Source organism: Camellia sinensis, chromosome 8 (genome assembly GCF_055761805.1).
Source record: "Camellia sinensis isolate YWXY chromosome 8, ASM5576180v1, whole genome shotgun sequence".
In the NCBI taxonomy this organism is placed as follows: Eukaryota; Viridiplantae; Streptophyta; class Magnoliopsida; order Ericales; family Theaceae; genus Camellia; species Camellia sinensis.
Genome location: NC_138968.1, coordinates 84500340 through 84572428, shown reverse-complemented (window position 1 = coordinate 84572428; position 72089 = coordinate 84500340). Strand labels below are relative to the sequence as shown.

Below are 72089 nucleotides of genomic sequence, written 5' to 3'. Positions count from 1 at the left end.
TATAAGTTACTACTTTTGAAATTATATTTTTCTATGTTTTTTGCACGAACCTAGAATCTTAGTTACAATGTTATTATGAGTTGTACAAGAAAATTAATTTTCTTATAACTTCCACCACTTTCATGTTAAACAAACTTAGAAAAATTTTATTTTATTTTTTTCCATTTCTTTCACTTTCTACCATTTTCATCATAATCAAACTGAGCCATAAGGAAATGGTGTCCAAGAGAGATTTATATGTATATGGCCAATGCCTATATTAATCGATGTGAGATTATAAAATATTATTAGCTACTTATTTTAACCCGTTTGGGGAGTAGAGTTTTTAGCTAAAAAGTTAAAAAATTACTATAAATTTTTACATCACTTTCTTTATTTTTTTACACATTTTTTTCATAAAAATCAAACGGCCTTACTAACAAATGCTCCTAGGATACGAGAAAAAGACAAAAGATATATAACTCCCGAGATATTTATTATTAAATTCAATATACTTTTTATAAATTTTAAAATACTTTATGATTTTTTTACGCTTTTTCAATACACTTTTACTTAACTTTTCCAATATTAACAAGTGTCATGTTGGCACTTGTTAGCATTTGCCAAAGTAAAAAAATCAACCAAAATAGTCAATTCTCAAACGAGATTACATCATTTAACCTTATTCATATGTAAATTCTGACATTTGTGGGGTTGATTACCACAAATGTCATAATTAAATCTTTTTTAGTCATAACTAAACATCACACAACTTATAGTAAAGACTTTTTGTACCATAACCAAAATCATAGTCACAATAGATCATAATCAATATGAATTATAACTAAGGGTTATTACAATTATCAAAGAATAGAGTCATAACCTTGAAATTGTAGTTGTCTAGGGCTAGGCATCAGAACAATTGGGAACTCAGCTTCAGAAGGCCCTTATTAGCATGGAAGGAAGATGAACTGCAGAAATTAAGGGTTGTTTTAGGTGAGGGCCATGCATTGAGATTGGAATCAAATGATATGTTATGGTGGAAAGCTGATCCTTCAGGTATGTGTAGTGTCAAAAGTATTGTTAAATGGTATGAATCTTCGATTGGACCTACTTTGAAAATTCCTAACTTGCTTTGGCACAATCCCTCTCCTCCTAAAGCCCAATTCTTCTCTTGGTTGGCTTGGAAAGGGAGGATAAAGTCCTCTGACTACTTACATAGAATTGGCATTCTCTGTGAGAAAGTCAATTTTGATTGTGTGTTTTGTCAATCTAAGATTGAATCACTTAATCATGTCTTGTTGCTTTGCCCCTTTGCTCGGAAAGTTTGGTCGACCATAATTAAGTGGTGGGGTTTGCATTGGGTCTCCCCTAGCTTAGTGGTCACGCTAATACATTGGAGGTTGGGTTGAAAATTAAAAAAAAAAAAAAAAAAAAGGAAAAGCAAATTTGGAGATCAATCCTGATTGCTGGTTTATGGTCCCTCTGGAAATGCAGGAATGATTATTTGTTCAATGGGTTGCAACCTACCTATGAAGATCTCTGTGAACTTATTAAAGTTAGAGTGGCCCTTTAGTTGAAAACTCACTCATTTGGGCAAGGGTACACAGTGAATGAGTTTGTGTTTAATATACATCAAGTTAGAAGCAGTATTTAGTGTGCCCGGTAGATTTTTGTACACTAGGTTTTGCACTGTTGTTAGTTTTGCTCTGCTCCTAGCCCTGTTTTTTTTGTAGATTGATGCTTCTTTGATTCAGGTTCTATAAGTCTCAGTTTTTGCTTTGCTACTGGCCCTATTTTTTGTGGGGTTACTGCTACTTTGGTTCAGGTTCTGCATGGGAAGCAACTGGCTGCAAGTCTTGGTTCAAGTTCTATTCTGTTGGATTGCTATGCTCAGTTGTGGACTGTTATGCTGATATGTACCATACTATGCTAATGTTGTAGTGATGGTTCTTCTATTTCTTTGGTTGGTTGCTCACCAACTTTGGAGGTACTAGCAAATGATAGGATGAGATTTTTGGTGCCAACAAAATTGGGATGATTTATCTCATCGTAATGCTTTTGCACTTGCCTCTCTTTATTGATGTATTTTGTTTTGTACCTTGTACTTTGCTCCTTCATTAATAAGTTTCTTTTTTGCCAATAAAAAAAAAAAAAAAAAAACTAATACCAGAATAAATCATAATCAAATTATAACTAATACAGTCATAACTAAAACATACGAAAGATATTTTAAAATGGACTGTGTATTATAAAATTTCAAACTTTTAGATACTTGTTTTGTTGTTTAAAATAACAAAAAATATGAACGTGATTAGTCCAAAAATTAAGACACTATATGCTCTATCGGAACACTAAATAATTTGAGTGTTATTTTCACTTTATACAGGCGACTTGACTGGACCGTTTATTTTGAGTATAGGTTTTATTTTTAGTTTTTTATTCTTTGATTTTATAGTTTTTTATTTTATAGTTGACCTATTAATTATTTATTTTTATTCTCGTCTCTCGCTCTCACTTTCAGAGTGAGAGAAGCATCAGAGTTTCTTCGTCATGTTTTGTTTTCTTCTTTATATTAAACGAAAAATATTCAAATTTCTATGAGACAAATGTCATAAATCTAACATTATTTATTTGTGTTGTCATTCCAAATCAATTACTGTTACTATTTCCTCCAAACTTTAAGGTAGGGTAATGTACTTTATTCTTATTTATTTTCTTTTCATTTTCCAAATCTAACCAAATTCTTTTTCAACCCTAAAATTTAAGGTAGGGTAATGTGCTTTATAAGTTATGAATATTTATAAATTATATAGGCTCTTCTTTTCAAGAATTTTTTTTTTTGTTTTTTTTTTTTGTGAGTAATTTAATACGTGTCTCCCCAGATTTCTTTAACTTAGACTGTATTTTCAAGATTCAATTTTCATTTTTCAACTCAATGTGTATTTCACTCTCTACCACTTGTTTTTTCTTTTTTCTTTTGGTCCCTCTTCTATTCTTCTTCTTCTTCTTATGTCTCGAATTTTTTTTTGTTATTTATTTTTTTTTTGTTGTTTCAATTCTCTTTTCAATTCAATCTCCATTCTCAATTTCTTCTTTCTCTTCTCCATTTTTATTTCAAAACCTTTTTCTACTTCCAATTTTTCCCTTCTTATTTCTCTATTTCAATTTTATTTTTTTTTGTACTTGCAATTAGTAGAAGTCGCACTCGTCATCAAAGAAATCATATTATCATTGAACATCATTTTTATTTTACATGTGATACTTAGTTACAAGAATTAAATAACTGATTTAAGAAGAATTTGATGGAGTTGTATGTTCCTCGTTTTGTTTTAGATTCTATGAATGGGTATATATAAATTGTTCTAGGTCTTTCAAAATTAAAAATATTTGTAACCTTGCAAATTAATTTTATCCAAATGCCTTCATAAAGTAAGAAAATTTACATTTGAAATTTTAGTCACAAAACTATGGGATCGATATCCTTAAACATCTTGAGTTTAAAAATTTGTTAACAGTTTTTTAGTTGTGCTGTGCCAAATGTTTTGTGAAAATATGAAAATCAATAATTTGTCTTCTTATCGATTGATAAATTTGTCTTGTTTTAACTTCACTTATTTCTATGATTACAAGAAAATGGACAGTTTTGAGTGCAAACAGAAAATTTTCTAGTTACATATAGGCTTATCCTCTAAAGTTAAATTTTAGCATCTCTCAACCTACAACATTCCACAAGGAAAGAGAGGCATACAAGCAACTATTAATCACTAGATGTGGAAAAATTCAGGTCAAGAGAGTGCCCAAGAGAGTCAAGCGTGGGGCAGTCCGACAAGGGTGCAGGGTGTAAGAGCGTGGGGCTCAAGAGTGTATCAAGTGTTTGAGTCTGTCGTGGCATGTATTTCTGTGTGTTAGGTGGGGGCTCAAGAGAGTGTGTTGTATTTTATTTTATTTTATTTTTTTGTTTTTTTAATTTTCTAGTTGCTTTTCAAAATTTAAAACTGTGAGGCTAAGAGGTTGGTTGTAAGATCGCGAGTAGCAGTAGTAGGAGAGTGAGTTTTTACTCTTCGAATCTCTCTCGATGCATTTTATCTCCTTGTACCTTTAAATTTCATATTTTTAATGGAATTTTTCTTTGCCGATCAAAAAAAAAAAAAAAAAAAAAACGAGAGTGCTCAACTCATCAAGCAATCAAGTCTTATCAAGTCTTTAATCTAGTGGTTGTGTAGCACTACTTTGTTTTTCTATCAGCAAAGTGAAAATTTCATTAAAATATGAAATTAAAGACACATGAAGATGTAACATGTCAAAAGATATTTGGACAGTACGGAATACTCCTACTATTGCTACTCGCAAACGTACAAAGTGTTTGTGTAGCACTACTTTGTGATGTGAGATTGTACGTCAATTATTAGAGAAATGAGTTTGATAATTATGGTGTTTATTTCTCTTTCATAATACGGGTTATATGTAATAGTTGTTTACTTCATTCTAAGTTTGGGCTTGTGGTGATTATTAGGCTTGGTAATATTGACTTTCTAGTTATTCTAAGGCTAGTAATCAGTTTAATATAATACTTATTATGTTGGTAATTAAACCCAAGTTTATTTTTTAACGAGATGAGAGAATTGTATATCGTATAGTAAAATAAAGTAGATCAATATAATTCCAAAGTTTTCTATATTTACTAAAAATCTCAAAAAAGTTCGTGTAATTAACCATACAATAAAATAGCCTTCCCCTTCTAAAAGTAAGTTTCACAAACCATTTCTATTTGAAATTTTTTAACTTGCCGGCAATTACGTGCAAGTCATATTCAAATTCTCTATGATACCTTCCCAAGTATGAGCTGCAAGAGTTAATAGTATAGGGTCATCTAGAACCCTCCTACACTTTATTTATATTTTTTATTTTTTGGGTAAAAATGAGGGGTTTGTTGATATAATCAAACAAGAACAACCGATGTACAAGATTGATAGCATCGAAAGAAAAGGGTTGAGAAGCAAAGTGTATTATGGTTAGAAAAAATATATCTCAATTTGGTTGGCACGTGTGAACTAGCTAAATATATCTCTAAGCTTTATATTATCGCTATACTGTTGAAAAGTGAGAATTTTGATTGAAAGGAAATTATTAAGATAAATTAAACTTAATATTGTCAATATACTATTAAAAAGTGAGAATTTTGATTGAAAGAAAAATATTAAGATAAATTATTGAGTCGTGTCTATTTGAGACACAAGACTATGTTTAATTTGATTTGGTAAAAAAATTAATTACTAAATTTTAAAAATTCTACAATAAAAACCATCTATCATTTAGATCTATAAAATTCTCTAGTGAGAATTAAAATAAGTAAATAAATAAAATAAAAAGAGCCAATAAAACACAAATAATAAAAGGAAACACTTTGTTAAATTTACTTGTTAAGCAAATATGAAGTCAATTTATGTCCATTGTTTTCTGTTTAACAAATGAAAATAAAAATAATTGAAAACAAAAAACAAAAACACTAGCAAACGAGATCTTAATAATGTGTGTTATTATATGGATTTATATAACCCAATTTATATAAGAATAAGAAAAGTGTGACATCTGTAATTATAAATTAGTGCTTGCTTGCAAATTTGAAATTTGACAGGCAATTTTTACAATAAAATAAAAATCAGTAGAACAAGCCAAATTCATTATTAGAATTTCATAAAACTTGGTGAAACTCTTCATGAAGGTTATTATAAGTATACTTGCTTACCAAAAAGAAAGAAAGGGTAGACTTCAATGAACCCCTAATTTAAAAATTTAGGAAAGAGACTAAGCTAACAAAATAATAATTATAATAATAACAAAATCAAATTATTCATTCCCATCTTGACAATGTCATTATGCCCCCTGGTGTGGAGGGTCAAATTCTCAAGACAATGTAAAAATAAGGTAAAATAATGTAAAATGATGTAGGTAAAATTCTCAAGATAATAGAAAATAAATAAATAAATAAATAAGAAAGATGAATTCAACCTTGACTTTCAATTTGATCATTTCAATGTAAAATAAAAAATGTAAAATCTTAAAACTATTAAAACTTCAGGTTATCTTTCTTGTTCAAGCAAGTTAATATTTTCAAAGAGTTCTCCATTATGTTTTTATTTTGGGTAACTTTTGGATCATGTCTGGTTTTAAATATGTGCCAATATAGTTGGGATTTTGTGAGTTGACCTGCCTTTCAATGCTCAATTTTTTTGAAAATTTTCGAGGCCATGTTTGGTTTCGTTTTCTGAAAATTTTTTATGAATTTTTTTTTAAAAAAATAAAAATTAATTTGACAAAAATAAATATAAAAAATATATTTTTAAAAATTATTTTTTCCCTCCATAAAAATAAAAGTAAATAAAAATGATAAGTGCTTTAGATTTTTTTATTTTTTTTCATGAATCTAATTTTTAGTTTTTTTATTAAAAAGAAATAAAAGTAAAAAATTGAAACAAGTTTATGAAAGTCAAACCAACCATGTCTAAATATTTCTAATATTTAAGTTATTTATTTATCAAGACATAAATTTTACTTTGCCCATAAAAAAAAAAAAAAAAAACACTAATAAGTTATAAGTTTTTAGTTGTGTATGTCACCACCTATTAGCTATAGCCATCTCTTTATTAACAGTGACGGTACTAATACGGTGTCATGCCCCTCATTTTTAAATAAAATGAAATTTAAATTACACTTTTAAGCCTTATTGTTTGACTCAAATTCATTTTAGTCACTATTGTTTAAAATTAAATAATTTCACTTTAATTCTAATTTCAATTTAATCATTTTACTCAAGTTAGAGGTCAAATTTAATGTTTTTGAGATATTTATTAGTCTCTTACCATATACACACATACTAAATTAAAGAAGATTTGAACGAAATGACCCGATAAAAACTGGATTTAAAGTGTATGGACTAACTTGTTCAAATTGTAATCATAAGAGCCGAAGTAAAATTTAAATCAAACTTTAAAGATAAAAATTGTAATTTATTCTAACATCTTTTCATCTTATTTTCATGGACCGATAGTACTATATACGATAATCATGTCATATTATTGCATTTTGTATACCACCTAATATGTCATCATTTTATTGATTTAATGGATACTATCACTCATGTTTGTTATCAATACACATGTACATATGATAGGAAAATGCTATACGTCCCAAATTTTTTACTAAATGAATGATCAAATGTCTCACATAGGGTTGAGGTTCACAAAATTATGGACTCCACACCCATATGAGACATTTGATCACTCATTTGGTAAAAAATTTGATATTCCTAATATTACCTTATATGATAATTGTTTAATACACAGTCATACAAAAGAAACTTACTTGTCATTGAAATTATTTGTCTCAAGCTCCTAATCAATTTTGTATATTGGGAAAAGAAATTGCAATAAAATTTAATTCTAAATCAATTGTAGATATGATTTTTGAAATTTCAAAGAACATCAAGTTCTATTTTAATATATGATGGGGTTAAAAAAATTGATGAAATGACGGAAAGAGGCAAGAAAAATAGACTCGTGTGAAGATTGAAATTAAAATTTCACTTATCTCTAACACTTCTTTTATATATATGGCCCGTCATTTGCAAAAGTGATAGAGAAACGAAAGAGGCAAGAAAAATAGACTTGTGTGAAGATTTGGCTTGAAAAATCACTAAAGACCCAGCTGTGATACCATGTTAGAGTCTTAGATATGTCTAATCTAAAATCAATTGATATTAGGTAGAGAGACTTGTAGATTATATGAGCCAAGCTTGGATGGGTGACTCAGAGAAGTGATTTGAAGAATAGTATGTTTATGTAATAAATAAAAAAATGCTATTTAAAAGTTTGGAAGAAAATTTGGTATATATATTACAACACAATGATATATTATGTAGAAGCTAAAAAAGCTAAAGTTAGGCTTTTTAGTTTGTTTAGGGTAAGGTGATAGCCAAAACACATTGGCTAAATAAGCTTGGCCTTTGAGCCATAGTTAAAGAGGAAAATTACACTTAATTCATAAAGAAACTAGCTTTGTAATTCACAAAACAAAATAAATATTTTTAGATTTTTCTATGGTACAAAAGAGTAATTCGATTCAGAATAAGTAAAATCAGATACAAAAAATTAGGTAATGTAGGAGGAAATATTCGTCACTCTTCGTACTCCTCGTGTTTAAGTTCTGAGTAACGTCGCTCAACCTGAGAACAGAAAGACGATGAGCTATCTGGCGGGTGTGCAGCCGGAAAACCCCTCTAGCGATCAAGTTAGCACACTTAGAGAGAAGAGACAAAGAGGAAGGTAGCTCTAATAAAAAGAATGACAGACCTGTGCATAGAGGCGCTGCATCGTTTATATAGTTTCTGCGTGCACCTCTCTATCTGTCCTTCCCTGAACGCGTGGATATGCTCCCCTCTTGTCTTCTTTCACATGTAAGTATAAATATTGCCAAACACTAAATGGTGAAATTGCCTAACGGTATTGATGCGTACAGATGGTGGAATCTCCTTCCTGCAATCCAATCATGCCACATAGCAATTCCTACCGTACTGTATTTAGCACGGCGCTACAATCTACTCTTAAGACCGTGCTACCTGCCCGGTCTTGACAGAACTCTGAATATCGGCTCGACCGAGCTCACCAATTCACAACAAACTCTGAATATAAGGCCCCTTGGCTTGATGGTTTCAACATGTCATTCTTTAAGAAATGTTGGGAAATTGTGAGAGTTGATGTGTTACAATTTATGAGGGATTTCCATCAGAATGCAAGTCTTGTTGGTGGGATAAATAGTTCTTTTATAACTCTAATTCTAAAAAATTTAAGCCCTTCTTGCTTCAATGAATATAGGCCCATTAGTCTAATTAGCTCCTTATATAAAATTTTAGCTAAGACGCTAGCTAACAGAATGAAAAAGGTGATGCCCAAGATTATTGGTGAGGTTCAGTCAGCTTTTTTGGAGGGAAGAAATATCGTAGATGGCATTCTGATAGCTAATGAAATAGTTGATGGGTGGAAAAGATCTAACATAAAATGCTTGGTGCTTAAATTGGACTTTGAAAAGGCCTATGATTCTATTGATTGGGAGTTTTTAATTTGATATGCTATCGAAGTTGGGTTTTGGGACTAGATGGGTAAGCTGGATGAAAACATGTGTTTCCTCTGCTAAGATCTCTGTTTTGGTGAATGGATCACCAACATCTAAGTTTTGTCCACAAAGAGGCCTTAGACAAGGAGATCCGTTGTCACCATTCTTATTCAACATTGTAGCAGAGGGACTCAAAATTTTGCTGAGCAGAGCTAAGGAGTTGGGCCTAATTAAAGGGGTAGAGGTGGGTTCTAATGGACTAAGAGTCACGCATTTGCAATTCACGAATGACAGGATTTTATTCTGTGATGCGGATAGGATGGAGATGAGTAATATTAAAAGAATTCTTAGATGTTTTGAGTTTTGGTCAGGTTTGAAAATCAATTATCACAAGAGCGTCATCTGTGGCATTGGGGTGGAAGAGGGATTGTTGCAGGAATTTGCTTCTAGTTTAAATTGTCTTCATCAAAAGTTGTCTTTAAAATATTTGAGGCTTCCTTTGGGGGCTAACCCAAGCAGGAGGAGTACTTGGAAACCTGTTCTTGACAAGTTCAAACAGAAATTGTCCACATGGAAGAGAAGGCTTCTCTATTTTGCTGGGCAATTAACTTTAATCAAATCTGTAATGTCCAATCTACCTCTTTATTATCTATCCATGTTCAGAATCCCTGCTGGGGTGGCTAAGGAGATTGAGAGATTGCAATCAATTTTTCTTTGGGGTGGCTCAGATCTTAGAAGAAAAGTACATATGGTCCGGTGGGAGGTGGTTAGGTTTAAGGAGGATTAAAAATTTGAATCAATGTCTCTTGCGGAAATGGTGGTGGAGATTTGGAACTGAGAATCAGTCTCTTTGGAAGGAAGTGATCTGTGCTAAGTATGAGACAACGGATGGAAGATGGATACCAAAATTAATAGCCAGAGGATCAAAGCTCTGGTCTGATATAATTAATGTTGTTTTGTCCAATCCAGAGTTGTATAATTTTTATATCAATAATTCTCAAATTGTTCAGGGGGATGGGAGGAGAGTTCAATTCTGGAGGGACAAGTGGGTGGGTAATGCATGCTTAATGGATGAATTCCCAAGGCTCTTTTCCTTATCTAATGATAAAAATGGTATGGTTAGTGTGTTCTTTGAAAGAAGGGTACATGATGGTGGCTGGAACCTTGGATTTAGAAGATCTTTGCTGGTCTGGGAGAAGGAAGAAGCTTACAGATTATTCAATCTGCTTAGCACTGCACCAACTTTGTATACCATCGGAACTGATGAGCTAAAATGGTGTGCATATCCATCTGAGTTTTTTACTGTTTCATCAGTCTATAATTGGTGTGAATCACTTCTGGGATTCGCCATAACAATGGCTGCCAATTTGGAACAATTTTGCTCCTCCCAAAGTGCAACTCTTTGGGTGGCTGGCTTGGCTTGGTAAGGTTAAAACTTCTAGTTTTCTCCATAGAATTGGAATCTTAGATGGGAGTGATGGTAGAATGAAGAAGCTGGAGAATAAAATCTGGATGGTTCTACCTTTGGCTACTCTTTGGTCTACATGGAAGCATAGAAATGATTATGTTTTTAATGGGTCTCAACCAAATTTGGAAGATCTGTGTGAAATAGTGAAGGTTAGAGTATCTATGTGGGCTAAAGCATCGCCAATTCAGGTGGAGTTTTCTATAAATGACTTGGTATTTAATTTACAACAAGTGAAGCATTGTATCAGAAATGGAGGTTGAATGAAAACGATCAAGTCTGGTGTCCTGCAACAGATGCTCTGTTTAGTTGTTTTGTTTCGCACCCCCAGTTGGCTCTCTGTTTGTTGTTGATTGGAAGTGTTTGTTGGGTGGAGTTCATGGCAGCAAAGTCACTGGTGTGTTTCTTGAAACGCCCCAATTTCTAAGCCCAAATGTTGGTATAACAATCATGGTTCTTTAAAGGAAAACTGAAATAAATTCTCATACTTGCATTACATGACACAAATAGTTCTCATGCGATAATACATTCAATTCAAAACAAAATAAAACAAACAAATAGATACCCTCAAGGGTTTACAAGTTTCCAAGGCTTAAGCCCGATTATACAAAACGGTTATTCAAACCCACACAAATACAGCCCTTGGCTTACAAAACAGAGTCACGCAAAATGAGAGCATTGTACTCCCAACACACACACTTCCACGCCCCTAGTTGGGTGAAATCACTACATCTTTTCCTGCACAAAAATCTCGTAGGGTGAGCATAAAGCCCAATAGGAAATTCTTAACAAAGTATATACATTTTATACAAGCCTCAAGAGATGAAATGCACATGCCATGCTATGCCCTTTTTGAAGATAAATCACATTTTCATCTTTTGAAAACCATCATTCTCAATGATGTCATGCAATTTCAATTGTTCAAAACTTAATAATTTATTTCAAGGGTGGTAATATGACTCTGGTAATCCCTAGGTCGGTGTCTGCAAATAGATTATACTAGTACTACCAATTTGTCATTTTTACAGGTATTAACCGGAAGGCTCAACACCTATCCGCGCGGGTTTTCAGTCTTTCACCCCGGACCCTCAGGCTAACTTATTCAATTTCATCTACACCACCTATCAAGACTTACCAATATATTTACCCCAAAACCATTCTATGAAAACTTGTTTTTTTAACATTCTTTTCTCAATGCAAGTTTTCAAATCGACTTTCAAAGTTTAATGTAATCAAATGAATTGATATGTCAATGCAACAACAATCAATACAATGTAACAGTTCTTCCACATAATACTACCATTGTGATCAAAATTCTCGTTTCTCATTTCAATGTAATTTCACAAGATAAATATAAAAACTTTTATCCCAATTCATCATCCAAGGAATAGTACGATTTCCTCTTCTCAAGTATCCAACATTTTGAACAATAATTTCCAAAATGAATAATAATTCTCATATTCTCTGAAATTCATCATTTATATAAATATAAATAAGAAATTCTGCAAACATCCATTTATTTTGACACACAAAATAATATAACAATATCATTTATGGATTTTCAATCTCTAAAGAAAATTCCCAAATTCTAGGTTTTCTCACCAAAACTATACAAATCAAATCTTTTGAAAGAAAATTTTCCAAAATCATCTTTTCTACAATCAACGAAGATCAAAATCCATAAGATCATTTTAAAAGAACAAGAGATGAACCCATTTTCAAAATCGCTTAACTTCTTGAATCAACAATCAATTTTCAAAAGCTATCAAAGGATGATTTCGAAAATCATCTAGATCTTGCAAATATATATATATATATATATATAACTTAAAGAAAATCCCTACCTCAAGTTTTGAAGAGAATCAGAGATGAAACCCCAAAATTTACAGTGTTGAAACTCGATCTCCACCGCACACAATGAAGCCCTCGAGGTGATAACCAACTTTGGTGAAGAACTTAGGCCTAAATCCCAATGGATTTGGAGAAATCAAAGAGAGAAGATGACGCCTAGAGAGAGAAGCTCTAGATTAGGAAATTTGGAGAGTTTTAGAGAGAGAGAGGGCTACAAAAAAGTGATCTGAAACCCTAATTTACGGACTGATAAACAAAGTCGCTCGAGCGTGAAATACACTTTTCCATAAGCAATTTTCGAATGCATTTTGCATTTTTGCTTTTGGCGAGCTCGACCCCCGAAGTTAACCAAGTCAAAATTGGGATCGCTACATTTTTTGGGTGCTGCTACTGCAAAGGTTTGGTGCTGCTGCAGAGGTTTCTTGGTAGACCACTGGTTTGGTGCTGCTACTGATGTTTCTTAGTAGATCATTGGTTTGCTACTATAGAGGTGCTGCTGCTATTGTTTTGTTGCTCTGTGGTTTTTTTCTTTTTCTTCTTTGGGTGCTTTACTGCTTGTCTAACAAGAAGTACAAGGTGCTTTGTTGTTTTGTTGTTCTATTGCTTCTTTGTTGTTTTGTTTTTCTTTGGGTGGTTTTGATTGGTTTCTTACCAATCTTGGGTCAAATGCTAGCATATGATTGTGCTTCCTTTGCGGTGCCAACTTAGTTGGGATTGTTGAGGTTAGCTATGATGCTCTTTACATTTCCCCGCTTTGTTGATGTAATTTTTGCATGTATAGTGCCTTTTTCATCAATAAAGCTTTTGTTTTTGCTGATCAAAGTAATAATAATAAGTGACAACAGTTGTTTGTTTTATAAAAATAATATGACATTTATTAACATGGAAACATATCTAGGTGTTTAATATAATAATTTGTAAATTTTGAGATACAAAATCACTACTATACATTTGTATAGACACGTCACGTTCACCAACCCAATTTAAGTTTTTGACAATTGGTCATAAAGACTCATAAATATTAAGATAGTGATAGTAATTTTTTTTTTTTTAATGCTTACATTTTTTTCAAGTTGAAATCTAAATTTGACATTTACGTTTGTACTATTTTTATTTTATTGTGTTTCTCTCTAAAAAATAGATGAGCTCTTTTTTAAAATATTATTATCATTTATTTTTTTGGAAACAAACCTAATTAAATAAAAATATTAAGATTATTGAATCAATTTAATTTTTTTTATGAATAATATACAAAGCGAGCCTTACAAAATGAATGGTTCAGATTATCAAAAAGAGCATGTGGTGGGTCCTATGATCCCAAATATAATATTCGAGTTTATATTTAAGCTTGAAAGAAGTCCAACCCATTTAAAAAAATGGTTTTAAATTTACAAAATGGATTTCTATTGTCTAATTAGTATGGAGCTAGTATGTCTCAAACCAAGTTGAGGCAAGGACGGAATAGGCAACCTCAATATGTACGATGTTTTGGATGATGAGATTTAGTCACTTGGCAAAAAATGTGATTTTTTTTTTTTAAATTCAGCTTAGATTAATTCTTTGTTTGTTTTACATTTTTTTATGTTAGTAATGATAATGGAGTGAAGTTTTTTTTTATCAGCAAAAAAAAAAAAAAAAAAAAACTTTGTAGATGACATAACAAATGAAATAACATCAATAAAAAAGGGAGGTGCAAAGCAACACAGTAAAATACCCCAATCTCAACTAGGTTGGCACCAAGGAAAAGCTTGACCATGAGTTGGCACAGCCACTAGGTTGGTGAGGAACCAACACCAAAATAGAAGAAAAGAGGAGCCAACATCAAAATGGAGTGAAGTTAACTATTTCAATCTAAAAATATTTATTAAAATGCCGAGTATAAGTGGTTTCAGACGTTTGCAAAACGTCACATAGATAGGACGACATTTGTTAACACAGTTACGTCCATTTGTCTGATATAATAATTTTTAAAAATATACAAAAACACAACTATATTTTTTTTTTCTTCTTTTGTATATTTTAACTTGTTCATTATTAACCCAGCGCAAATAGAAGTAAAATAGGGGTTACTTTTAAATACACCTCAAATTTCTTTACATTCACCTTCTATAATATACAAGTGTGCTCCTTCATAAGGTTCAAGATCCAATATGTATATAGTTGGTGTAACGGAAAATAATAATTAATGTATTTAAAGGCTTTAGCAACAACGTTTGTGCTTTAATTTAAAATTCTAAGAAATTTAAGGGAAGATGTTATTTGTGAGCTTTGTCTCAAACATACACATTTGGCTTCTTGTGGAAGGTATTGTTGAAACAATACGATAGAGGTGCTTTTTTGAATTATCGCAACAAAAATTTTACAATAAAATTTTCACTTTTAAAAATTTAAAAGAAATTAAATCCTGTAGTATCAGGTGGATCAATGAAGTCCAAATTGAATGGCATAGAAAGTTTATCACATACATGAATAAATACTAGAAAAGTTTTTTACACATAGTCTATGCGTAAAATTCATACAAAATGAAATAATAGGAACATTTTCAAAATTTTGAGTCACAATAATGTATGTTTTTATTCCAAACAAAAAAATTACAAAAGATAACAATTATATTTTGTGAAAATTTTATTTGTTTAGCATTATTCAAAAAAACTAATGGGGGTGGAGGCGAATTGGAACTCCTTTTTCTGGCATTGGCACCATATCACCTAAAACCTTCTCCTTTGGAAAAAGGACCTCCCATTTATACTTCTTCACCACATTGTGGATGAAAGTTAGCACTACTAAACGAGCATACTCTTTTCCAGGACAAAGTCTAGGCCCACCTCCAAACAGCACGTATGTGTATGGAGCCGGTGTTTCTCCGCCTTCGTACCTTGACGGATCAAATTTTTCTGGATCCTGAAAGTACTTAGAGTTTTTGTTTGTTGTGTTAACTGTCCAATATACCTACAAACAACACTCACAAATTAGTTACGATAACTAAAGAAAAATTATTTAGCAATTCAAAATTATATATTATATTTTGTTCTAACCACTTATGATCAATCGACCATGGTAACAAAGTTGTTAGTAGTTTTCTTAAAATGGAAAAAGCAAAAGAAAAGAAAAAAAACAAAGGTGACTACAAAAATAGTTATGCCTCTCTCTCTCTCTCACACACACACACACACACACACACACATGATGAAAGGTAAAGTTAAAATCTAAAATATCTTCCTTGAATTAAAAATAAGAGATTACAAATCATATTTATACATTAGTACAGTGAACAAAAGATTTAACCTAACCACACTTCTAACTAACTACTGTTCCAAACTGTCACAAGCTAACTAATCACAATTCTAACTAATCTACAGTTTAAGCTAACGGAATCTATTACAAGTGATGAAGGAAAATATTGTCTAGAGCTGCAGGACATTACACTTGATGCACCTGAATCTGTTACAACACTTGATGCACCTGAATCTGTTACAAGTTGTGAAGGAAGGAAAATATTGTCTAGAGCTGCAGGACATTACACTTGAGATTGATGCACCTCTTGGACTGCAGGACATTACACTTGAGATTGATGCACCTCTTGGACCTCTGCCTTATCATGCCCCCTCAAGCTGAGAGGGGGAAGACCAACACGAAGCTTGGAAGTGAGAAAAGAAAAACGGGCAGTGGATAGAGACTTGGTGAAGATGTCAGCCAATTGATCCAAAGAATGAACATATTTGAGAAAGAACTGGCGACGAGCAACCTTCTCACGAATGAAATGACAGTCGACTTTAATGTGTTTAGAGCGGCTGTGAAAGACCGGATTAGCAGCCAAGGCTAAGGCAGACATGTTGTCACACCAAAGAACAGGTGGAGATGGTTGAGGAATGTGAAAATCAGCAAGAAGCATTTGTAACCAAGTGAGTTCGGCAGCAGTGTGGGCTAAGGACCGATATTCAGCCTCGGTCGAGGAGCGAGACACAGTGGACTGTTTCTTGGAGGACCACGAAATGAGATTAGAACCCAAGAACACACGGTAACCAGAGGTGGAACGGCGGTCAGTGGCATCCCCAGCCCAATTGGAGTCAGAGTAAGCTGTGAGATGAAAAGAACCAGTAGCAAAGAGAAGACCATGAGAAAGGGAACCTTTAATGTAACGTAAGATACGTTTAACAGCAGAAAAATGAGCCACAGTAGGGGCATGCATATGTTGGCAGGCTTGGTTGACAGCATAGGAGATCTCAGGACGAGTTATAGTAAGATACTGAAGGGCACCCACAAGGCTGCGAAAAAGAAAAGGTTGAGAGAATGGGAGAGAATCAGTAGCAGGAAGAGAAGGTTTTGCTGAGGTAGGTGTAGCACAAGGCTTGCAGGTAGTCATGCCAGCTTTAAGAAGAAGCTCCGAGGCATACTTCTGCTGGGAGAGAAAGAAACCTTGAGCAGTGGACTGAACGGAAATACCTAAGAAACAGGAAATATCCCCTAATTCCTTCATGGAAAAAGCATGGTGCATTTGAGTTAATAAGGATTTAAGAGAGGACTGATCAGACCCAGTAAGAAGTATATCATCGACATATATAAGAAGAAAGGTAATCGAAGAAGAGGTAGAATGAATGAAGAGAGAAGAATCACAACGACTCTGAACAAATCCTTGAGAGAGAAGAAAAGAGGAGAAAGTAGAGTACCAGGCCCGAGGAGCCTGTTTCAAACCATAAAGCGCCTTGTGAAGTTTGCAAACAAGAGTAGGTTGAGAAGGATCCACAAAACCAGGAGGTTGTTCCATGTATACTTCTTCATCCAACGTGCCATGTAAAAAGGCATTAGATATGTCAAGTTGTTTGAGAGGCCAATGATGGTGAAGAGCTAAAGAGATAAAAATGCGAATTGTGGGTTGTTTGGCCACAGGGCTAAAGGTATCATGAAAGTCAATACCATGTTGCTGATGAAAACCCTTAGCCACTAGTCTGGCTTTGTGCCGAGCAACGGAGCCATCAGAATTCTTCTTAACTTTGAAGACCCATTTACACCCGATAGCTTGCTTGGAAGGGGATAGGGAAACAAGAGACCATGTGCCCTGATGTTAAAGAGCGGCATATTCATCTAGCATGGCTTGGAGCCAGACTGGAGAATCAAGAGCAGAGTGATAAGAGATGGGCTCAATATCAGGAGAGAGAGTATCAAGAGCAGAGTGATAAGAGATGGGCTCAATATCAGGAGAAGGAGAGGAGCCAGTAGAAGAAGTACGAGTAGAAGAGAAACAAGTAGAATGAGATTTGGATCGGGTTTGCATATGATGAGAATTGATGGCAACAGGAGGAGGAAGAGGTAAAACAACAGAAATAGAATTAATGGGAATGGATGGATGGGAAGAAGGTGCAGGTGGTGAAGGATCAGAAGGAGACAAGGCAGAGCTTCGCTGTGCAAACTGGACAGGTGGTGCCAGAGTAGAGGACCGAGGCTGTGAAGAGGATTGTGGCTGTACTGAAGGAGATGCAGGCTGTGAAGAGGACTGTGTCGGGGCAGATGTAGACTGTGACTGTGACGAGGATTGTGGTGGTGCAGATAGAGATGGAGAAGAACTATGCTGAGAAGAGGGTGACCAAAAGAAATCCTGTAAAAGAGGAAGAGAAGAAACAGAAGAAACAACAGTAGAAGAGGAAAAAGGAAATTCATGTTCATGAAAAGTAACATGTCTAGATAAATGAATGTGACCTGTCTGAGGGTCTAAACATCTATAGCCCTTAACACTAGGATGATATCCTAGAAAAACACAAGGAGTCGACTTAGGAGCCAACTTATGAGAAGCATAAGGTTTAAGCCAGGGGAAGCAAAGACAACCAAAGACTTTGAGTAAAGAGTAATCAGGAGCAGTATGATATAGCAACTCAAAAGGAGAGCAATTATTAAGAGAAACACTAGGTAAACGATTAATCAAATATGTGGCAGCAGCTATGGCATCAAACCAATAAAGAAGAGGCATAGAGGACTGATGAAGAAGAGAAATAGCAGTTTCAGTAAGATGTAAGTGCTTCCTCTCAGCCACTCCATTTTGAGAGGGAGTATGTGAACAGGAAAACTGATGGTGAATGCCATGAGTGTGAAGATAATGTTGAAGAGGATAATTCTTGTATTCACCACCTCCATCACTACGACGGATTTTGAGAGAAAAACCAAACTGTTTTTCCACAAAAGCTTTGAATTCCATAAATTTGGCACACACTTCACTTTTATAAACAAGAGGATAAAGCCAAGTGAATCTAGTAAAATCATCAATGAACAACACATAGTATTTGTAAGGAGAAGCAGATTTATTAAAGGGACCCCATACATCACTGTGAATCAAAGCTAGTGGATTATTTACAGTGGAATTAGACAGTGTAAAAGGTAGCCGATGACATTTGGCTACAGAGCAATGTACACAAGAAAAAGTACTTTTATTGGAAGCTACAGACAGAGGTAATTTGTGCTTAAGCAAATGAAACTTAAGAGTAGAAGGATGGCCTAATCTCTGATGCCAAATGTCAGTGGAAGCAGCAGATGTAACTGAACTACGGTAGGCATGTGAGGAAGCAGTGGTTGGAGTGTGAAAATGATATAGTCCACTGGCATAAAAACCTTTATGGAGGATGGCCTTGGAAAGCTTGTCCTGAATAGTAAAGGAAGAATGATCAAATGTGATAGAACAGTTATTATCTCTAGCCAAGTGATGCACAGAGACAAGATTAGAGTTAATAGAGGGAACATGCAAAATTTTGTTGAGTTTGAAAGAATGGTGAGGAGTAGGTAGTATACCTTGGCCTATATGAGTAATAGGAAGGGAAGAGCCATTACCAATAGTGACTTGATCACTAGCAGTGTAGGGTTGAATGGAGTTAAGTTGATGAAGATTATTAGTGATATGATCAGAAGCAGCTGAGTCCAAAAACCAGGGAGAACAAGAACCATTGTCCTCAGTTAAAGATGTAACATATGCCTTTGACTACTGAGACTGATACGGCTGAGAATGAGACTGATATGGCTTTGATTGCTGTGATGAAGACACTTGTGAAGATTGAAATTGAGGATCTAGCCGATGCCAACAGTCAAGAGCTGTGTGATTGGCTTTACCACAGATTTGACAAACAATGCCAAATTGTCCTCTTCCTTGAGATCTGCCACGAGAGGATCTTCCTGAATAGAATCGAGTGCCTCTATGTGAACCTCTAGAATCACCACGAGAAGAACCTCTGTTATGATGATAAGGGTTAAATCCTCTAGAAGTATTAGAATCTTTCATAGTTGCATAAGCAACAGTTAGATCAGAATTTTGTTTTAATTTTCCTTCAATGTGAATAGCTTCTGAACAGAGTAGAGCAGAAAGTTCCTCCATAGAAATAGACTCTGCACGAGTTCGAATAGCTATTTTAACTGCATCATATTCAGAAGGCAATCCATTTAATGTAAGAAGAACAATATCCTCATCTTCTACAAATGATGAAGCAATATTCAATTGATCAACAATGCTTTTGATTTTGCTCAAATACACTTCCATTGAGTCGGATTTCTTTGCAATAGAACTTAATTTGTTCTTTAACTGGTGGATATGAGACCTAGAGAGAGAGGTAAAACGTTTATCAAGAAATTGCCAGACCTGAGCACTGGTGTGAAGATGTAACACAGAAGTGAAAATCGCAGGAGAGAGAGTAGCAGTGATGCAGCTGACTAGATGCGCATCAATCATCTTCCATCTAACAGCTTCTGGATTTGGAATCTCAATTCCTGCAGATTGTCGCACTGTGGCAACAGGACACTGCTTTGAGCCATCAACAATGGCAAGTAGATCTGTTGCTCGAAGCAGATTCTGCATTTGATTCTTCCAAATAACAAAATTTGAGCTATCCAACTTCACTGTTACAAGTGAACTGAGATTCGATAGCAGGAGATTGAGGTTTGAAGGAATAGCAGAGGACTCCATAGATGAATCTAGAGAATTACTTGTGAGAGCTTCTTGGTGCTCTGATACCATGATGAAAGGTAAAGTTAAAATCTAAAATATCTTCCTTGAATTAAAAATAAGAGATTACAAATCATATTTATATATTAGTACAGTGAACAAAAGATTTAACCTAACCACACTTCTAACTAACTACTGTTCCAAACTGTCACAAGCTAACTAATCACAATTCTAACTAATCTACAGTTTAAGCTAACGGAATCTGTTACAAGTGGTGAAGGAAAATATTGTCTAGAGCTGCAGGACATTACACTTGATGCACCTGAATCTGTTACAACACTTGATGCACCTGAATCTGTTACAAGTTGTGAAGGAAGGAAAATATTGTCTAGAGCTGCAGGACATTACACTTGAGATTGATGCACCTCTTGGACTACAGGACATTACACTTGAGATTGATGCACCTCTTGGACCTCTGCCTTATCAACACACACACACACACACACACACACACACACACATATATATATATATATATATATATATAATTTTAGAGAAAGAAAATTAAAAACCATAGGCTAAAGAGTAACGGTTGAAAAGTTGGGGACACTTGGCCATCTTAAGCCTATACACCTACCTAACAACCAACAAGAAAAAAACAAGACCCAAGATTCCACTCATTTGAAACCTATCTTCTCAACAAGATTAAAAGATAGGATTTCAAATCTCATTTTATTTTTATAAGTAGTTAGAACTAAAGATGATGTGACAGTTCCAAATCATTGAATAAGGAGCTAGTCTGAAAAAAAAAAAAAAAAAAAAGCTTCATTTCATATATGTTTGCACACCTTCCAACCCTTTGGAATTGTGTAACCAGCATACGTGAAGCCAGTTAAGACTTCTCTGAAGGTTCCTTGTTGAGGTGGGACAACTCTCATCACTTCACACATTACATTCCATGAGTACTTCATTTTCGACATGTCATTCCAGTCTAACAATTTTCCTGTCTTTTTATCTTTTGAGATCTCCAATTGCTCTGCATTTCAAATATGTAAAAACACATAAATTAATTGTAACATGAAACTCGAACAACATGAGTATAGTCCGCAAAATTTTAGGAGATTGAACAATATTATTTTAAATTTGATCAATGTTTGGTTTTAAATTTGTCAACCCAAATTCCATTATATATATAATATAGTTGGTTCACTCTATTCACAAATTTATTATAAAAAAATTAATTTTACATGTATGTATACACATAAATAAGATTATTCTTTCACGATCAACTAAGATTACTCATAATACAATCAACTAAGATTATTCTTTCACGTCACAAAATATATTTTTTGAATAATTTTATATGTATATATACACATAAATAATTTAACTAAAATTTATGATTAGAAAAAAAAAATTCTTTTATCCCGTATATCGTAGATGTCAACTGCTAGGTACCTTCATTACAATCCAAAAGAATTTTGGATTGTACAAACAAAAAAATTTACACACACACACAAAAAAAAAAAAAAAATAATAGTATAGAAAATTATGTAACAAAGTCATTACCTGATAGGACCTTATTGTAGATGTCTGGACTTTCTCCCACAAACTTCATGAAGAAAGAAATGGTGACAGCCACATTGGCATAACCAGCCACCAACAAACCCATTATTTTATCAGCAATCTCAGCCTCACCTATACCCTTCCCAGTTGAATCACTTACAACAATCATATGAGACAGTATATCTTGTTTCATAGCTCCTCCACCGCCTACCATGGCGGCTCTCCTCTCCCTCACCACCGCCATTAGCTCCTTCCGAATAGCATCAGCAGCTTTGTCAGCACGATAAAAGATAGTGCCAGGAAAATTCACCATGATTGAATGCAACCCTAAGGTGACATCATCAAAATAGTAAACCAGCCTCGCGATACGATCTGGATTTTCCATCCCCAGAAAGATCCGGCAAGCGATCGACAAGGTCAGAGTCTTGGCCAGAGGGTAGACCTATTACAAAAATATTATGGAACAATTTAATATTATTCAACAAATTTATTAAGACATATAACATATGAAATAAGAATGCATGTAAAATAACATAGTAAGAAAGTCGTCCGTAAAAACTTCATGTACATGATTTTCTTGTGTGTCTTGTGAGTCTCACACTCTTAGAAAATATTTTCTGCTTGGTTTGATTTTTAAAAAGTTATTTTTTGATCAATTTATGTTTATGTGAATTTTTTTTATTTCATTTTAGTCAACTTTTTTTTATATGCACCTAATCTAGATGTATCTAAAAATAAAATAAAAAAGTTCACTAAAAATAAATGAAAATCCAAACAAAAAAATGTTACATTTTTATTCAGATTTTTATTTGTTTCTAATGAACCTTTTCATATTTTTAGTCTTTTTTTTTTCATTTTTTTAGATGAATCTAATTTTGATGTATCTATATAGAAAAATAAAAATAAAAATAGATGATTAAATTATCAAATAAAAGGAAATATAAAAACACATCTAAAAATAGTTTGTGAAAAATCAAACCAAACTATATAATTGTAATGAATTAAATCTAATAAATATTGTAATATGAATATAATAGTAAATTTAATTTTGTAACTTAAGAAGGTTTTAAAAACTAATAAATTTGAACCATCTAAAAAAAAAACTAATATATTTAGCCCCAATAATGAAATGATTAAATATGGAAATTTTTATTATTTTTATTAAAATCTCTATCAAGACCTTCAATTCATCTTTGCCTTCCCATTGAGTCTTCAAGTGTTGCTGTGAAATTGAGTCAATTATCCCCAAGTAACTCGACAATGCCTCAGGCTTGAAAAACCCAGGTGTCCTTATCACTTCTTTTACATCATCCACCGCCACCGCTGCCACCGCGTGTGGTGGTGGAACTGGTGGAGCCGCTGCTGGTTCAGGTTTTGATGAGAGGAAAAGCTTCTGCTTTGAGTGAGGCAAGAAACCAGTGAAGATTTTTCTCTCATTGGAGAAGAGAAACTTGTTTCCATTTGGGCCACATATGACTGCTGTTTTCTCTCCGAAAATCTTCGTCTTGAAGATCTCTTGAGAGTACTTTTTCATCCTATAGTTCACAAAATTTTCTGGCTTGCCAAACAGGAATTCGATGCTTTCGCCGATAATAGGCCATCCGAAGCTGCCCGGAGGCAGTTTGACACCGTCATTGGAGCGGTGTCGGAGAGAAAAAATGGTGATGAGAATAGAGAGGAAAGCAAGAATGACAGAGAGATATAGGAACTCCATGGACGTAGAGATATGATAGTGTTTTGGTGAAAAAATGAACTAGGAAGTAAAGGTGGTGTGTTTGAGTAGGGCTTGGAATTGTGGTTTATATAGGCATATGGAAAGCCTAGGGCTGTCCAATTCAAACGGTAGATTTGAAATTTTAAAAAAATTAAACTTTTCAACTTTGGTTTTTTTTTTTTAATTAAAATGTTTCATTTTGGGTCTTTGAAAATATTTTGTTTTTCCACCTTGGACCCAAGGGAAAATATTCCATCTTTGTTGAATTTTTTTGACTGAGTAATCCAAACTAGGCAATACCCAATGTTATCTCATTTAATTACAATTTTATTCATGAAAAATGTATGAAATCTATAGAAAAAATATATATATATATATTTTTTTTGATTTACAATTATTGACATGTTAAGTGAAACTTATTTACCAACAAGTGAAAAATATTATAAAAATTAATTATCAATATTATAATTTTTTTTATTAATTTATAATTTTTGTTTCCTGACTTAACTATCGAGTATTGTCCCTTTCTCCATACAACAAATTATATGGGTATGAATAAACATTTATTTTATATTAAAAATAATAAACCCACCATAACAGATAAATTGATGAAAATGTATAATGTGGAGGAAATTTTATCTCTCACACACACATATATAGACTGTTAGAAACAGTAAAAGTGAAGGAATTAATTAATTAATAGACTATAGCTTATATGAATGAGACTGAATTATTAATAACTCATCCATTTTGGAGTTCCTTGACCAAGCGTCCCTACCTAGGGCTTGTTTGGGAAGTTAACAAAATGGCTTAAAAATAAAAATATTATTAAAAAGGTTAACAAGTCAATAAATTATAATTAAAAAAAATATTGAAGATTTTATTTTCTCTCTATTTTTGTACATTTTTTGGTAAAGAAAAATTCTAAACGTATATATAATTCATGTCAAAAAACTTGACAAGAATGATGAATTGTCATTATCTATCTATATCTATATATACTATTATTAAGTGAAAGCCTAAATTGGTTTAATGAAGCATTCTTCTCCTCATGCCACGTGACAACTTTATATATGCTAAAATAAAATATATATATATATATATATATTGATCAGCCAAAGAGAACCTTCATTGATGCAAAAACCGAACAAAAGCAGGGATTACATCAAAAAATGAGGGAAGAGCAGCAAGCTTGCTCCTCCAGGAGTTTGGTGAGGAATCAAACCCAAGAAGAAAAGAAACAAAAGAAGAGAACAACAAAGAAAACCAACCGCCCCAAAACAGACCAACCTCAACTGGCTCAAAATCAGAAACAAACCTGGCTAGTGAGCTTGATCCTAACTGATAAACAAACTAGGCAACTAAAATTTGAACTTAACAACATAACACCTAACATCCCACTGCACCTCTCATAAACAAACCTGCTGGTGCATACCCACTGCGTAAGGCAGTCCAGCAAAATAAGCTTAATATACAGCCTTCCACAGCAGCCACCGAAATCCATTCCTACACCAGAAAATAGCAGCCATCCCCTTGCAGATCCTCTCACAAGTAAAGCAGCATATAACAGAAGGGGCAGAACACAGCAACCATCCATCATATCAGCAGCATAAACCTTAGCCAACAGAACACCACAATTGCAGCCCAGATTCAGCAGTAACTCCCCACAGACACCACAAACACAGCATACATGATCCGCAGATTCTCCACATATCTCAGATGCATAACAGCATCTGACTCAGGTTCTCCACTATGTGATGCACTGAGTAATGGACAGAAGGCAATGAAGCTCGAACCCACAACCCCACCCTCACTTTTACTAACTCACCAAGCTCCAACATATCTGGTAGATGACCCTTGAACACAATCTCATTCCTAAGCCTCCATGTTAACCACAGCATTGCCACTGGGACCATCACCCAGATTTTCTTTACTAGTTTCCTATGCTTAGTTCCTAACCACCAGGAAAGAACTCCATCCACAGTAGCAGGAGAGACCCAGTATAAATTCCACCACTGCAGCAACCTTCCCCAAACCTTCCATATTTCAGGACACTGCACAAACAGATGATCTACTGATTCTTCTGCAGCAAGACAGAAAGGGCAGGTAACATTTGCATTACCCCCTAACACCCCTAGTCTTTGTAGAACAACTGCAGACTTTACCCTTCCTCTCCAAGCCAGCCAACACAAGAATTGGGCTTTAGGTGGTGCCAGATTATTCCATATCATCTTAGGAACCTGTAAGCTAGTTCCGGAATTTTTCTGAAGCCAAGATCTCACAGATGCCACTGTGAACACACCAGACGAGGATGCTATCCACTTTACACCATCACACAGATTGTCATCCAACCTGGGGACATCCTTAGTTAACTCTTGCAGCTTTCCTACCTCCTCTACCTCCCAAGAAAACAGAGGTCTTCTAAACTGTAGACTCCAAGGACCATCACTATCCCTCCTCTGCATAAAGTAACTGAGCTTTTCTTCTTTCTCCATAGAAAGCCTAAATAACCTGGGAAATTCCTCTTTCAACTTCAAATTCATGCACCACCTATCATGCCAAAACAGAATCCTACTCCCATTCCCTACCACAATCTGTAGTTTTGAAACAAAAAATTGGTACAACTCAGGATTTAATGCAGCCACACTCAGGATATCACTCCACACAACAGATTCCTTACCTTCCCCATTCTGTATTGGGAGCCACCTGCCTCCATCAGCCCCGTACTTGCTGACAATAACCCTCTTCCACAGTGACTCATCCTCCACCCCATACCTCCACCACCACTTTAGTAACAAGCAGTCATTTGATTCCTTAGCCTTCCTTATACCCAGCCCTCCCTTATCTTTACTAAGTGTTACATCCTTCCACTTTACCATATGAATCTTCCTCCGTAACTCAGAACTGCCCCATAAAAAAGCAGCCTTCAACTTATCAATTTCCTTTGCTATTCCTTTGGGCAACTTGAAAATGGAGAAATAGTGCCCCGGTAAACTATCCATAACTGATTTGACCAGTGTTAGCCTACCAGCAAAAGACAAGAGCTTCCTTTTCCAAAGAGCTAATCTTGACTTAACCTTATCCACCACATGTTGCCAAGTTTTTGTTCTTCTAGGATTTGCACCAAGAGGTAAACCTAAATACTTGATAGGTAACTTCTGAGTTACACAATGCATAGACGAAGCAAATACCTGAACCTGATCATTACTTATGCCTACACCACACACCACACTTTTATGAAAATTAATTGTCAGCCCTGACATCACCTCAAAGCATCTAAGAATTCTTTTGACATTAACAATCTCCTCCCACTCTGCTGCACAAAATAAGAGAGTATCATCTGCAAACTGGAGGTGAGATAATTTCAACCCTGTAGATCCAACAGTAGCTCCTTTTATTACACCCAAACTCTTAGCCCTTTCCAACAGCAGATTCAACCCTTCTGCTACAACATTGAACAGGAAGGGTGACAGCGGATCACCCTGTCTCAACCCCTTTTGGGGGCAGAATTCATTCGTAGGAGAACCATTAACTAAGACAGAAACTCTAGCTGTGGTAACACAAGTTTTTATCCATCTAATCCACCTTTCTTCGAACCATAAATTTGCCATCATGGAAAGTAGATACTCCCAATTAATTGAATCATAAGCTTTTTCAAAGTCAAGCTTTAAAATGACTCCCTTCCCATTTGACTTCTTCCCCCAATCCACAACCTCATTAGCAATCATGACTCCATCAAAAATGTTTCTTCCACCTAAAAAAGCTGTCTGAACTTCACTGATGACTTTTGGTAACACCTTCTTCAACCTTCGCGAATGCACCTTTGCTAAGATTTTATAGACAACCCCCACCAAACTAATAGGTCGATAATCTGACAAACCTTTGGGACACTCTTTTTTTGGGACAAGTGTGATGAAGGAACTATTTAGTCCTCTAACCAGATTACCATGATGGTAGAATTCCTTCATAAAGTCAAACAAGTCATTCTTCATGAGCTTCCAACATTTCTGAATACATGCCATGTTGAATCCATCCGGCCCTAGTGCTTTATTCCCATCACATTCTTTCACTGCTTCCCAGACTTCTTCCATTGTAAACTCAGGTTCAAGAACCTCCTCCCTATGAGCATTACTAATTGATGCAAAGTTTCCAGACATCTTAGGCCTGGATGGCCACTCTTCAGCAAAAGCCTTTGAGAAATATCTGACCACTTCAAGCCGCACAAGCTCAGGATCTTCAATTCTAACCCCATTAACTACCACTGAGTCCACCATATTTCTTCTTTGCCTCTTACTGGCACAAATGTGAAAATACCTTGTGTTCTTATCCCCAAGTTGAGCCCAATTCAACCTAGACTTTTGGAACCATAGCCAGTCCTTTCTTTTCCTAAGCTTCCAAACCAAATGTTTTGTCTCCTTTCTAGATTCAATCTCAACGGAGGTCAATTCCCTGAACTCTGCTAACAGGTCAAATTCATGCAACTCCTCCTCTGCTTTTTTTAGTTGTTCCTCTACCAGACCAAAAACTTCACTATTCCATTTTTTCAATTCAACTTTCATACCACCTAACTTTCTTTGCAGTCTATAACCAACCCAGCCTTGAACTTGATTCTTCGACCAAGCTTTTTGAGCAACTGAAATGAAATCAGGGTGCAATGTCCAAGCATTAAGGAACCTAAATGGCCTAGGCCCCCAATTCCTCTCATCTTCCATCAACAGAAGTGGGCAGTGATCAGATACCAATCTGGGAAGACCCCACATCTGAAACCTGAACTTTTCCAACCATACTACGTCCAGCAAAAACCTATCAATCTTACTCCACTGCTCTCCCGCCATGGAGTTACACCACGTAAATCTTCTGCCTAACAAAGGAATTTCCACCAACTCCATTTGGTCAATGAAAGTATTAAATTCTACCATTCCTCTGTCTCTCCTTACACAGCCTCTTCTATCCTCTATATTTCTAATAACATTAAAATCCCCTCCCATACACCAGGGCCTTTGGAAACTAGTTCTAATATTACCAAAGGTGTCCCATAACTCTGCTCTTTTGGACACATCATTAGGCCCATACACATTTAAAAAGACACATTCAAAGGAATTAAGAGTTACACCTGATAAGAGCAGGAAATTTCTATGACCGCAACACTCCTGTAGTTGAAACACCTCTGGATTCCATATGCTCAATAGCCCTCCAGCACTACCTTCAGAATCAACCGCCATAAACGCCATTCTCTCCCAAGGCCAAAATGAGCGAACAAACATCTCTTCCATACTACTTTTTTTTATTTCTTGAAGAAGCAGGACATCCACCTTTCTATCCTGAATAACCTGTCTAACTCTCCGCCGTTTATCTGCTCTACCCAACCCTCTGACATTCCAAGACATTATCTTCATTTATAACTATTTAATCCCCCAAAGAAACCCCAAGCTTTTAGTCGATTAAGTTTGACCCAGCACACCCCCTATCTCCTTTACCAATCGTTCTTCATCTTGTTGCTCCATCTGAACTATTCTTTGAATTACTTCAGCCTCTTTGCCTTCACAGTTCATCCCCAATCGTTTACCAAGCTGCAGGATTTCTCTTGCTTCCTCCACTCTCTTCTTCCTCCTCCTACTCTCCTGACTTTCTTTAGACAAGGACTGAGATAAGACCACAGCTGCTGCCCTAAAGACAGCTCCTCTATTAAACCCAGATACGAACGAAGTTTGGGTGCTTTGAGCTCTCCTTTTCCCCCTTCCTCTGGTACCTCCAGCTCCGCCCATCCTCCTTCGAATACCACCAATTCTCACCACCGATTCTGGTTTGTTGACTGTGGGCTGCACATCCTCATTGCTTGGACCGCCTAACACCCTTATTTACCTTTTTATCAAATGAAGTAGGGTGGAGAAATCACTAGATCTAGATGGAAAAGTAGAGATAAGGTAAGTTTAGAGAGAGAGGCTCTTGGTTCTAGGGTTTTGAAGTAAATAGATCTCAAAAAGTGGTGTAAAAAGTCATTTTTGCGATCGGAAAGACGCACAGTCTGCTCAAGCGAAAGATTTGACGCTCAAGCATCAGACACAAAAAGTAGTTCCACTTGAGCGTAAGAAAGGCCGCTTGATCACCAAGACCTTGAGTTTCATTAAAAATATACTTATCACTTAAGCAACATATATATTATATTATACTATTATTACGTGAAGGCTTAAATTGATTTAGTGAAGCATTCTTCTCCTCATGTTACGTGACAACTTTATATTCATTAAAAACATATTTATTACTTAAGTAACATACATATTATATTATATTATATTATATTATATTATACTATTATTAAGTGAAGACCTAAATTGGTTTAGTGAATCATTTTTCTCCTCATGCTACGTAGCAACTTTCTTCTCATGTTACGAGACAACTTTATATTCATTAAAAACATATTTATTACTTAAGTAACATACATATTATATTATATTATATTATATTATATTATATTATACTATTATTAAGTGAAGACCTAAATTGGTTTAGTGAATCATTTTTCTCCTCATGCTACGTAGCAACTTTCTTCTCATGTTACGAGACAACTTTATATTCATTAAAAACATATTTATTACTTAAGTAACATACATATTATATTATATTATATTATATTATACTATTATTAAGTGAAGACCTAAATTGGTTTAGTGAATCATTTTTCTCCTCATGCTACGTAGCAACTTTATATATGCTAAAATAAAATAAAATAAAAAAATTATTATACACAACGTAAACAAATTTTGAACCCAAGACTTTGGGTTTCATTAAGAATATACTTATCACTCAAGTAACATACATATTATGATATTAAATTCTTTATTATTTATTTTTATTATTAGTTATCTCAATTGCACACGCATCACATGTGCCACCCGCTAGCATTACTCATGGCATTTTATTTTATTTTGAAGTGAAATGTTCATAAAGAGCCACATCATTATGTATGAACTTTTTACTTGTATAACATTACTCATACCGAAATAGATTTCCAATTGAGGACTAAAATATGTTTCAAAAGGTTTATTCACCCAAAAAATGTTTCAAAAGGTACAAGTACAATATAAATAACCTCATACTCAAATTTTAATAAGGGTATATGTCTCAATGCTGTTTTTCAACTTGTTAAGATATCTGAACCAATTAGTCATTTTAGCAACTCAATTCTTCACCATAATTTCCTTCTAATAATTGAACACAAGGGAAAATCATGTCCTTCTACCTTTTCACTATTGTGTGCCAGAGTAATTGTTGTTGTAAACTAAGCTTATGTTTGTGTGCCAGAGTAACTGTTGGTGTTTTTGGTGCTGATTTGGGTGCTGATTTGGGTCCCATATGTCGTTTTTTTTTTTTTTTTTTTTTTTTCGGGCTTCATTTGGTTGCTCACCAACTCTTGATGGTGTGCTGACAAAGGATTAGACGGGCATATTGATGCCAACCTAGTTGTGCTTAGTATGTCTCGTTATGATAAGATACTTTTTGCACTAATCTCTTTTCCTTTCTTGATGTAATGAGTTTTTTGTTCATTAATAAATGTTTTATTTTGCTGGTATAAAATAAATAAAAAAGCAAAAAAGAACAACTAAGCTTATGTTTGTTCCACCATCCTAGCTAGAAGCTAGGACTAGGTGTTGTAAAAATGCAATTCAAAAATGGCTGCAATTTGTTCAAAAAAAAAAAAAGAATGGCTGCAATTTATTGTGTGTTTGAAGGATTAGAATTTAAGTTTGAATTGTATTGTTGTAACTCATTCTTTTATATTTCATATTGTAAATTTTTGGGTAAATATATGGCCAATATATTTGTAAGTTGTAAGCGTGGGAATAAGAAGAAGAATAAGAGAAAAATAATAAACTAAAAATATATGAAATAGTGAAAATAGACAAATAATTTAAGGCACAGACAGTAATGCACTGGAAAAGGAGAGAAATTTTTTTGAAATATCATTTTTTTTTTATCAGCATTTGTATTGCCACAGTTAAAGTTAATTATCCACACATAGTAAGAATTTAATAAATTTTAAATTTAAAAAAAAAAAAGAAAAGAAAAAAAAAGAAGATAAAATGGAAAAAAAAAATTATAAAATAGACTTTTACCAAATCTATTAAAGCTTCTATCGTACTAGCAGCACACTTGTGCAATTCGTGTGATGATAAAATAAAAAAAATAAAAATAATACTAACTTGTATTATTATATAAAAAGAATACTTTAAAACAAATAGTAATTACAAATTCATTTTATCCAAATGCAAATAAGTAATTCCAAAAATTATTTAAAATAAATATTTCAATGAAAAACCTCGTCTTGATCAAATGGATAAGGCAGCCGTAGAATATTGCAAAAAAGAGATCCAAGTGCCAATTAGACATAAAAATAAATAAATAAAAAATTAATACAATCAATTTATTTTTCTTGGTTTTGTGTTGCATTGTTTGTAATAGAAAATGTTGAGCTTGAAAGAGACAATTTTTACAGCTTACAAATGAAGACTGTTACAGAACAATTTTTACATTCCTAGACATTGTGAATGGAATGTCATGCCTTTTAATTTAACAAATAATTCAAGTCAATTTCAACATATTATAAATGATATTTTTACACCTTATACTGGATTCGCAATTTTTTATATTGTAGATGTAAGATTTGGCAACTAAAAACAAATGTTAAATGGACAATCTCTTTCATAGAAGATTTTATTTGGGTGGTAATAACCAAAGAAAAAAAAAATCTTATTATCAAAATTTTATTGTTAGTATAGCAATTACAAGTTAATTCATTGATTTAGTCCACCATGGCACAGACAAAATTATTTTTCTTGACATTATTGGAAATGGATGATTTTATACTATGTCCAAGTTTTATAGAATAACAATATTTTATGATCATCATATTTTTATGAGTCATATTACAACTATGGTTGTGGGGTTCACACCCAATGTGAGTAAGCGATAAAAAAATGTTATAAAAAAAAATATACTTGTAAAATGACACTATTTTCATATTATTACTCTTTGATAACAAACATTAGTTGTAAGACATATTAAACAAATATAATTTTATACATAAAGTGATAAATAAATTATTATAAAAATATATATAATCATATTATTATTTTTGTTTATAGAATCAAGAAACCAAAAAAAAAATCCCATTAACTAAATATAATTTTAATACATAAAAAGATTTTGTCCGAAATATTGGTTGGACTAGGCTTAACCGATATGGGATTGAAGTCTAGCTCTGGTATCAGTATTCAACATCTCAGCAGTGGTGGCTAGCTTTGCCAAATGATACGAATTTCTAAGACTGTGTTTGGTTTGGAGATTTGAAAAGAAATTTGGAAAGAGAAAAGAAAAAGTAGATGAAATGTGAATAAAATATACTTACATTTTACTTAGTTTCATATATTTTTTCCCTTTCTCTTTCCAAATCCCTTCCTAAATCTCCCAACCAAACACAGTCTAAGTAAAACTCACCCTTAAAATCAGACTTATAGGCTCTGTTTGATTAGAAAAAAAAATAAATTACGGAAGTGAAAATGGTAGAAATTAAAGTGGAAGAAAAGAAAAAGAAAGAAAATATATTTTCTCGTATAAATTTGATTAGGATTAAAATTTTGTAAGAAAATAAGAATTTTAGTTATAAGTAACTACTTTTGTAATTATATTTTTCTATTTTTTTGCAAGAAACTAGAAGCTTCGTTACCATGCTATTATGAGTTGTATAAGAAAATTAATTTTCTTATAACTTCCACCACTTTCATGTTAAACAAACTTAGAAAAATTTTATTTTTTTTCCATTTCTTTTACTTTCTACCATTTTCATCATAATCAAACTGAGCATAAGGAATTGGTGTCCAAGAGAGATTTATATGTATATGGCCAATGCCTATATTAATCGATGTGAGATTACAAAATATTATTAGCTACTTATTTTAACCTATTTGGGGAGTGGAGTTTTTAGCTAAAAAGTTAAAAAAATAATATAAATTCTCACATAACTTTCTTTACTTTTTTACACTTTTTTTTTTTTTTTTTATAAAAATCCAACAACCTTACTAACAAATGCTCCTAGGGTACGAGAAAAAGACAAAAGATATATAACTCCCCAGACATTTATTATTAAATTCAATACACTTTTACTTAACTTTTCCAATATTAACAAGTGTCATATTGGCACTTGTTAGCATCTGCCAAAGTCAAAAAATCAACTAAAATAGTTAATTCTCAAACGAGATCACATCATTTAACGTTATTTATATGTGAATTATGACATTTGTGGGGTTGATTACCACAAATGTCATAATTAAATCTTTTTCAATAATAACTAAAAGAAATAATAATGAGTCATAACTAAACACCACACAACTCATAGTAAACACTTTTTGGACCATAACCAAAATCATAATCACAGTAGATCATAATCAATATGAATTATAACTAAGGGTTATTATAATTATCAGAGGATAGAGTCATAACCTTGAAATTGTAGTGCTCTAGGGCTAGACATCAGAACAATTGGGAACTCAGCTTCAAAAGGCCCTTATTAGCATGGGAGGAAGATGAACTGCAGAGATTAAGGGTTGTTTTAGGTGAGGGCCCTGCATTGAGATTGTAATCAAATGATATGTTATGGTGGAAAGGTGATCCTTCAGGTATGTTTAGTGTCAAAAGTGCTGTTAAATGGTGTGAATCTTCGAATGGACCTACTTTGAAAATTCCTGACTTGCTTTGGCATATTCCCTCTCTTCCTAAAGCCTAATTCTTCTCTTGGTTGGCTTGGAAAGGGAGGATAAAGTCCTGTGACTACTGACATAGAATTGGCATTCTCTGTGAGGAAGTTAGTTTTGACTGTGTGTTTTGTCAATCTAAGATTGAATCACTTAATCATGTCTTGTTGCTTTGCCCCTTCGCTTGGAAAGTTTGGTCGACCATAATTAAGTGGTGGGGTTTGCATTGGGTCTCCCTTAGCTTAGTGGTCACGCTAATGCCCTGGAACTTGGGTTGGAAATTTTCAAAAAAGGAAAAGAAAATTTGGAGATCAATCCTGATTGCTGGTTTATGGTCCCTCTAGAAATGCATGAATGATTATCTGTTCAATGGGCTGCAACCTACCTATGAAGATCTCTGTGAACTTATTAAAGTTAGAGTGGCCCTATGGTTGAAAACTTACTCATTTGAGCAAGGGTACACAGTGAATGAGTTTGTGTTTAATATACATCAAGTTAGAAGCTGTATTTAGTGTGTCCGGTTGGTTTTTGTACACTAGGTTTTGCACTGCTGTCAGTTTTGCTCTGCTGCTGGCCCTATTTTTTGTAGATTGTTGCTGCTTTGATTCAGGTTCTATAAGTCTTAGTTTTTGCTCTGCTACTGGCCTTGTTTTTGTGGGGTTGCTGCTGCTTTGGTTCAGGTTCTACATGGGAAGCAACTGGCTGCAAGTCTTGGTTCAGATTCTATTTTGTTGGACTGCTATGCTCAGTTGTGGACTACAATGCTGATATGTTTGGGCTGCCATACTGTGCTAATGTTGTAGTGGTGGTTCTTCTATTTCTTTGGTTGGTTGCTCACCACCTTTGGAGGTGCTAGCAAATGATGAGATGAGCTTTTTGGTGTCAACATAATTGGGATGATTTAGCTCATCATAATGCTTTTACACTTGCCTCTCTTTATTGATGTATTTTGTTTTGTACCTTGTACTTTGCTCCATCATCAATAAAGTTTTGTTTTTGGTCAATCAAAAAAAAAAAAAACAAAAACAAAAACAAAACAAAACAAAACTAATAATAAATCAAAATCAAATTATAACTATACTACAGTCATAACTGGAACATACGAAAAGATATTTTAAAATAGACTGTGTATTATAAAATTTGAAACTTTTAGATACTTGTTTTATTGTTTAAAATAACAAAAAACATGAACGTGATTAGTTCAAAAATTAAGACACTATAGTGAAGTATTAATAATTCTATTAAATTAGTGTGGTATTCATTATCCAATTGGATTAATATCCATTGGATTAATAATTTCATCCCTATCCCAGTACTAATAATCCTACAAATTTGTTGGATTAATTATCCATTGAATTAATAATCCTAAACCAAAATGTTAAAACAAACATAGAATGATTGACTTCACGGATTAATAATCTCAATCACATACTTTAATCCACCCAATCAAACATGTCATATATGCTCTATCGGAACGCTAAATAATTTGAGTGTTATTTTCACTTTATACAGGTGACTTGATTGGACTGTTTATTTTGAGTATAGGTTTTATTTTTAGTTTTTTATTCTTTAATTTTATAGTTTTTTATTTTATAGTTGACCTATTAATTATTTATTTTTATTCTCGTCTCTCGCTCTCACTTTCAGAGTGAGAGAAGCATCAGAGTTTCTTCGTCAGGTTTTGTTTTCTTCTTTATATTAAACAAAAAATATTCAAATTTCTGTGAGACAAATTTCATAAATCTAATATTATTTATTTGTGTTGTCATTCCAAATCAATTACTGTTACTATTTCCTCCAAAATTTAAAGTAGGGTAATGTACTTTATTCTTATTTATTTTCTTTTCATTTTCCTAATCTAACCAAATTCTTTTTCTTCCCTAAAATTTAAGGTAGGGTAATGTGCTTTATAAGTTATGAATATTTATAAATTATATAGGCTCTTCTTTTCAAGATTTTTTTTTTTTTTTGAGTAATTTAATACGTGTCTCCTGAGATTTCTTTAACTTCGACTGTATTTTTAAGATTCAATTTTCACTTTTCAACTCAATGTATATTTCCCTCTCTACCTTGTTATTTCTTTTTTATCTTGGTCCCTCTTCTATTCTTCTTCTTCTTCTTATGTCTCAAAATTTTTTTTCTTATTTTTTGTTGTTGTTTCAATTCTCTTTTCAACTCAATCTCCATTTTCAATTTCTTCTTTCTCTTCTCCATTTTTATTTCAAAACCTTTTTCCACTTCCAATTTTTCCCTTCTTATTTCTCTATTTCATTTTTTTTTTTTTTTTGGGTACTTGCAATTAATAGAAGTCGCACTCGTCATCAAAGAGATCATATTATCATTGAACATCATTTTTATTTTACATGTGATACTTAGTTACGAGAATTAAATAACTAATTTAAGAAGAATTTGATGGAGTTGTATGTTCCTAGTTTTGTTTTAGATTCTATGAATGGGTATATATAAATTGTTCTAGGTCTTTCAAAATTAAAAATATTTGTAACCATGCAAATTAATTTTATCCAAATGACTTCATAAAGTAAGAAAATTTACATTTGAAATTTTAGTTACAAAACTATGGGATCGATATCCTCAAACATCTTGAGTTTAAAAATTTGTTAACAGTTTTTTAGTTGTGTTGTGCCAAATGTTTTGTGAAAATAAGAAAATCAATAATTTGTCTTCTTATCGATTGATAAATTTGTCTTGTTTTAACTTCACTTATTTCTATGATTACAAGAAAATGGACAGTTTCAAGTGTAAACAAAAAAATTTCTAGTTACATATGGGCTTATCCTCTAAAGTTAAATTTTAGCATCTCTCTACCTACAACATTCCACAAGGAAAGAGAGGCATACAAGCAACTATTAATCACTAGATGTGGAAAAATTCAAGTCAACTCACCAAGCAATCAAGTCTTATCAGGTCTTTAATCGAATGGTTGTGTAGTACTACTTTGTTTTTTTATCAGCAAAGTGAAAATTTTATTAAAAATATGAAATTAAAGATACATGAAGATGTAACACATCAAAAGATATTTGGACAGTACAGAATACTGCTACTATTGCTACTCGCAAACATACAAAATGTTTGTGTAGCACTACTTTGTGATGTGAGATTGTAGGTCAATTATTATAGAAATGAGTTTGATAATTATGGTGTGATGATCGGGTGCGCTACTCGTTTCGTTTTCCCTCGTTTAACTTTGGATTTGTCTCGTTGGGGTGTTGGTTCAACTTAGGACTTTGTTAATCGCTTGGGTTTATTGTGTTCGGGAGTTTTTTCTGCTCGATTTTTGTTCGTGTTTATTCCGGTTTTGAATTCCACTTGTTTTGGAGGATGCGAGATCAGGTCTGAAATGTCTAGAATTGAGCTGAGAAAATTTTGGGCTGGAGGACCAGGGCCGCACGTGCGGGAGATGAGGCCGCACGTGCGGGAGATGAGGCCGCACGTGCGGGGAAGTGAGGAATTTTGAGCTTGCACACTGCATTATATGCAGGTGTGGAATGAGATGCAGGGGAGGGACCGCCGCACATGCTGGGGTGAGGACCGCACGTACGGGAGAGGGTGCCGCACGTGCGGGCTTGTGTGTAGTCCGAAAATCTGTCTTTTCTTCTTTTCTTGGGCTGAGTGTATATCATTATATACATCTCTCTCTCTCTCTCTCTCTCTAAAAACTCTTTTCTCCTCCATCTCTCTACATTTCCTACACCAAGCCTCACGAAATCTTTGATCCCTCTAAATCCATTGATATTTTGACCTGAGTTCCTTCATCAAAGTGGAATAACTTCTCGAGGGTTTCATTGTGTGCGGTGAAGATCGCGTTTCAACACCGTCAAATTTGGGGGTTTCTCATCTCTCTTCTCTAAATACTTGATGTAGGGTTTAATCTTGGAGTTATATATATATATTTTTGCTAGATTTGGTGAAGATTTCAAAATTTTCCATTGTAAATGTTGAAACTTGATTTTGGCTCAATAGTGTGGGTGGTTTGAGAATAGTTTTCCTTCTAGTTTTTTTAAAAAAAATAATCTCTTGAAAATTTGAACTACATTGATCGAGAAAAAGAAACTTTGAAGAAAATCCATTTCTAGAGCCTTGAATGTGCTTGGTTGTGGTGAGGAATCTAGGGATTTGGGGTTTGAAGGGTTATTGAGAACTCATAGACAACATTGTCATTATAGTATCTCATTTGTGCCAAAATGCTTAATGATTGGAAAATTTCTCATCGATATATATATATATATATATATATGTATGTATGTATATTAATTGACATACAAATGATGGATTTCATGAAATATGAGAAGTGGAAATTTTGGAAATTGTTGTGCCAAGATAGTGATACTGTTGTGAAATGAATAAATTGTTGAGAAAAGTTCGGAATATGGAATGTTGCTATTTAAGTGATAGAATTAAATGCATAGGTGGCTATTATGCGAAATTACATTGAAGGAAGGAAGAATGGAGAAATGTTATGTAGTGATGACGATTAATGCATTGCACATTCTTTCAATTGATTATTATAATATTATTATTTAGCTTTGGCATATTTTGTATTGGCATTTCTAACATTGCATTATTGCAAGTTTGAGTTGAGATTTGAAAACATTTACATTGAAAAAGAAATGTTGTGAAATGAATTTATTGAAAAATTTTGGGGTAAATACGTTGGTAAGTCTGGATAGGAGGTGTAGATGAAATTGATTAAGTTGGCCTGAGTGTCCGGGGTGAAAGACCAAAAACACGTGCGGAGGAGGCACCACTTCCCTTTCGGTTAGCAACTGGTAAAGTGAGGTTTTGGTAGTGCTAGTTATGCCTACTTGCAGACACCAACTAAGGGATTTCCTGAGTCGTATATTTACCACCCCATTGAATTAAATTGTAAATTTCTGAATCGTTGAAATTTCGAGTTAACATTGAGCATGGTGGTTTTCAAAAGATGTAAACGTAATCGTCTTTTAAAAGGCATAGCATGGGATGTGCATTTCATATTGGAGATCTTGCATAAATGTATATATTTTGTTAAGATTTCTCTATTGGGCTTTATGCATACCCCTATGAGATTTTTGTGCAAGAAAAGACGTGGTGAACCCGCCGAAATAGGCATGGAAGTACGTTATGAGAGCACAAGGCTCTACCTTTTGTTGTGATTGTATTTTTGCAAGCCAAGGGCTAATTGTGTATGGGTTTGAAAAACCATCTTTTGTGTAACTGGGCTTAAGCCTTGGAATCTGTAAGCCCTTGAGGGCATTTAATTATTTATTTTTGGATTGTGCATCCTGCATGCTATAGATTCACGTATTAGGGATGATTGAATGTATACCCGCATGTAGGATCATTTTGTATAAATCTCATGAACTATGTAACACAAATATTGGTGAAATACACTTTTCTGATAATGGGCGTTGATTGATGTATTTTAACGACATTATAATTTTTGGGGCATTACATATGTTGTTTATTTCTCTTCCATAATACGGGTTATATGTAATAGTTGTTTACTTCATTCCAAGTTTGGGCTTGTGGTGATTATTGGGCTTGGTAATATTGACTTTCTAGTTATTATTAGGCTAGTAATCAATTTAATATAATACTTATTACGTTGGTAATTAAACCCAAGTTTATTTTTTAATGAGATGAGAGAATTGTATATTGTATAGTAAAATAAAGTAGATCAATATAATTTCAAAATTTTTTATATTTACTAAAAATCTCAAAAAAGTTCGTGTAATTAACCATACAATAAAATAGCCTTCCCCTTGTAAAAATAAGTTTCACAAACCATTTCTATTTGAAATTTTTTAACTTGCAGGCAATTACGTGCAAGTCATCACAGTAGCAATTAACACTTTTGGCAACAAAAAAATTGGTCGCTAAAAGTCTATTTTTAGTCGGCAAAAGTTATCCGCGACCAATTTTTTTGGTCGCTACTTTGGTCGCCAATTGAGGGTCGGCAAAAGTAATTCGCGACCAAAATTTTAGTTGGTCGGCAAAAGTTAGATTTGCCGACTAAATTTTTGGTCGCTAAATATTTAATTACCGCGACTAATTCATTTTGTCGCTAAAACACTTTGGTCACGAAAAGTGATATTTTTCCGACCAAATATCTTAGTCGCCAATTGACACATTTCGCGACCAAAAAATTTGGTCGCCAATTCTCACATTCAACGACCAAAAAGTTTGGTCGCCAATTGTGACATTCCACGACCAAAAAATTTGGTCGCCATTTGTTACTTTTCGCGACCAAAACTTTTGGTCGCCAAAAGTGAGTTTCCACGACCAAGAGCTGTTTTAGTCGGCAATAGATATATTTTTTGCGACCAAAACTCTTGGTCGGCAATTGCCATTTTTTGCAAAAAAAAAATTATTCTGCATCATTCATGATGGGTATCCAGTCTTCAATTGTCATTTCTCTAGGTCAACTGCAATGCATCTTGCAGATCCTGAGATGGCCTTCATGATGGGTATCCAGTCTTCAACAGTTCCAAGAAACCCATGGAGAAACACAAGTACATTATTCTGCATCATTCAAATTAAGAAAGAGTGATAAAGAATAACCACACCTAACTCAATTTCAGTATGTCTAACCAGTGGTGCTGCAAATGGAAAGCCATTTTAACAAGTGAAAAAAAGGGGAAAGAAGTTTTTTAGTTACAGCAGCTAGGTATACAAAATGTGGACAGATAACCATGCAACATAGACATAACTCTTCATGTATCAGTACAAAAGATGACATAGAGAAATGTGTAACTCACTCCCCCCACATTAATGGAACTCCTCTAATTTTTTCCACCAATTATGTACAAGAAACCAAAAGAAAAAAAATACACCCAGGAACTATTTGCTTTCCATTATTTGCAGTTAGTCATGTGCCAAATTATCTGGAATTACACAGGTATTAAATACCCTAGAGCTTTTTGTGCGAATTCAATGGATCAAAGACTCCGAAGGATACAAAATATTAACATAAAAATTAAAATTCCAGTGCTTACTTCATTGCTTGATCCAATCTGACGTACATTGATGAAAAAAGAGAAACCATATGAATTAACTGTTAACTGGTATTTATGAACTTCTTCCCCAGGAAAATTTCAAAGGATGACCTTGTTGTCGACTTGAAAGTTCCCCAAGAGACGGCCAACATCATCAACAGATGCTTCTATGAAGCCACTGCATGGATTACGATAAATATTCAGAGGTTCAGCAGTTATATCTTCTTTAAGCCAGCCGTAATTTCCAAGACCATGTGCTATAGAAGGGGAAGGTTCCTTGTTCATTGCCATACATATACCTGCCTTTTGCAGCTCAAGATAATATGAGAACTGGACATAAGCTGACAAACCTAGGCTACTCTCAACTGTAGCACTAACAACACTCATCTTCCCCTGCTGCTGAGCCCATCTTGCAATCAATGCTGCATTTTCAAAACCCCCAACAACACTTAGTTTGATGACCTGACAAGAGTTATAAAATGAAACCAAATTAGGTTCATATTTCTGACTTTTTCCCTATTGAATATAATTCATGTCAAAAGATGAATAAATAATGATGGGGAAATTGTGACTGAAGAATTTTATAGGATGCAGCAGTTTGTAGGTTCTGATCGTGGTAATGGCTTTCATGTTTCACAGATAGAAAAGAAATGAAAGGCACACTATCGTAAGCATAACATGAGTTGAGATGAGTTTAATTACTAAAGTGTTTTATGCATCTTGTCCTGATTGAGGTATGCAAGAAAACCTCCAAAACAAAATTTTCATTCAATTATATGTGGTTTAAAACATATGGTTGGATTTTTTCACGAGGCTTAGAAATTGAACTTTTTGGATTGACAGCGACTAGTGTACTGTCTGATGAGGCATACACGATGATACGTATTACATGCTGCTCGTCCCAATAACTAACATAAGAAAATAAACTTCCACTTACGACAACAACTACTCCTGAGTGAGTAAACTTTGCCAGCATTCCAAGAGAATTTTCTTGGACATTTTCAATGGTTTCATCCAGTGCTACAGGTAACCCAGTTTCTTCACAGAATTTAATTATATCTTTTTCATCCTGAACAGGTTCCTGAAACAGAGTTGCATAGAGACAGCTAAATAACTAGAAACTCCAATAAGTTATTCAGAAACTGTGTCAATGAAATACTAATAGGGATCAATGCACTAAAAGCAGTTAAATAAACACTCAAATGAAGATGAACCACAATAATAAATGGTCGATCTGGTAATATGTGATTACCACAAGTTAGTATTGTGAAGAACTAAAAATATCAAATTTTGTGTCCTATCAAATTAGTATTGTGAAGCACCTATCAGAGTCGTCTTCCCACTGCCAGTTCTTCCAACAATATCAATTTTGTGTCCTCCTTCAAATGTACAACTTATCCCACGAAGAACAAGTGGTGCATCAGGCTTATATCTGATCTGTTTTGACATCATGTATATATTTCTCAGTCAGTGTGCTACTATAATCACTTTTTTATCATCTATGTATGTTTTACTAATTTTGACATGAAATGTACATTTTGACTGTGTTTGGTTCAAGGAGTCGCTGAGATAAATGAAAAGAGAAAAGGAAATGAAAAGAGAAAAAGAAATAAAAAGAAAAGGAAAAAAATAATAATAAGATTCAAATTTCAAGCTATGTGTGGTTGAGTTGAAAAAACAAAAGGCTTAGTGAACCATAAAACAAAGACATCAAATTGCATTTCCCTCTCATTTTCTTTTCCCATCTATTTTTCATTATAACCAAACAAAAAAAAGTGAGATTGCATTTCCTTTTTCCTTTTAATTTCTCTCATCAAATTCTCCAACTAAACACAACTTAAGTAAATTTTTTAGCCAAAAAAATAAACAAACAAATAAATCAAACACGGGGCTTCACTTGCAATACATATCCCCTATCTTGAAAGTAATAATAAACTTCTAGCCATGTTCACAAGGGCATTCATAATGTATCAAACAGCAAATAAACAAATACTACCATATGATATGGAAGCAGACCAGCGCACAGAAGGAAATGTAATAATTCTACTCACGAATAGCATTCAACTTCAAGCCACACTCGAAAGTCTTGTGCAGCTCTTCCATGATGAAAAGGCCACATGATTACGGTCTACCAGCAGCATCCAAACAATCTTCGGGTAGCAATGATTTGAAAGCATCACTGTCGTTGAAGCTTTCTACACCACATTCTGTGTTACTATTTCTTAAACCTGGGGACAGTGAAGATTGCAAAAAGCAAAAATGAGCACAAGAAGTCTATTGAATAAAACTCTGTTTACAGAGATATATATATATATATATATAAATATTAAATATCTAAAGAGTTGTGTATATCATATATAAACACTGAATGGGTGTAACAAGCCCGCGGGGGACCTCGCTACAGCTCGGACTCAATTTGTAGTCACGGTTCTAAGTCTGAACCAAAGAGTCCAAATCCGGCAAATCGTTTTGAGAAAACATATTTTTTTTGAAAAAGTAGTGCCAAACATGGACTGCTTTGCTAGATACAGAGTCGCCACCTAAATATTTTATTTTTGGGAAATTTAGGAAACCCTGACTCGGTGCCAAAAGGCCACGTGTCCGTCGTCACCAAAGTTGCCTCGGCTCGGGAACTTGGGTACGATTGGGGAAGGTCACTTCGTGAGCACCCCCGCTCGCCCGGTCATAGACCGGCCTCTACTAACCATGATATCAATTTTTGAAAACTTTGTATGTCCTTATACCGGTTATTAGCCTAGGTTACTATGTGATGCGCACAGCATACAAGTATAGATCGGGTCGCCTGAATCGGAATGAAACATTTCATGTTTGTTTTTGAAAATGGTTTGCTACTCACAGGTAGGCTTGAAACATTTGATGATTTATTCCAATTCAGATAACTCAACCTTCACCCACAGGCATTCAGGCAGTTATATCAGATAAGCACATAGCCTCATGGTAAGCATGCTATCATGGCAGTCACTCACACACATGCAAGGATGCTAAAGCATAAAACTTACCGGGTACTCCAAGCCAAAATAGAAACTTATTAGAAATTATGCATGATCCTAAATATACCGAAATGCCTAATGCAACACATGCAAAAATGCAACTATAGCAGGCTCGGCTATTCTAAGATGGAATATGAAATGCTACAACTATCATGTATTCAATTTCGAATTGAAAATACAATGCAGTTGGTATGATGCGCCGAGCCCGGTGCATGCGATACAGATGAATGATGCAAACATGCTGTCATACTGTATGCTAATTGAAATATGCCCTAATCTAACCATCAAAAGCGGATAAATAAAAGGGAGAAAGACGTGGGGTTGGAAGACATACATCATACTCACGCACACTTATTACAGTTGTGCCCTCACTCGGAGGGTCCGAATAAATATACAGTCCGAAATATTACAGTCCCGAATAAAAGAATATTACAGCCCAAAATATTACAAAATCCTAATTAATTAAAGAATTAACTAAGAAAGCAAATAAAACTGGCGTGCAAGCCAGGGACTGCCTTGCTTCTGGTGGATGATGCATGTCCGGGTTGTCTTGCGCGGAAATGCACCGGAATGCCCCAATTAGCCTCTGTTTACACCTGTTCTTGAAATGCGTGCCAAGCCCCAAAAGTTGCTGATTCTTCGTTTTGCTGCAACAGAGAGCAGGAAAGGGGCATAGCAATGTATTTGCACAAATATATGCATGTCTCGATCCTCGTGCCACCAATCACGCATACCAAGGCATGATGGCCGAGGAGTCGAAATGCACAACTCAATATAGGATAAATGCACATGAAATTACAGCTAAAACCTAACTCCATCATGGATAATCCGGAGTGTCGGTGACTGGGGAATTGAGACACATTCCGTCACTCGGAGTACGAAACGTACCTCGTTTCCCGTGCCCGGGCTAACTCCTATTCCGAACACGATGCAATATGCATGATATGCATGAAATGCAACTAAGATGCAATTCTAACATACACAATGTTATGAAAATGAGATGCCGCGAAATACGTGCACGCGGGCACGCAAACCGAGGCGATGATATGTGTCTCGAAATGCGTGCACGCGGGCACACAAACCGAGGCAATGGTATGTGTCTCGAAATGCGTGCACGCGGGTACGTAAACTGAGGCGATGGTATGTGTCTCGAAATGCGTGCACGGGGGCACGCAAACCGAGGCGATGATATGTGTCTCGAAATGCGTGCACGCGGGCACGCAAATCGAGGCGATGGTAAAATGCTATGTAATGAAAATGAGATGCCTCGAAATGCGTGCACACGGACACGCAAACCTAGAAAATGACAGAATGCTATGAAAATGAGGTGCCTTGAAATGCGTGCACACGGGCACGCAAACCGAGGCAATAGTATACGTAATACAATATAGCTAAAATGGCATGAAAAATGTAACATGGACTTATACTATCATGAGAGAGCCTCAGCCACACTCATATAAGAAGCTGGTTGATGAAAATGAAGTGCCTCGAAATGCGTGCACACGGGCACGCAAACCGAGGCAATGGCATACGCAATGCAAATGACATGGAAATGACAAATGGGCTTATACCAACATGAGTGAGCCTCAGCCACACTCACATAGGATGCCGGCGAGTAAAAAAGAAGTGCCTCGAAATGCGTGCACACGGGCACGCAAACCGAGGCAATGGCAAAATGCAATGGAATGACATGGAAATGACAAATGGGCTTATACCAACATGAGTGAGCCTCAGCCACAATCACATAGGATGCCGGCGGATAAAAAATGAGGTGCCTCGAAATGCGTGCACACGGGCACGCAAACCGAGGCGATGATAAAATGTAATGGAATGACATGGAAATGAATGGAAATCATTCTAACAGAATTTCAGCAACAAAATATGGGGGAAAACAGTCCCGAAATGAGGCGAAATGACATGAAATGCAAGGAATCGTCCCGAAATGCGAATTTAGGCATCCGAAATGGCCTATAGCTATGCCAAACATGCACAATATGGACATGCAATGCAAAGACAGAAGCTAGACAGTCCCAAAAAGGGCACTCTCACAGTTATAAACATGGCCAAACAGCAAGCATAGGTATGGTAAAAATAGCATGCAAGAATAGGGGCCAAGAGAGGGGTAATGAAGCAAGTGATATAAGCAAAACCCAAACTGAAAAGTTTCCTTCTACAACACTGAAGATGGACCAAAAATATGAACATTTACAGTATATGGCAGCCTCAAAATCAGTATACAAACATGCTAAAAATGTGATGCAAAATGAGGCTCAAAAGGTGCTATAACATGAAGTATACAAAATAATCACCAAACAGAAAAAAAGTGTTAATGAAACATGAAATATAGGCCAAAATAAGGCCACTTTCAGTTCGGACCAAGGTCCAAAAACAGAAGCAAAGGGGGCTGCCAATTTATGCAAAAATGGGGCCAAATAAGGGATATAACTACAAGTGACACATGGAGACACCAAATGGTGTTGAGCCCTTCTTAAATGTTGAAGAGGGGCTCAAAATAAGCCTAATATCAGTTTACCACATGCTCGAAAATAAATTTCTCATGGGTCAAAAATAGCATGCAAAACTATGACATACAAGAGGATCAATGAAGCAAGTGTGTCATGGAGGGCTCAAACAGGGTTGAGCCCTTAATGAAAAGTGAAAATGAGCTCAAAAGAGGGCCACTTTCAGTTAGGGCCGGAGCTCAAATTAATAAGCATGTATGGCTTAGGGATGGTGCAAAAAATGAGCTAGAAAAGAGGGAAATTGGACTTACCTTTGAAGACCAACACTTTTGTTGCTTCTTGGACCAGATTTGGTGACTCTAAGCTGCTGGAATTCTTCCCCTTGCTGCTGGAATGGAAGGGTGGTGGTAGAGCTTGAAGATGATGAAGAAATGGAACCCAAAACTTGAAGGCAATGGGGTGCTATGTATGTATCTCCTCCAAGCAAGCCTTGTAACCCCTTTTCTTGAGTTGGGAGGCCAGCAAAATTCAAGAGAGAGAGAGAAGAGCCTCTCCCAAAGTGCAGAGAAAAATGAGCCTTTTTCTTCTTTCAAAAGGGTCCCCGGATGTAGATATTTTTGGGGGGAAAACCAAGGCACAGCTGGAATGCACTCAACCTGAAGAAGCAGGCCGGCCAGGTACTTTTGCTGCAGGTGGCCGGCCGGCCACTTAACATAGCCGGCCGGCTAGGTCAAAGAAAAAAACGGCCGGCCGGCCAGAAAATGTGACCGGCCACCCCCTAGGATGAAGCCCCAAAAGTTAGCTTTCCAATGGCGCAAACCTTGCATTAAAATTCCTCCTGTAGAAAAAGTTATGCCCTTTTCCGTGAAGCCGTGCAGATTCAGTCCAAGCGGACTTCAACCAACCACATCTCTCCCCCCCAGACTTGGACTTGGGAGATTCTTGAGTGCAAAATGAAGCCCCGGAAGTAAGCTTTCCAATGGTGGTGGCCTCATATCTTAATTCCTCTTGTACAAAGAGTTACACCCGTTTCGGTGAAGCCGCGCAGCTTTTTCTCCTTCCCGGATTCATGCTGAACCACTTTTGACCAAAAAGAAGTTGGCTTTTTGGCAAAATTACTAGCCTCCCACCAACTTTTGGTGTCCTCTCATGTGTGTATATCACATATATGTGGTTGAAAGTTGGCAACACTAACTCCAAGGTGTTCAACATTGGCCCGGAAGAGGAGGGGCAAAAATGGAAAGAAAAATTAATGGTCGGCCATAAAATTTTAGGAGCCTCCCAAGTGTGTAGATCACAGATATATGGTCGAAAGTTGGCAACACTAACTCCAAGGTGTTCAACATTGGCCCGGAAGTTAGAAAAACGGGCGCCGGGAGGCTCCGGAGGAGAGATAACTGGTTGCTGCAACAATTACTAGCCTCCCACCCTTCAGTGACCTTCCTGGTGATAAAACAGAGGTACCTGCCAAAAATGAGCAAAAACCGATGCAAAACGAATGCTCGGGGGCCAAAACACGCAGTTCGGAGTCCCGAAAACTGCCCGTTAAACACCGAAAGTGGCGTTCGGCCACGAAGTGGGTTTCTCAGACCCCAGTGTCCCTCAAAAGGGAGCAAATAGGAAGTATGCCAAAAATCAGAGCAATAGGAGATGGTTAAGCGGTCCCGAACCGAGGCACACGGCCTGACGGCTCCGAAAACCGAGAACCGGGCTCCGAAATGGGCAAAATGGCCTACGGCCACCAAATGTAGCTCACGGCCACTGAGAGATGGTCTACGGGACCTCTCCCTCCCCTCAGGAAAAGAAACAGAGAAAACCGAGTCTGGTTCGCAAACCGAGGCAAGGCACAGAAGAGGGTTCGGAAGCTCGGAGGCAGGGCTCGCAGCCGCGACTCTGAGACTTCTGAACAAGCACAACATGCAATATCACCGAGTGCTCAACTGGTGATGTCTGAGTCTTAAGGTCGGTCAAAAATGGGGTGTCTACAGTTGCCCCTCTTTGACAGAACTCGGACGTCATAAGTGACGGGAGTGAATGTCAAAGCCCAGAGACGACCCATTTTTGACAAGGCCGAAGACTTAGACAAACATACAAAATAACACAGAGATGTGCCCGCAGGTAGGGGGCAAGATGCAAAATGATATGCAGGAAGATTTCGATAATTGGACTTATACGCCACGCGAAGCCGGTTTGAAGATTGGACTTATACGCTACGCGAAGCCGATTTGAAAGTTGGACTTATTCGCTACGCGAAGCCGATTTGAAAGTTGGACTTATACGCTACGCGAAGCCGGTTTGAATAGTGGACTTATACGCTACGCGAAGCCAGTTTGAAAGAGTGGACTTATACGCTACGCGAAGCCAATTTGAAAGTTGGACTTATACGCTACGCGAAGCCGATTTGAAAGTTGGACTTATACGCTACGCGAAGCCGATTTGAAAGTTGGACTTATACGCTACGCGAAGCCGGTTTGAAGAGTGGACTTATACGCTACGCGAAGCCAGTTTGAAAGAGTGGACTTATACGCTACGCGAAGCCAATTTGAAAGTTGGACTTATACGCTACGCGAAGCCGATTTGAAAGTTGGACTTATACGCTACGCGAAGCCGGTTTGAAGAGTGGACTTATACGCTACGCGAAGCCAGTTTGAAAGAGTGGGCTTATACGCTACGCGAAGCCAATTCGAAGATTGGACTTATACGCTAAGCGAAGCCGGTTTAAAGAGTGGACTTATACGCTACGCGAAGCCAGTTTGAAAGAGTGGGCTTATACGCTACGCGAAGCCAATTCGAAGATTGGACTTATACGCTAAGCGAAGCCGGTTTGAAGAGTGGACTTATACGCTACGCGAAGCCAGTTTGAAAGAGTGGGCTTATACGCTACGTGAAGCCAATTTGAAAGTTGGAGATTCATGCAATGCACTGTAATGTAGTGGCTAAAATGCAATGTAATAGCTAAAAAGTAAAGGCACCTTACAGGGGCAATTGGCAATGACTTACCTCATGCTGCTGGGGATCTTCCGCTTCTTCTTGGTTGAACTGCAGGTACTACTTTTCTCCCTGACTATGGTCGCAGCTTTCCCTATTCTCCAACAGGGTGACAGACTAGGTTGGATCAGTATCCAGAATTGAGGTGCATACAGATGCTATCTCAATCTATGGGGCTGCCATACAGATTTCAAGCCGAGGATATACCCTTGGGTATTTAAACCAGACTTTAGTCTCGGAAATCCCGAACCTTTACGTTCTAGGCATAAGCCATTCGAACTCTAGTTTCCACCGTCTCAGTTGGTCTCCTAGGAACTCACCGCAAACACGGGCAGGTGGCGATACCAGACCACTGGAAGTCGTTCGGGCACGACAAACACCAAAGGAATTGCACCTTTAGAGAATTTAAGGTCTCCTAGACCGGGGAGTGCACAAGACAGTGCGAATAAAGATGCAGGATTTAAGGTCTCCGCAAACCGGAGGATTTAAGGTCTCCTAGACCGAGGAGTGCACAAGACAGTGCGATGCAGAGTGAATGCACAAAACAGTGCTAAACAGATGCACAAAATAGTGCGATGCTAAAAGGTGTACAAAACAGTACGAGCAAGGTGAATGCACAAAACAGTGCGATACCAATAAGGTGCGCAAGATAGCGCGATACAATGCACTAACAAGTACAGGTGAGATGCGCAAGATAGCGCGATGGAATGCATGCAAAATGCAAGTAAGGTGCACAAAACAGTGCAATGCGCAAGAAAGCGCGAGTGATTTGAAATGCACAGGACAGTGCGATACGCTAAACAGCGCGATTGAAATGCACTAAACAGTGCGATACGCTAAACAGCGCGATTGAAATGCACTAAACAGTGCGATACGCTAAACAGCGCGATTGAAATGAAATGCAATAGACAGTGCGATACGCTAAACAGCGCGATTGAATATGAAATGCACTAGACAGTGCGATACGCTAAACAGCGCGATTGAAATGCACTAAACAGTGCGATACGCTAAACAGCGCGATTGATTTTGAAATGCACTAGACAGTGCGATACGCTAAACAGCGCGATTGAAATGCACTAAAAGTGCGATACGCTAAACAGCGCGATTGAAATGCACTAAACAGTGCGATACGCTAAACAGCGCGATTGAAATGCAATGCACAAAATAGTGCGAGTGAGATACAACCACAAGATGTACAAGACAGTGCTAGTGAGATACAAAGTGTAAGTGCACAAGATAGTGCAAGTGAATGCATGTTCTATGCAAATGAGGTGCATTTTCTATGCAAGTATGGAAGAGTGCATTTTCTATGCAAAAGATATGAGCATTTTCTATGCAAGTAACAGGAGCATATTCTATGCAATATTGAAAGCAAATTCTATGCAGAATCGAAAGCAAGCATATTCTATGCATGAATCATAACGATGTGCGGCAGGCATGTCATAGAAGTGTATATGGAAGTGCACATTCTATGTAGTAGAGGAGCATCAAACATGTACCCTGGTGCCTCTGATTTATCTCTTAGAGGACTTTGCAACACACTCAGCTCAAAGGGGCACACCCTGTTCATATTGGCGAGAGGTAACATCTGCTGCTGCTGCTTTAATTGCCATTCTGGCTTGAAGCATGCTTAAGCTTGGAGTAGAGGCATGCTCATTCTTCAGGGCACTGGCAAGGCCTGAAAAGGTACATTCGGAGCACAATCACGGAGTTTGAAGAAGGTGAAACACATTCAGATGCTTCGGTTTTCCCTCTTTTCTTTTGCTTTGTAGTCGGGAACCCATATAGCTTCAAATAGGTCCTTGTTTTACTGTTCTTGCGTGACCTGGGTTGAACCCTGCGGTTTTATGAAAGAATGAATCTTGTTTTGTACAAATGTGGAGAATGGCACAGCACTCTGGGCACAAAAAGATTTATGGAAATTGGGAAATGAGTTCTTAACCGGGTATTGAGCCTACGACTGCACACAGTGAAAAAGACTCAGCAACAGAAAACAAAAAGGTAAACAACCTAAACACATCGAGTAACACTCGAAGCGACTCACAACAAGAATCGAGACAGACAAAATAAAACACAAGACTCAAATGCGCACATGGAGCCTGTTTCCCCGGGTATTGTTTCCCACCCTTTCTTTTTGTGACCCTCACATCACTCGGCCCTCAAGCTCTATTTTTCTGAAAAAGCCCTCTTTTCACTTTTTCTCTCATCGCACATCTCTCTATTCTTCAATCTCTCGTTTTTTTCAATCCCTCCCCTGGGTGGTTGATGGATGAATAGGAAGTTGCAGGCTCACACCCAACATAATCAGCTCGCGGCTATTTCCTTTGGTAACATCTGTCGATGCGTCGGATGAGGGAATGGGGCATCTTGATCCATTCCAATTCGTGCTTCGCACTCGGCTTGATACCTTGCTGCTTGGAAGATGAGGGAACCATCAGCCGTTTTGTGATCAGCCTCAGTGGTGCCCTTTTCTGGCGAATATGGTGCCCTTTTGGCAAGTAGAGTTCCCTTTCTGACAAGTAAGTTGACAACAGGAGGAAGACAGGACATCTGACTCAACTGTGCCCCTATTTCATCATTTTGACCATTTTTATTTTGGTTTTAAAACAATTTTGACCAACATGAAAGTTAGATTAACATGCTTGTTCAATTTTTGATTTGAAAATCATGCAAGTCAGGCTATGAGCACTGAAAATTTTCCTTTTTTGGTCCAAGAAATGGTCCAGTTTTGAAAATGGAATACTTTTCGAGAAGATTAGTCAACCTCAGTAAAAATTCTCAAAAACTATTTTCGCAAACGACCACTGCTCAACGAGCATGGGACCTACTCTTGAGATGCGCAACCTCGGATCCATGGCAATGGAAAATTGCCCCTTGTCTGAAGGACACTGCATGGCAACGGAATGTTGCCCCTTGTTTGAAATGACACTGCGGCGTTCTGAATGGCAACGGAAAGTTGCCCCTTGTTTGGATAGCACCGCAGCGCATTGAATGGCAACGGAAAGTTGCCCCTTGTTTGAATGACACCGCGGTGCATTGAATGGCAACGGAAAGTTGCCCCTTGTCTGAATGGCACCGTAGTGTATTGTAGTCAGTCCTCAGAGCGACGAACGCAACCAGACTCTCAGATATAGAGAAGGCAAAGATTATCAGAACCATTACATGGACATGATTGAGTTTGAAGTGTTTTACGGCTGGACTTCAGAATGAAGTTGCCTACGTATCCCAAAGATGGGAATCAAGCCTCACGTAGTTCGGGGTTAAGGTACACTTGGGTATTAACCTCTCCTTTTTAGGCTCTAACTTTTGCCAAGGCGCCCGTTGCGGGTTTTCGACCTTGCGAGCTTTGTTCTTCTTTTCTTTTCAATTCTTTTCATTTCTTTTTCCTTTTTTGATTTTTTCGTTCTTTTCTTTGCATCTTTCTTTTTTGTTCTCTTTTTTTTTCTTTTTGCATTTTTTTGCTTCTTCTTTTTTGTATTTTTCCCTTGCTCTAACTTTTGCCTGGGTCGCCCTTCCGGGTTTTCGGCCCAGCGAGCCTCTCAAGGGTAAAAGTATAACAAGTCCATGCCAAATGGTTTTGAGGTCCTGGAGTCATCTGAATCCAGGAGAATGGCTGCTGCTTTGCTTTGTAAGCTTCTTCTGATGAGATCTGATCTTCTTGACCTGACTTTGGTGCCTCTTGTTCGAGGGATGCTTCAAATCTAGCCACACAGGCCTCACATCGTAGTTGACCGTCGAACCTTCTGATTTCAAGTTCAAGGTTTGGAAGTGAAGGGGTTAAGTCTCGAGGCTGAGAGCGATCCGAGGCTGCACAATCTCAAGAGCGATTCTACACAGGTCTTCGCAAGACCGCGCAAAACATTTTGTTTTTGAAAATTTTTAAGAAAGCGACAAATCGCTCGCGCTGAAGATAGTGTAGAACCAATCTGGATCAAGCCAGGGTCCTTCTCAGTACTCACGCTAACAAGCATGATTTCATTCATTAAGGGCTTAACATGCCTCTCTTTCTCTCAAATGATCAAAGTTTTGCAAATCCCGAGGAATTCCTTTCTCTTCGTTTTCACCGCAGTGTTCAAAAAGTTTTGAAAAACTTAGGTTAAATGCAATGATTTTGGGGTGCAGAAGAGAGCAGGTGGAATGTACTGCCATTTCATTCAGATTCCGTCACAACTAGCACACGGCAGAAGCGACCATAGAAGTGCAAAAATTACTGCTGTTTCATTCAAATCTGTTGGTACAACTGGCTCCCTGGCAAAAACAGACTCAAAACAAAACGAAAAGACAAACACAAAACAAAATGGTGACGCCCGAGGTAACACCCCCCGGAATCACCCGACTCCTGTACAACAGGATTGACTCGATACAATAAGACAGATCCAAAATAAAAAGAGACTGACTCAAAACAAAAAGACAGACTCAAAACAAAACAACAAGACTGACCCAATACCCGAGTCGGAAACCGGCATTCGCCAATGCCCAAAACAGTGCATGCCATCCACCATATCTGGAGTAAACTGAGCGCTGCCCGCAGGTGGTTCATCCCTCCAATCACATCACATTATCCCCTACAAATTCACTGATCAAGTGCCGATAGACTTTGCAGGACCTGGTGCGGGGATGACCCCATTGTCAAATAGATCCTGTACTTCATGGTGAAGACGGAAGCAGGCGTTGGTAGTATGGCCAGTTTGTTGATGGTACGCGCAGTACTGGGTAGTATCATGTGTAGCCGGAAGAGGATTCGGGAGAGGCCGAGGCTCAAGGGGTTTGAGATGGCCTTGTCCAATAAGGATTTGGAGAGCTTTGGACAAAGGCATATAGAGGGCATGGAAGACCCTCCGACCTCGAGGTTGGTATTTCAAGGTTTGTGGATTTTTGCTGGACGCACCAGCAGGGGGATTAGCAGATGCTGGCCTAGTTTGCTGATCTCTTCCGAGTGGAGGATTAGAGATAGCAGGATCGTCTCTGGTATGATGACCTTTCTCCCGGCTTGCCCCTTGATTCAGACTGCTCTCATTCTGAGTGGCGAAAGTGTTATCCACAGTTTTTGCAATCACTGCAAGCACTTGCTGTTTGTTCAGTCCTTCGGCTTTCAAAGCCTCAACAACGGACAGAAGATGTTCATGGGGATCCATACCCGCCCCTACTTTGCTCCTACTAGTCGCTTCCACTTTGTCAAGAGATTGGCTTTCCTCAAATGCAGCCCGTCCCAACATCGGGGAGTCTTTTGACATGAAGTTCCCGGTATGTGGTGTGGTCGATGATGGAGCCAATGTCCCGGAGGCCAGATCCGTCACGGTTTTTTGAAGATCTTTAATCATTCCCATCAACTCAGAAGTAGTGGGTTCACGGGTTTGAGATGGTTGAGGTTCAGGTGCACCCATCATGCATAAGTCCATGCTTTCTGGGATAAACACCTCAGGCTTGGGTAGATGGGCCGGGGTGATGTATATGCTGGGGTCAAAGGTGGATGGCAGTATGTGGATGTGATTGAGGTAGGCAGGAGATGTTTGGTCATTAGGATCTGAAGGTGGAGCTATCGTCCGGTTGTCGATGAGATTTTGGACCTCATGACGAAGGCGATAGCAACGGTCGGTGCCATGACCGCGCTGCTGATGGTACACACAGTACTTGGCGGGGTTATGTCTGGCTGGGAGTGGGTTGGGAAGAGGTTGAGGATCGAGGGGTTTGAGATGCCCTTTTTCCATCAAGGCTTTCAGTGTGCTAGTCAGGCTCATATAGAGGGGGGTGAAAGTTCTTCCCTGAGTTCGGGTTGGACCAGCTGTTTGTAGGCTTGGTTTGGCAAAAGGGTCGGCTGTGGCGACTGTATTGATTTCGGTGGGTTTGGGACTAGCGCTACTACCAGCATTGGTACTCCCTGAAATCACCCTGCTTGTCAGTTCCCTTGTCCTGGGAATGATCCCACTATTGAACGCATTCTCGACTTGAACCCCCAGTTCATGCAAATTTTTGAAAGTGAATAGTGGAGCGACTATCAACTTTTGCAACATATCATGCTCGAGGTTTCGCACCATCATCTGCACTTGATCCTTCTCAGAAGGGCGACGATCTGTCATTTGCGCTGCCTTTGCTCTCCACCTTGCAACGAATTCCACAAAAGGCTCTGTTGGGTTCTGGCGGGTTGCTTCAAGCTCCTGGATGGTCGTTTCAACTTGGGTATTGTAAGAATACTGATCAACAAAGGCCTCAGCCAGTTCTTCCCAGTTTTGCTTCACTGTATCCTCCAATTTGGTATACCAAGTAGCTGCTAGACCCGACCGGGTTCTTCCATACAGAGAGAGTTTCTGTGGCTTAGTCAGACCCATCGGCTTCAAGACATCTAAGAAAACTCGGATATGTACCATTGGATCTCCAGACCCGTCGAAACGGTCGATATATGGCATTTTGAATCTGTCTGGGAGCCGGATGGAAGCCTCGGTGTGCCCATCCTCAATGCCAGGAATAGAGTTAAGGCCCTGTGCCCTTTTGAATTGCTTCTCAAGGTTTGCAATTTTCACTGCAGTCGGATTGAACTCATCAACATGAAAGGGTTGAGTTCTCTCATTAGGCTGCACCAGGGGTCTGAGCACCTGAGCTTGAGCCAACCATTCTTGAGGATTCAGACACTGCAAATCTTCAACTGGCGGAATTGGGTCAAAGTTCGGCTGGGGTCCCAAAGCTGGATGTGAGGCAGATGCCCCAGATGGGCGCTGCGTTTTAATACTGGTCTCAGCTTGCATGGCAGTTCCCCGATTTAGCGCTGCTGTCACGGCCACAAATTCTTCCGAAACCTGTGCCATCACGGTCTGCTGAGTTTGAACAAAAGTGATGTGATTGGCGACTGACGGATTAGATGAACAGATGAGCCCTGACCGGCTTTTCTTTACCTTGCCGCAGCGAAAGAACACTGGTTGCCCTTGAACTGAATCTCTGACCTGACAAAGTCTATCAGCACAAGTTCGATGAACCTCGGGGGATATCGGAGCCTTCTGAAGCGACAGTTCCAAGACTACCTAGCAAAAGAGAAAACAGACAGCACCTCAGCTTGATTTCACCTGAACAGATACGAGCATAGTTGAATGAGTGTGCCCTCTATTGAATTCTGCCCAAAATTCGGCCTCAAAATCTGAGTCTGATACCCACAGGTAAAGCTGACTCCCAAATACTGATAGTAATGCCCGCAGGCCTGATGCCAAAATTCGCAAACTGGTGCCCGCAGGCCTGGTGCCCAAACTCATACACTGATACATGCATTCCTGTAGAGACGCACTCTAAAGCACATAACAGATAAGTGAGAGCCAAAACACCCCTACGTTGGGGTAGGGTTTCCCTGTCCTATTTTGTCAGGAGCTAGGGTTTCATTACGCACACAGCGGCTTCAAACAACCTATAAACGGGTAAGCAACCTGTCCTAGTTTGGAATGGTCACTATGGATCCGAATATGCACTAGGTCGAAAGGTCAAAGAGGGTGCCCCGGTAAAACCGGGGTTTGTGTTCCCATACTGGCAGAGCCCACAACCGATCAGCCTTATGGTCATGCCTTGACAAGACAAGCCTCCGGCAAACCGTTCAGGAATAGCAGATGGCAAACACGGTGTCCTAGGCGCACCAATGCAAATGCAATGCAAAGAGACACACAAGTGTAGTCAAAAACAGATATCATGAGTTCGAGTCAAGTTCTCTAAATCCCCAGCAGAGTCGCCAGAAACTGTAACAAGCCCGCGGGGGACCTCGCTACAGCTCGGACTCGATTTGTAGTCACGGTTCTAAGTCTGAACCAAAGAGTCCAAATCCGGCAAATCGTTTTGAGAAAACAGATTTTTTTTGAAAAAGTAGTGCCAAACATGGACTGCTTTGCCAGATACAGAGTCGCCACCTAAATATTTTATTTTTGGGAAATTTAGGAAACCCTGACTCGGTGCCAAAAGGCCACGTGTCCGTCGTCACCAAAGTTGCCTCGGCTCGGGAACTTGGGTACGATTGGGGAAGGTCACTTCGTGAGCACCCCCGCTCGCCCGGTCATAGACCGGCCTCTACTAACCATGATATCAATTTTTGAAAACTTTGTATGTCCTTATACCGGTTATTAGCCTAGGTTACTATGTGATGCGCACAGCATACAAGTATAGATCGGGTCGCCTGAATCGGAATGAAACATTTCATGTTTGTTTTTGAAAATGGTTTGCTACTCACAGGTAGGCTTGAAACATTTGATGATTTATTCCAATTCAGATAACTCAACCTTCACCCACAGGCATTCAGGCAGTTATATCAGATAAGCACATAGCCTCATGGTAAACATGCTATCATGGCAGTCACTCACACACATGCAAGGATGCTAAAGCATAAAACTTACCGGGTACTCCAAGCCAAAATAGAAACTTATTAGAAATTATGCATGATCCTAAATATACCGAAATGCCTAATGCAACACATGCAAAAATGCAACTATAGCAGGCTCGGCTATTCTAAGATGGTATATGAAATGCTACAACTATCATGTATTCAATTTCGAATTGAAAATACAATGCAGTTGGTATGATGCGCCGAGCCCAGTGCATGCGATACAAATGAATGATGCAAACATGCTGTCATACTGTATGCTAATTGAAATATGCCCTAATCTAACCATCAAAAGCGGATAAATAAAAGGGAGAAAGACGTGGGGTTGGAAGACATACATCATACTCACGAACACTTATTACAGTTGTGCCCTCACTCGGAGGGTCCGAATAAATATACAGTCCGAATATTACAGTCCCGAATAAAAGAATATTACAGCCCAAAATATTACAAAATCCTAATTAATTAAAGAATTAACTAAGAAAGCAAATAAAACTGGCGTGCAAGCCAGGGACTGCCTTGCTTCTGGTGGATGATGCATGTCCGGGTTGTCTTGCGCGGAAATCCACCGGAATGCCCCAATTAGCCTCTGTTTACACCTGTTCTTGAAATGCGTGCCAAGCCCCAAAAGTTGCTGATTCTTCGTTTTGCTGCAACAGAGAGCAGGAAAGGGGCATAGCAATGTATTTGCACAAATATATGCATGTCTCGATCCTCGTGCCACCAATCACGTATACCAAGGCATGATGGCCGAGGAGTCGAAATGCACAACTCAATATAGGATGAATGCACATGAAATTACAGCTAAAACCTAACTCCATCATGGATAATCCGGAGTGTCGGTGACTGGGGAATTGAGACACATTCCGTCACTCGGAGTACGAAACGTACCTCGTTTCCCGTGCCCGGGCTAACTCCTATTCTGAACACGATGCAATATGCATGATATGCATGAAATGCAACTAAGATGCAATTCTAACATACACAATGTTATGAAAATGAGATGCTGCGAAATACGTGCACGCGGGCACGCAAACCGAGGCGATGATATGTGTCTCGAAATGCGTGCACGCGGGCACGCAAATCGAGGCGATGGTATAATGCTATGTAATGAAAATGAGATGCCTCGAAATGCGTGCACACGGACACGCAAACTGAGAAAATGACAGAATGCTATGAAAATGAGGTGCCTTGAAATGCGTGCACACGGTCACGCAAACCGAGGCAATAGTATACGTAATACAATATAGCTAAAATGGCATGGAAAATGTAACATGGACTTATACTATCATGAGAGAGCCTCAGCCACACTCATATAAGAAGCTGGTTGATGAAAATGAAGTGCCTCGAAATGCGTGCACACGGGCACGCAAACCGAGGCAATGGCATACGCAATGCAAGTGACATGGAAATGACAAATGGGCTTATACCAACATGAGTGAGCCTCAGCCACACTCACATAGGATGCCGGCGAGTAAAAAAGAAGTGCTTCGAAATGCGTGCACACGGGCACGCAAACCGAGGCAATGGCAAAATGCAATGGAATGACATGGAAATGACAAATGGGCTTATACCAACATGAGTGAGCCTCAGCCACACTCACATAGGATGCCGGCGGATAAAAAATGAGGTGCCTCGAAATGCGTGCACACGGGCACGCAAACCGAGGCAATGATAAAATGTAATGGAATGACATGGAAATGAATGGCAATCATTCTAACAGAATTTCAGCAACAAAATATGGGGGAAAACAGTCCCGAAATGAGGCGAAATGACATGAAATGCAAGGAATCGTCCCGAAATGCGAATTTAGGCATCCGAAATGGCCTATAGCTATGCCAAACATTCACAATATGGACATGCAATGCAAAGACAGAAGCTAGACAGTCCCAAAAAGGGCACTCTCACAGTTATAAACATGGCCAAACAGCAAGCATAGGTATGGTAAAAATAGCATGCAAGAATAGGGGCCAAGAGAGGGGTAATGAAGCAAGTGATATAAGCAAAACCCAAACTGAAAAGTTTCCTTCTACAACACTGAAGATGGACCAAAAATATGAACATTTACAGTATATGGTAGCCTCAAAATCAGTATACAAACATGCTTAAAATGTGATGCAAAATGAGGCTCAAAAGGTGCTATAACATGAAGTATACAAAATAATCACCAAACAGAAAAAAAGTGTTAATGAAACATGAATTATAGGCCAAAATAAGGCCACTTTCAGTTCGGACCAAGGTCCAAAAACAGAAGCAAAGGGGGCTGCCAATTTATGCAAAAATGGGGCCAAATAAGGGATATAACTACAAGTGACACATGGAGACACCAAATGGTGTTGAGCCCTTCTTCAATGTTGAAGAGGGGCTCAAAATAAGCCTAATATCAGTTTACCACATGCTCGAAAATAAATTGCTCATGGGTCAAAAATAGCATGCAAAACTATGACATACAAGAGGATCAATGAAGCAAGTGTGTCATGGAGGGCTCAAACAGGGTTGAGCCCTTAATGAAAAGTGAAAATGAGCTCAAAAGAGGGCCACTTTCAGTTAGGGCCGGAGCTCAAATTAATAAGCATGTATGGCTTAGGGATGGTGCAAAAAATGAGCTAGAAAAGAGGGAAATTGGACTTACCTTTGAAGACCAACACTTTTGTTGCTTCTTGGACCAGATTTGGTGACTCTAAGCTGCTGGAATTCTTCCCCTTGCTGCTGGAATGGAAGGGTGGTGGTAGAGCTTGAAGATGATGAAGAAATGGAACCCAAAACTTGAAGGAAATGGGGTGCTATGTATGTATCTCCTCCAAGCAAGCCTTGTAACCCCTTTTCTTGAGTTGGGAGGCCAGCAAAATTCAAGAGAGAGAGAGAAGAGCCTCTCCCAAAGTGCAGAGAAAAATGAGCCTTTTTCTTCTTTCAAAAGGGTCCCCGGATGTAGATATTTTTGGGGGGAAAACCAAGGCACAGCTGGAATGCACTCAACCTGAAGAAGCAGGCCGGCCAGGTACTTTTGCTGCAGGTGGCCGGCCGGCCACTTAACATAGCCGGGCGGCTAGGTCAAAGAAAAAAACGGCCGGCCGGCCAGAAAAAGTGGCCGGCCACCCCCTAGGATGAAGCCCCAGAAGTTAGCTTTCCAATGGCGCAAACCTTGCATTAAAATTCCTCCTGTAGAAAAAGTTATGCCCTTTTCCGTGAAGCCGCGCAGATTCAGTCCAAGCGGACTTCAACCAACCACATCTCTCCCCCCCGGACTTGGACTTGGGAGATTCTTGAGTGCAAAATGAAGCCCCGGAAGTAAGCTTTCCAATGGTGGTGGCCTCATATCTTAATTCCTCTTGTACAAAGAGTTACGCCCGTTTCGGTGAAGCCGCGCAGCTTTTTCTCCTTCCCGGATTCATGCTGAACCACTTTTGACCAAAAAGAAGTTGGCTTTTCGGCAAAATTACTAGCCTCCCACCAACTTTTGGTGTCCTCTCATGTGTGTATATCACATATATGTGGTTGAAAGTTGGCCACACTAACTCCAAGGTGTTCAACATTGGCCCGGAAGAGGAGGGGCAAAAATGGAAAGAAAAATTAATGGTCGGCCATAAACTTTTAGGAGCCTCCCAAGTGTGTAGATCACAGATATATGGTCGAAAGTTGGCAACACTAACTCCAAGGTGTTCAACATTGGCCCGGAAGTTGGAAAAACGGGCGCCGGGAGGCTCCGGAGGAGAGATAACTGGTTGCTGCAACAATTACTAGCCTCCCACCCTTCAGTGACCTTCCTGGTGATAAAACAGAGGTACTTGCCAAAAATGAGCAAAAACCGATGCAAAACGAATGCTCGGGGGCCAAAACACGCAGTTCGGAGTCCCGAAAACTGCCCGTTAAACACCGAAAGTGGCGTTCGGCCACGAAGTGGGTTTCTCATACCCCAGTGTCCCTCAAAAGGGAGCAAATAGGAAGTATGCCAAAAATCAGAGCAATAGGAGATGGTTAAGCGGTCCCGAACCGAGGCACACGGCCTGACGGCTCCGAAAACCGAGAACCGGGCTCCGAAATGGGCAAAATGGCCTACGGCCACCAAATGTAGCTCACGGCCACTGAGAGATGGTCTACGGGACCTCTCCCTCCCCTCAGGAAAAGAAACAGAGAAAACCGAGTCTGGTTCGCAAACCGAGGCAAGGCACAGAAGAGGGTTCGGAAGCCCGGAGGCAGGGCTCGCAGCCGCGACTCTGAGACTTCTGAACAAGCACAACATGCAATATCACCGAGTGCTCAACTGGTGATGTCTGAGTCTTAAGGTCAGTCAAAAATGGGGTGTCTACAATGGGTATTTGCTCCTCACATTTCAAAAGCTTATCATCCCATTTGTCCTCGTCCAAGAACAAAGAAGTGCAATCATCCTGTGCAGCCTTCAAGATAAATATAATAATAATTATGGAAAAGTTACTATTAATTAACATAATTAGAAGCTCGAGACCCCATGTTGGCCAACAAAATATGCCAGAAAAAGTAACATGGTAACTAACCAAAATTTGTATGCCAGTGGGCATTTCATTTTTGGTCAGTTATCCATAAATAAGTAGATAGGATGATCTAACAAAAAGGATCCAATAAATATAAACTCACCATCCCTGTACAATCGCTTTCTTGCTTTCCAAAGAAAATTGCCAGGACCAAGTGCTCAAGTCCAACATCCTTATCACCTGCAATATATGCTCAGGTGTGAGGGAGGGGGGAACATGAATATGCATAAACCTACTTCATCCGCCCACCGGACAAATCCAGTTTCCTCAACTGAATCCGAAGCAACATTAAGACGGAACTAGATTTAGGAGAGACCATTTAATGCCTTTAAATTTTCAGAGCAACCAAATTTACCTCCATTTAAAATAAAAAGATTCATAATATTCACCTGCAACATAACTTTATAAAGAGTAAATTCGATGGGATGTTGAGATCATTACAAAAATAGAGATCTAACCAAGAATGGTAGCTGCATCGCGCGATAACTTGTAAATGCTAAACGAAGAGAGCTTCGAAGGAAATCCACCCAAACAATTTAGCCCTCTGTCATTGAGGATCCTCTCGACACATTCACCAACTCTTGAAAGTGAAAGGCCAAACAAAATATGCTTCACACTAATGAAACAATCACCTTGCATTCTTCTCTCATGATTAGCAATCTTAATCACTTCGGTGAGCTCATCTGTACAAGGTCCGAAGCAAACATCTGATAAAGGAAAAATTACAGCTTTCTCGAAGTCCTTCAACTGATAAAAAAAAAAAACAAAAACAAAACAAAACAAAATAAACGACATAATGAAAGGAGACATAAAATAGAAACCACAGAGAGAGCATTGAGAATGGGATTCAAGGCACCACAATTCAATTACGAATTTCATTTACATATTCTTACCAACAAAAATTACATGACCAAACAAAGCAAGATAGAGCTGTTAAACAAAAACCGGCTAATCTATAATCCGGTCTGAACTGGTCTTTTTCTTTCTAAAAACAGTCTAGTGTCCAGGTCTATTTTTTTTTTTTTTTTTCAAAATAAGTAGTCAATCGTTTAGACATGTGGTTTATTGCTAACAGATTGGTGTGCAGTTCCTGGTTTTCCTCAAAATCGAACCAAACTAATCCATGTACACCCCTAATGCAAGAAGCTAAGGAACTCAATGAACTACCAACAGAATACCCCAGGATGCACCATTAGGCCATATTCTATTGACCAAAGCTACAATATCCGAAGACGGGCAAAATGAAGAAGGCAAGAAAAAAAATTAATCAAAAGTACAACGCAAATATATATGAACCACACTATGAACCGTCCCAAATTAAGGGAATGACCATGTATAGCCCCAACTGAGCAAGACTTGTTCAGTGCTACAAATAATTTTAAAAATAATAATAGGAAAAGTTAGGATATGTGCTCTACACGTGTCGAGTAGTGTCCAACACGGACATGCCACATTCTTAATAGTGTATGTGCAACTTAGGAACTCAAGAGAGGCCATTTCAAATATGGAACCAAAAAAAAAAAGTTTAAAGATAGAAAAATGCGTAAAACAAGCACTTTAATTCATTCATTTTCATGGTCGTTCTGTTGGTAGTTCATCGAAAAAAGATTAATTAAAAGTACACCACAAATACATATGAACCACACTATGACGCATCCCAAATTAAGGGAATGACCATGTATAACCCCAACTGTGCAAAGCTTGTTCAGTACTACAAATAATTTTAAAAATAATAATAGGAAAAGTTAGGATGTGTGTTCTACACGTGTCGAGAAGTGTCCAACACGGACATGCCACATGCTTAATAGTGTATCTGCAACAAAAAAAAAAAGTTAAAAGAGTAAAATGCGTAAAACAAGCACTTTGATTCATCCATTTTCATAAAGTTGCGACATTTCCACACACACAAAAGACAAATTAAGGGAAAGGGGGTGGGGACAAAGACCAGAGAGTGAGTGATACCGCTGATGCTTTCATAGGAGCCAAGTATTCATAGAGCCCAACGATTATGCCATCAGCTAAAACCGAGCACGCAGTTTTAACATCGTCAGAGAGAAACACATCTGATGTCTTTGGTAAAGAATTTTCTAGCTCTTTAATGTTGACGCCCCTCAAAGCCTCTAAAACCAAAGTATCAAGAATACGACAACTTTTCTCATGTGTCAACTCCAAGGTAAGCTGCATTTTACAATCTTCCTGGTTTCAATGGACAACATATCAGACATGATTGAAATTGATCACTTGAATTTTAAAAGTCAAACACTTAAATTTTAAGAAAGTGAAAATAATATAGAACCTTTAAAAAAATCTGATAAATAAACCAAAGTGAAACAGAAAAATGAGCTCCAACTACTAAATTAACAAACAATTGAGTGTTGAGAACACATCATGCTGAAGCAGCAACACATGTCAACAGAATTACAGATATGGGCAGAATCGGATTTCATATAATAAAACATAAAGTACTAATTATGATGTTAAATTTAGCACGAACTCTTTTTAATGTTAAAAAAAAATGACTCTAAAAGAAAAGGACAAACAATGACGACAAATTTGTACGAGTTCAGCAGAGAAGTCAAGAACATAAAAACTTCTGAGTTCGTACCTTTAGAGGCTTGGTTCCTGCTATGGACTCAGCAAGATGGTTTGCTACCAAAGACTTGGTTGTGCCATTGAGCTGCATCAATTCTTTTGCAGTGGCGAAGTAGTATCTCTGTGAATAATGCAAGTTTCCAACAATTTTAGTAGTTGAGATTTGAGATTTAACACACACACAATGACAAATCCACTCATAAGCAGGAGGAAAAAGAAGCAGCAAGACACAAGAATTATCACATTCTGCTTTATAAAGTTTCTGCAACATTAATTATATTTAATTTGTTTTTCTACTTCAATTGATTCATCAGTTCACATACCGGCTTATGCCCTCCACCAATTCACTCAACCACTTCTTATTGATTAGAGCTTGAAAAAACTCAAATTATAAGTTTTGAATCGTACGTCATATGATTTTAAGAATTGTGATCATTAATAACACCAATTGCCAAAAAAATGCTAAATCTCCTGATTGTCAACGCTTGCTTACTAAATTTCATTTCATATCCAATTGTCATATTACGTAGGAGATTTAAATAGCAGAAAATTTTCATCGTTAAAAACCTCCTAAGGATTACCTGTAAGTGAATTGCAAAAAGAACCATTGGTATGGAGACAAACAGGATTGGCCAAGTAACAATAGCTAACACCGCAAGATTAGAATACGCATTTGTGGTAGCCCCAACACAGAAGATAAAGCTAAATGCAATATCAAGATCAACAGTACTCAAATCAACTGACACCTACATAAAAGGAAAAAAAAAAAGTGAAGATTTGGAAAGCTAGTTTCATGAATATCCTTGATATGCCAAAACACAATTCATACTTAAGTGTTGGAGACACTTACTCAACTCAGTATCCTTCCCAAAGGTGTAGAATCATAAAATGACATGGGCGCACAAAAAAGGGAGTTTAAAAAAATTTATACAGAATGATATGTCTTACATCTAATGAGACCAGTATTTTATGGTCTTATATCTAAATGGGTAATGCTATACAAACTGACTTTTTATACAAATGATGTGATACCAAAAATCGATCATGAATTTCCTTCACAAGTTTCGCTATCTATTAAATGAAAAAGCACAAAACTCATCCCTACCTATACTTCAAAACTTATCTATGTAAAAATGCACCTACAAACTTACTATAGGGAAATCAAGTAAAGCAATATTACCTTCGAGATCATATTACATGTTATATGCTCACACAAAGTGCATAAAGAAGCTATACAGAGCACAGATGTGAACTACAAAGTTTTTGCATATGTGCAACATGACACACACACACACACACAGTTACAATATTATGCCTTTTGATTGTGATGACGCCTGGATCACTTCAATCATGTTTCTACATGAAGTGGGAAGCTGTATACTCGGATCTTAACAGGGTGGGGCAGTCACGGATGATTAAACAGTACTCGTTAGCTAAATCAAAAGAGGCAAATGAAATATACTTCAGGGGATATTAGAAAGAATATCCCAAATTTTCCTTGAAATTATAAGGGATATCTACAAAGTTAGGGTAATTTTCTAAGAATTTTAAAACCATACAATCCATTTTCAAGACAAGAACTAAGAGCAAGGCTTCTTAAAAAGTTAACAGTACATATCCGCAGCAAATTTGCATATCAGAACCAAGCTAATACAAGTTTGAACCACAAAGTAAAAGAAAATCATCACCAGCAAGCACTAAATTACGTTCTGTACAGCACCTGAGATTCATCAGACAACATAGGACATCTGAATTATCAATAGCTATATGAGGATAACAGGAGAAATCAACACTTCAAGTTCCATGAAAATATTTTCAAAATCATTCTGTAATCTTCTACATCCTAGCAAGCACTGTCAAATGCCCAAAGAACAGCATGTTCTTAAACTCCAAATGCCCAGAGACATGCATGTAATAGACATCAAATGCCCAGAGAACATATATATGCCTGTGAATCACAATCCATGCAACTATGGTTCTGCTTGGTGCAATTATATTTGTGACACCACTTAGACGACAATCCTCCAAATGACTCAATTTAGAAAATTTCTGAACCAAACATAAAATTGCTTAAATAGTACGTTACCTTAACCAGGTACTAAGATATTGCTCCAACTCCATCATTATAAATTTATATCCATGGCGAGTCTAAATAGCAAGCCCATAAATCATGTCATGAACTATCCACAATAACATGTTTGATAGAAAAGTTCTGCATAAAATATATAAACTTCTAACAGTTACAAACAAACATTATAAACCTTATCTTCATTTTGTTGGTTACTCGCAGAATGTGGGCTTCACACACCCATGGAAAAAAAGTGCATGTTTGATGTGTTCCCATGATAAAAACTAAGTGCTTGCTTTTTTCAGTGGGATAGTGACAAGGAATAAAAAATTCAACATTTTCGCTCAATAAGTTAAAAATGGTTTATCCCAAGATGTTTAAAGGGCATGAAGGCAGACTTGACAAACCACCTTTTTCCTTGCAAGATCAAATTTGATCTCTGTTTTCTCCTTTTGGGTTTAAGCATAGCATAAATTGAGTTTTCAATTTGTTTGTGTAATGTCTGTCGGGTTGGAGTTTGGGATTAAGAAAAGACTTTGGTATTTAGCACCAAAAACAATTTTGAGTTGTTCACAGAGGAGAGATGAATCTCCAATAAGGAATTTTATTTTTCTATATACCAAAAAAAAAAAAAAAAAAGCTTCTTATTTTTGAGTTGAGAAATTTATTATCATCAATGCCGTTGTTAAAAAAGATTAATCTTTCTTGGAATTCTCCTGTTAACAAACCATAGTTCTGTTTTTCCTCCATTCTGCATCACTTGAAGAAGATTAATCTTTCTTGGAATTCTTCAGTTATCAAACAATAGTTATGTTTTCCTCCATTCTACATATCTTGCCCATACTTCTCCATTTGTTATCTTCTCTTTCTTAATAAAATTTTATCAATCATCAAAAAGAAATGAAGTTCATTTTTAAGCTGTTCCCAGCAATTATTCACGACATTTTTCGGAACCATCCTAACAGATTTTCGAAGAAACTCCCTATTTTCTTCATGCTAACTATCATGATCATTACCCAAGCCTTCACCCAGCTAAATAAACTAACCTTGGGAGCGAGTAAACATCAACAAGAAAATGAAGCAACAGTTATTAATAAATTATTCTCATTCAAAAGAGATACCTTTAATGTCCTAAACTGCATCATGTGACCAAGAATACTCATTAGCCGATTAACCAGCTCCTTAGATATTTTTCCATCGCTTGCCTGCTGCAATCACCAGACAATATATATGAATTAATTCTATCAGATTATTTTTTCAACCACATTAAGTTTTGCTCATTTCCTTTGTGATTTTTCTTTTAAAATTCTTTCTTTTAGAGTAATTTGATTTCAAAACCAATGAACTTGTTTATAAATAGTAGAATAAGTTGAAGAGAATATGCAAAACCCCAAGCTAATTTCTAAATCAATAGACGAACTTACTAAACAAACTGATGTAATCTGAAAAATGAAAATTTTGAATCCAATAGCCCTTTTTTCATTTCTTCTACTGAAATTGCTATTGAAAATTAATGGCTAATTCATTCCAATAGCCATTCATTTTTTTTTTCTTGAAATTAGCTTGAAAATGAAAATTTTGAATCCAATAGCAATTCCAAGGTTCATTTTTTTTTTTTTTTTGGGAGTAATGCTGAACAAACAAATTTAAAAACAAACTAATATAGGTAATGAGTTGTTCCTATGATGTATTTAAATTCAATAGATCCTATTTCAAGTTTCAAATCTTCACTTTTGTAAGAAAATTCTGTTTGTATATCATCTTCTCATAAACCAAACAGACAACTGTATACGGACTAACCTGATCACTCCAAAATGCTCGATCGCACAAACTGGAACCCAAGCCATCGATCAAACTATCTCGACCCCTCGAATTTGACCCGATTGATCGGGTTTGATCCGCATAGAGAGTGGTTTGGTGAGAGAAAGAACGAGCACAGCGAGAAGAATGCCGAGGAGATCAGCAACAGCGTCTTTGGCGGAGGCTCCGGCCGACTTGAAGAAGCCAAGCTCGTCGGCGACCTCTTTGGCGGCGCCGGCGGAGAGGGAGATGATGGATCCGAACCAGATGGTCCGGCGGCAGAGGAAGGAATAGCGAGTTAGGGAAGCGAGGAGAGAGAAAATAATGGTGATGGAGAAGCAGAAGAAAATGTGTTGTAGCTTATTCGGGGACCAACCACTCCTCCCCATTCTCCATTAGAGACAGAGAGAGAGAGAGAGAAAGAGAGAGAGAGTTGGAAGGGGGCAGCGGTTTAGGGTTCATAAATGGCAACACTTAGAAAAGGCGACCAAATTTTATAAATGGCGACCAAATTTTTAGGGAGAGTGGGTACAAAACGACGTCGTTTTATAAATGGCGACTAAATTGTTTTTTGTCGCAAAAAAATTTCATTTTCCCTCTCCATGTTTCAAATTTCCCTTCCAAACTTTTCGCGACCAAATAACCAAATTAGTCGCAGAAAAGGTACCTTCACCGACAAATTTTTTTAGTCGCCAAATCTCAATCAACGGTGACTAAAATATTAGTCGCTAAAAGTACTAATTTGGCGACTAATTTTTTTTGGTTGCCAAAATGTAACCTTCCGCGACTAAATTTGAAGTTGGTCGCCAAAAGCATACCAATTTTTGCGACTAACTCATTTTTGGTCTCCAAAATGTGACCTTCTGCGACCAACTTATTTTGGTCGCCAAAAATAATTATCATTTACGACTAATTAATATTTTGGTTGGCAAATGTCATTTTTTTGCGACTAAAATTTTTTTGGTCGGCAAAAGTGGTCGGCAAATGTGTAAATTCTTGTAGTGCATATTCAAATCCTCTATGATACCTTCCCAAGTATGAGCTGCAAGAGTTAATAGTATAGGGTCATCTAGAACCCTCCAACATTTTATTTATATTTTTTATTTTTTGGGTAAAAATGAGGGGCTTGTTGATATAATCAAACAAGAACAACCGATGTACAAGATTGATAACATTGAAAGAAAAGGGTTGAGATGCAAAGTGTATTACAGTTAGAAAAAACATATCTTAATTAGGTTGCCACGTGTGAACTAGCTAAGTATCTCTCTAAGCTTTATATTATCACTATACTGTTGAAAAGTGAGAATTTTGATTGAAAGGAAATTATTAAGATAAATTAAACTTAATATTGTCAATATACTATTAAAAAGTGAGAATTTTGATTGAAAGAAGAATATTAAGATAAATTATTGAGTCGTGTCTATTTGAGACACAAGACTATGTTTAATTTGATTTAGTAAAAAAATTAATTACTAAATTTTAAAAAATTCTACAATAAAAAACCATCTGTCATTTAGATCTATAAAATTCTCTATTGAGAATTAAAAATAAAAAGAGCCAATAAAATACACATAATAAAAGGAAACACTTTGTTAAATTTACTTGTTAAGCAAATATGGAGTCAATTTATGTCCATTGTTTTCTGTTTTACAAATGAAAATAAAAATAATTGAAAACAAAAAACAAAAACACTAGCAAACGAGAACTTAATAATGTGTGTTATTATATGGATTTATATAACCCAATTTATATAAGAATAAGAAAAGTGTGGCATCTGTAATTATATATTAGTGCTTGTTTGCAAATTTGAAATTTGACAGGCAATTTTTACAATAAAATAAAAATTAGTAAAACAAGCCAAATTCATTATTAGAATTTCATAAAACTTGGTGAAACTCTTCATGAAGGTTATTTTAAGTATACTTGCTTAACAAAAAAAAAAAAAGGGTAGACTTCAATGAACCCCTAATTTAAAAATTTAGGAAAGGGACTAAGCTAACAAAATAATAATAATAATAATAATAATAATAATTGAGAGGGTAATTTATGTAGCTAAATTGGGCCGAGCTAGGTTGGAGTGGCGGCCAAAGATGTTTATAGGACCTATCTATGGGACCTAGCTACGGGACCTAGCTATAGGACCTAGCTACAGAACCAAGCTGTTGGACCTAGCTACGAGACCGAGCTACAAGACTTAGCTATGGGACCAAGTTATTGGACCTAGCTACGCGGCCTAGCTATGAGACCTAGCCACGGGACCTAGCTACGTGACTTAGCTACTTCCTAGTGGCGGTCAACGCTATGGCCGAGCTACCAAGCAAGGTAGTCATACGGAGAGAAGAGCCGAAGTAACTTGGTTGACCGCAATGTTAGCCGAGGTAAAGATATCAGCCGAGGTAAAGGGTCAGCTGAGGTAAAGGTGTCAGCCGAGGTAAAGGTGTCAGCCATGGTAAAAAGAGCTTAGCAAGTGGATCGCAAGTGTTAGCTCGGTCCAAGTGTAATGACGGTCACCACGGTCGGAGTGGAGTTAGTTAGCTCGGTCCAAGTGTAATGACGGTCACCGCGGTCGTAGCGCGCCATAGTTAGCTTGGTCGTAGTATTTGGAGCCAAGGTATGATGGCTTCTCATGGTGGACCTCGCTTTGGTTAGCGCTGTCTTAGCGCGCCATAGTTAGTTCAGTCCAAGTATGAAAAGGGATTGGCAAGTGTTACCACGGTCCAAGTGTGCTTAAAGTCACCAGACGGAGTAAATGTAGTTATCTCGGTCATGGTATTCAGAACCAAGGTATTTGGGCTTCTTGCGGTGGACCTAGCTATCGTTAGCTTGGTCAGGGGTTTACTATGGTTAGCACGGTAGTAAGTAAACACCACAGTTGGAGTATGTCAAACCGAGGTACACGTAGTGAAAGGAAGAACCAAGCTAGCTGGAGCTCGGTCTAGTCTGCGGCTTTAGCATGGTCATGTTAGCTCGGT

At 37.2% G+C, this 72089-nt stretch overlaps 2 protein-coding genes across 2 annotated transcripts; both read right to left on the bottom strand.

Moving 5' to 3' along the window:
• Window positions 1–15058: 15058 nt before the first annotated feature.
• Window positions 15059–23601, bottom strand: LOC145796618 (beta-amyrin 28-monooxygenase-like). The gene is made up of 4 exons (XM_082881812.1): window positions 23068–23601; window positions 21891–22329; window positions 21170–21357; window positions 15059–15355 (listed from the first exon to the last, which is right to left on the bottom strand). The coding sequence occupies exons 1-4, from the start codon at window positions 23599–23601 to the stop codon at window positions 15059–15061; spliced, it is 1458 nt and encodes a 485-aa protein (XP_082737938.1).
• A 17156-nt stretch (window positions 23602–40757) lies between these two features.
• LOC114292455 (uncharacterized) lies at window positions 40758–69587 on the bottom strand. The gene is made up of 10 exons (XM_082885298.1): window positions 69118–69587; window positions 65263–65370; window positions 64620–64853; window positions 63116–63404; window positions 62761–62837; window positions 62400–62543; window positions 42282–42425; window positions 41456–41806; window positions 41345–41362; window positions 40758–40871 (listed from the first exon to the last, which is right to left on the bottom strand). Exons 2-10 carry the CDS (start codon window positions 65338–65340, stop codon window positions 40758–40760), a joined length of 1449 nt encoding a protein of 482 aa, XP_082741424.1. The 5' UTR covers window positions 65341–65370; window positions 69118–69587.
• Window positions 69588–72089: the final 2502 nt, after the last annotated feature.

Coding starts and splice junctions, on each gene's coding strand:
- LOC114292455 (XM_082885298.1), bottom strand. CDS start 65,340: ATGCAGCTCAATGGCACAACCAAGTCTTTGGTAGCAAACCATCTTGCT. Junction 63,405..64,619: donor CTCCTATGAAAGCATCAGCG/GTATCACTCACT, acceptor TTTTTTTATCAG/TTGAAGGACTTCGAGAAAGC. Junction 62,544..62,760: donor AAAGCGATTGTACAGGGATG/GTGAGTTTATAT, acceptor TTTATCTTGAAG/GCTGCACAGGATGATTGCAC.
- LOC145796618 (XM_082881812.1), bottom strand. CDS start 23,601: ATGGAGTTCCTATATCTCTCTGTCATTCTTGCTTTCCTCTCTATTCTC. Junction 22,330..23,067: donor AAGGCAAAGATGAATTGAAG/GTCTTGATAGAG, acceptor TTTTTGTAATAG/GTCTACCCTCTGGCCAAGAC. Junction 21,358..21,890: donor CTACAATAAGGTCCTATCAG/GTAATGACTTTG, acceptor TTTGAAATGCAG/AGCAATTGGAGATCTCAAAA.